Source organism: Trichosurus vulpecula, chromosome 1 (assembly GCF_011100635.1).
Source record: "Trichosurus vulpecula isolate mTriVul1 chromosome 1, mTriVul1.pri, whole genome shotgun sequence".
Taxonomy (NCBI): domain Eukaryota; kingdom Metazoa; phylum Chordata; class Mammalia; order Diprotodontia; family Phalangeridae; genus Trichosurus; species Trichosurus vulpecula.
The window spans coordinates 241,327,100-241,382,744 of NC_050573.1; the positions used below are offsets into that span (position 1 = coordinate 241,327,100).

Genomic DNA, 55,645 nt, shown 5'->3' on the forward strand with positions numbered 1-55,645 from the left:
TTCCACGCCACTGGGGCTGGGGCCAACCCCTCACTCCTTTCATTCTGTTCTAGCAGTTTTACCTACTAACCTTTTCTGTTGTCTTTAGCATTTGTGGGTTGAGAAGTCTGTTAATGCCACAGCTCAATGATTCAGGGCCCTGTGGCCTGTTCTGTCCGGCTCCCGGTCTGGTTGGTCCTGGCACGGTTCACGCTGGGCTCTGCTCTCCTCCCAGCTCCATGCGATAGACCCTTCCCTGTGACCATCCAGGGTTTCCTGGGCTGGAGTCCTGTTTCTCTCTGCTATTTTGTGGGTTCTGCAGCTCCAGAATTTGTTCAGAGCCATTTTTATAGGGGTTTGGAGGGACCTGGGGGAGAGCTCAAGCAAGTCCCTGCTTTCCAGCTGCCATCTTGGCTCCAACCTGTCTAGCACAATCTTAAATGGCAGAGGGACTCCATGTGAAATACTCAAGATGCTTATATTCCCATTTTGGCTGCTGTATGGCACTGTAGGCAAAGCTCTGGATTTGGAGTGAGAAAGATGAGTTCAAATTCGGTTTCCAAGGCTAACTAGCTATGTGACCATGTCAGTAAGGCAATAAACACAACATCGATGATAATCGTGCATATGCCTATGTCGTTCTGTATTGCAAAGTATGAGAGACTCTTCATATAGAAGGTAAAAGTACAACATTTATTCAGACACCAGAGAACCAGATCCCATACCCAGTGAGCTCAGTTTATCATAACAGCAGGGAACCTAAAACACAATATCACAGCATGGAGCCTCGTCATCCCAAAAACCTCTCTGACTCTCTGCTGGGGCCTTCCCAAAACTCACTCCCTGACAGCCACCACAGTCTGCTCAGCTATCATTGTCCTGTCAACATAGGAGAAAAAACAAAACAAAACAAGGGAAGTATGCCTCTTGCCTGGTCTTTAATGGATAGCCAGTCCCTTTTTGTTGTTCAGTTGTTTTAGTCACATCTGACTCTTCATGACCCCATATAGGGTTTTCTTGGCAAAGATATCAAAATAGTTTACCATTTTCTTCTCCAGCTCATTTTACAGATGAGAAAACTGAGTCAAAGAGGATTAAATGACTTGCCCAGGGTCTTACAGCTAGTTAAGTATCTGAGGCTTGAGCCATCTAGCTGCCCTAGCCAATCCATAGATCCCTTTTATTAGTGAGTATATTACATACATACATATGTGTATACATACAGAGATATTTTTAATCTTTGATGGACAGTCAGCTGGTCTTAGAATTGAACAGAAAGAGGAAAGTGGGTTGTTTTGCCTTTAGTAAACTCTACAGTGCTTTTAATGACCTCAAACTTTCTAGGGCCATCTTTTTAATATTGGTATTTTTATGTTGATACTATGTGAAAGTCATGGAACACCACAGTTTCTTTAGAATTAAAGTTACAGGTCACACAAAAGACAGTGGAAAGGCATGTGGTAGACATGACCAAGCTATAACATGCTACCAACAAAGAATTTTTCAGGGAAAGCAACATTAAAAATGTCATCAGAGAGCTAAATGACCAGAAGAGAAGATAGGCCAGTCGTGTTGTAGAGTGATTAATAACTGATGGATAATTTATGTTTGCTATCCAGGCAACATCAAGAGATCTAGAGGAAGGCTCCAAGTGCACTGAGTAGACTTCCTATGGAAAATTTATTGGGAAAGATAGAGTAGTAGCACAAGCATAGTAAGCATGAATGAGTTGTTTGCTATACCACTGGAAGGAGTACCCACATTGATGAGGTCACAGATTCAAATTATCAAAGCATGTTCCATAAAATCTTTCCTTTAGCTTCCAAATCTATGTGTGCTCCTGTTGTGGATAGAGAAATCTCTTTTAATTTCTCCTGGTTAGAGGCCCTAGATCAAGCCCAGATATAAGGGGAACGGAAGATGTAGGCTTAAAGTTTAAAGTAAATGGTTAAAATTTGACAAGTATCGTTAGCTAGTAAGGATTTTTGGTGCAAATTATTCTTTTTATTTTAATAATTTTGGAGGGCGTTAAGGGCAGCTAAGTGGCACAGTGGATAAGTTCCTGGAGTCAGGAGGGCATAAAGGGCAGCTAAGTTGCCCAGTGGATAGGTTCCCGGAGACAGGAAGACCTGAGTTCAAATTCGTTCTCAGATACTTACTAGCTGTGTGACCCTGGACAAGTCACTTAACCATGTTTGCCTCAGTTTCCTCATCTGTAAAATGATCAGGAGATGGAAATGACAAACCATTCCAGTAACTTTGCCAAGAAAACCCCAAAAGGGATTATGAAAAGTTGGACACAACTGAAACAACTAAACAACAGAAAGGTAAACTAATAAACAAATGTATCTTGCCTCAGAAGGAGTTAACTGATTCCCCTAATTTCTTGCTAGGGACTTCATTTAGGTCTACGAATCCATTCTGTGTACTGCTTTGAGGAATAATGCAGTATCCATACTTCTCTGTAGAATGTCTACTGAGAAAAAAAAATTCACTTTTGAGTGTTTTTCTAAGAGTGCTTTTCTTCATCATTTTGTTACGTGTTTGTGGGGAAAACATTCAATAATCTTGGTAAATTTGGAGTGATTTACTTGACTAGATCTAGGGGAATATTTATCAAATTCAGCTTTCTAAGTTTTTTTTAGTGGGGTGGGGAGAAGGGACAGGAAATCAATTTATTTTCAAAGTAAGTTTATTTTATGCCTTTTATTTTTACATCACAGTTATTTCCAGATCTGGCTTCCTCAACTCACCTTGAAACCTTTTCTTGTAACAAAGAAAAAGATGGTTTAAACAAAAACTATAAACAACATTCTTTCCTCATTGTTTCCTACTTATCAAATGCAGATAATAAGATTCTTTCAGTTCTGAAGGACTTATAATGAAAAATGCTCTCCACCTGCAGAGAAAGAACTAATGGAGTCCGAATGCAGATTGAAACAGACTTTTAAAAACTTTATTATTCTTTTTTTATTTTAGACTCAAACACCAGAATTCAAATACAGAATAGAGAAGGGAAAAAGAAACATATCATAAACTTAAATATTGAAACTTAAATACAAAGCAAGAAAAGAAAAAAAGCATGTCATGTGCACAGCAGAACATGGGAGAGGATTAAAAATATAGCAATAAATTTTCATTTCAAGAAAGCCTATATGATAAATACTACCCGTTATATTGAGAGCTGTCCATTTTTTCTTTGCCTCCTTGTAAGTTTTCTTTTGTTCTCTGTTGTGCACTTTTTACTTTGTTTTTTCCCCCTTCAACTTCCCCCCAAAGACTACAATTAAGTATGGATATATTTAGATATAGATATGGATATATACATACATATATACGTATCTAAACCTACATACATATATACATACATGCATACATGCATATGTAGGTATATACTTTCCCTAACAAATTCTACACTCAATCTTTGTTTTTACGTTTGTGGGTATCTCTTATTTCCTATCCTTCCTGACTCCTCTAGTTTACTTCTACCCACTATCTTGCCCTCCTATTACTTGGCTCACCCCTCCCCTCCAAGGATTCCTCCACTATCCTCCTGTTCCCATAAATATAAACATCCCTCTATAACCCACTTTAACTTATTCCATTACCCTCCCCTCCAGAGATCCCTCCCTTATTATCTTCCACCTTCCTATCCCCTTGCTGTTTTATTTCTTCTCAAGTTAGAAGACTTTTAGAAGTTAGAAGACTCTTCTAGATATATATGTAATTCCCTCTTGAACTCATTCCCAATGAAAAATGGTTACCAGAACTACAAGCCCTCCTATCCCATCGAATTCCTCTGGGTCACTTCTTCTCGCACCTCATTTGTGTAAGATAATTACTCTTTTTAACTATTCCTAGATAGTTTTACTTTTTAAAGTCATATCATACTCAGGTCTACCCTAGTCTTTCTTACTGTCCAATTGCTAATGACAATCTCAGACACACATTTTACTTTTTATATACATAAAAGGTAGATGGTCTGTGCTTATTGAATCCCTTGTAATCAATCTTTGCTATGTGCCTTATGTTTCTCTTGGCCAAATGTCAAATCTTCTGTTAAATTCTGTTGTTTTTTTTTTAACAAAGTCCTGAAAGTCTGGCAGTTGATCAAATGTCCTTTTTTTCATTCAGAATTATGCTTAACTCTGCTGGGTATGATATTTTCAGCCAGAGCCCCAGTTCTTTTGCTCTTTGATATATAGTGTTCCAAGACTTGCGGTTCTTCAGTGTCTCCACTGCTTGGCCTTGTGTGTTTCTAATTGTGGCACCATCATATTTAAATTTTTTTCTTGTCTGGGTTCTGATTTGAAAATGCTCTCGTTGTTATCATTTAACCAGGTTACTTAACTGGTGTCCCCTAGACTCTGATTAACCTTTCTATTGACACTCTTACTTCATTTAGAGGGAATAGGAAGAAAGCAACCAATAGGTTAAGTAGCAAGGTGGAATGAAGCAGGCATGTAGATGGAATCAAGTTACCCTCTCATAAATATGAATATGCCCAGATTCTCTCTTTTATCCTTTCCATAGCCAAGTGGTATAGTGAATTGAGTATAGTACTCCTTCACATATTCTGTGTTCTTTAGAGAGCATTATCAAAAAATATTTCATCATATTTTTAACTAATTATTTTAAAATACCTCAGATCTTTCTCAATAGGTATGTTCTTTTCTAAATAACTTATTCAAAATAGAAGCACATTTAATTTGTGGCTTGAATTTGTAGTTGCAGGAAGAGGTTGAGTACGAGGACGAGGATGAAGACGTGGATGTGGCAGAGGAAGAGCAGGTCCACCTAGATAACTTTTCCTTAGAACATAGCTGATGAGTATTGGGATGTTGAGATTTTTAAAAATAAATTTTATTTATGAAATTTTAAATAAATATACAGATAGTAAAATGTTGTCTATATCACAGTTAAGCTTTTAACGACCATGCTATTTTCATATGTGTAATAGTATATTAATAATAGGTAAAACATGAATATTATTGCTTTGTGGGCTGTTTATTCACCACACTCAGTTCCTGTGGTCCTTTGGTTTTTCTGTAGGAGTTTATCTCATTGTTTTTCTACAGAGATTTATCTCATTTTTTGCATTCTAGAGTTCTATTTAACCCTGTACCTGTTTTCTACTAAATATTCTTCTCAGCTTCCTGCTTCTCTTAATATTTAGATTTTTTTCTGAAGAACATTAATGTTCCAATGGTGTGAACAGTTGAGTCCAGTCCTAAAATGTATCATTACTGCATGATAGATAGAACCTTACTCTTGCTTTGACTTCCCTTTCTTTGTCAGAGGGTATAAGTTCTTAGTTTTAAAGAAGAGGTTGGTAGCAATTTAAAATGTTCTTTTCTCCTATTAAAATTAATGATTGGTGACACTTTTATATTAAATCAAAATAGTGTTGGGAATTATTATTTCCGGTCATTCATGTTAGATTAAATTCTCAGAATGTCTATCTGAAGCATTTATTGAATGCCTACTGTTTTAATCCATTAAGTTTGAATGTTATTCTAGGAATTAAATTATCTTAGCAGTAATTTTCAATTATTCTCCTTCAGAAATGTGTTTCTCATTAAAGGTCCATTGAGCAAAGCCTTATGGGATTTAGCTTTCTGAATTAATTAGAAGAATTACCTCTCTAGTTATTTTGAATTCAATAAATATCAACTCATATATCTCTGTTTTCTTTATGAGAGTCTATAAGCCTCTTTAAAAGTGTCACCTAACCTTCAGACTTTTAAAAAAATTGTTTGATCACATGCTTTTTGAAGTGGCTTCTTTAACAGCTTTTGATTTTATTCATTTCAAAAACCCAAAAGTGTGAAACTAAAGGAAAGAATTTTTTCCTACCCTAAATATTATGTATTTTGTAAAGAAATGGAATAAACTATATCAACAATGTTTCCAGAATTTCGATTAGGAACATGATATTGACCCAGGTGACTGCCCATTAGCAAATTATTAAGCAATACAAATGCAGTGGAGAATTTTTTTGCTGAGAATATCAGTATTAATGTCTAAATTATAGAAAGGTGATGAAATTCAAGAATATTCTCCTCTGAAGATATAAACTGCCAAGTCACAATTATATTTCCAATAGTAGTCTCACAATTTTTTGAAAGAAATTTGATGGTTTAGAAAAATGACCTAATCCCTTTCTTACAGGCTAGGTTGTAATCCCTCAACCAGGACAGGCATGGACAGAAAAAAAACCGCTCAGGGTCCCATGCATTCAGAAGTCTGTAACTTAGTCTAAGAACCAGGCAGAAGGAAATCCGAACTGTGGTTTATCTATGTAGCTAATGGCAAATGTATTTGCGTGCCCTGTGAAGCACAGAATGGGCTAATAGTTTGGCCCAAAATTTTCTAGATTAGAGCAGGTAACAGTATTCTAGGTATATTCAAACTTTTTTTAAACCAAAACTTTTCATATACTTATAAAACAAATATTAAATAATGTTAGTCAAGTTCTATGTGTGTTATCTATCATCACACAAACATATGTATAGATTACAAACATCTGATATCTATGTATATATATGTATATATATACACACACACACACAGATGTATGTGTATATATCGTTCAGATATTTCAGTATATGTATATAATTCAATAACATATCTATATCCGTATCTATATATGTATGTATATAGATATCAATAACTTTAGTAACTAAAGACTCCACTAAGACTTTTGGGACATTCTGTATAATGGCTACCAAGGACTACTGTGATGCTACAGTACAGTGTAAGTGTAGATTCTCAAAGGCTTTGCTAGCAGACTGCAAGCTCGAACAAGGTCTCCTATACCAGAAAGTCCAGAAAGTATGGTCCTACTAGTAGCCTAAAAGCCCAGCTAAATACTGAAAAACTCATCACTAGTAGGCTGGCCACTGGTGGTGCCAGAGTATTAGAAAAGTTGGCAGAGGGTACTGAGAATTACATTGTTTTAAATATTCTATAAATTTTAACTTACCTGTTCCTCTAAATGTGAGATCCTTGTCTGTTGACCAACAAGAGAACTAAATACTAGAGGAACTGAATCACATCAATCTTGATATTCTCACTATAAACTAAACTAGAAGACAAAAGAAAGTTGTAACTAAGTCTAAGGATGGTTTTACAATTTCTCAGAGGGGTAAAGTAATCAAAACTTGTATAACAAATTCATGTTGAGCCAAAAAATAAGGCAATTATAATCTTAAACTACCAGAAATATTCAGTCAATACTTGTTTTTTTTTAATTGTAAGAGCAGTAATTACTATAAAGGTTATTACATTTGATTTTTTAAATATTTCACATATAGTTTCCAAATCATAATCTTCAAAACAATTTCCACATTCAAGAAGTTGAAAACAGCTGAAAGTAGGTCTTCTGAGGCACAAGGTTGGGGATGGAGATGAATTACACAGTTGAATAATTCACAACTTTATACTGTATGTTGAAAAAGAGGAAACACATCTTTCACACAAGCTCCAATTAACACCTAACAAGCAAAATATTTGCTTAAAGTAAAAGCTTTAATAAAAAGATAAATGCAGTAACATTCTGCATAGGGTGGAAAAATATCAACATTTGTAGAAGGAAAGATTCTAACTAGATTTATCTCTAAAATATGAAAAGTTTTAAAAGATTTGGTATCTTTAGCCAAGACTTCACACTGCTTTGAAGGTTTTGCGTTTTTTTCACTTCCCTTAAGATCTGAGAATTGGATGGTAATGTCAGAGAAAAGAAGCCCCTCTTCAGCCTAGCAGAGAAGTGATCATCCAGCCTGTGTTTGAAGAAGCAGCCTCTTGTACCTGTGGACATGTGACTTCTAGGATATCCTTCCTCAGATGGAACCCAAATCTGCCTTTCTGCAACTTCTACTGATGCTGCCCTACGGACCCAAATATCATTTAATCCCTTTCCAACATGACATCCTTTTAAGTACTTGGAGACAGGTATAATGTCCTATATTAAGCCTTCTCTTTTCTAGGCCAAACATCCATAATTCCTTCAACGAAATCCTCATATTACATAACCTCTAGGCTTTTTAACCTCTACGTCTTACCTGCTCCAGACATTTTCCTTATTAATGTCTTTCTTACAATATACACCCCATAGTTAACATAATACTGCAAATGTGGTCCAGCCAAGGTACACTACAGCAAGCCCGTTACCTCCCACTGTCTTTTTAAATGCCTAGCATCATATTAGCTTTGGCGCTTGTTAACTGTTGATATTGTGGAGGTTATGGCCCACAAAAAGCCTAATTTTTGAGATGAATTGTTGTCTAGTTATGAACTGTTCATCTTACAGAGTCCTATTGCCAGTCATCTCTTGTGAAACCTCAGTCTTGGATTACTCCCACTATCTTCCTTCTCATTCCTCACTGTCTGCTAACAAAGCTGGAGGAAGTCTCATAACTATGCTAACAACTGGGTCCTCACTGCAAGAAGGTAGTCCTTTTGTTTCCCCCAATTGATTCCCTATTTTACTACCTCCTTAAATTTCCCACACCTTTTTCTTACCTATATTAGCTAAGGAACTTGCCTCTTTACTGAAAAAATTGAGGGTATTTGATGTGAACTCCCTTTTTCTTAGTCAGTCATCATTTATTACCATTTATTAAACATTTTCTACCATTCTCTTCACCTCAAAACCCCTTGATAGCTCCCATCCTCTCATTCTTTCCTCCAGTTTCTGACAAAAAGGGGGCCTTTTCCAAGCCAAGGTCAGCCCTTCTGTTGTGTGTCTTCACACCTTCATTCTACACATCTCCTCAATTTATCATCCTCTGTCTCTCCTTTTCTTAGCAAACTCCTAGGAAAAGCTATCAACATAATGTTCCCACTTCCTCTTGTCAGCTCTTTGCATCTGGCTTCTAAATCTGTCACTCAACTGAATCTACTCTCTCCAAGATTACCAAGTCTCTTCACTGTCAAATCTGATGGTCTTTCCTTCATCCTTCTCAACCCACTCAACTGCATTTGATGCCTTTGACCACCTTCTTTTCCCAGATACTCTCCCCTCAGTTTTCATGACACTCCTCTCCTAGTTCTCTTCCTATTCATTCCTATTCCTATTCCTATGCCCCTTTTACTTTATTACTTTTGCTGGCTCATCATCCCTATCATACTCTCTAACTGGAGTATTATGTAAGGCTCTCTTCTAGGCCCCCTTTTCTTAAAACTCCCTCTATGCTCTCAGTAACCTCATCAGCTTCCATGGATTTAACTATCATGTACATTCCTAGATTTCCATATCTAGCCTGAGTGTCTGTCCTGAGCTTGTTTCAGTCCCACTGTTCAATGCCTATAGAACATTTCAAATTGGATGTCCTGAGGACATCACAAATTCAGCATGTCCAAAATGGAACCCATTATTTTTATCCCTAAACCCTCCCATTTTCAAAATCTTCCTATTTCTGTCAGAGGCACCCCTATTTTTCTAGTCCTCCAAGTTTGTAACCTCCACAGTATCCTTGACTCATTGCTAAATCTTACCATTTCTCTTTATTCTCTCTTGCTTCACGATCTGTTCATTTACATAGCTACCACCTTAGTTCTGGACTTCATTATTTCTTACCTAGATTTTGGAGACAACCTCCTAATTAGTTTTCCTGCCTCAAGTGTTTCCTCAATTCAGTACGTCCTACACACTGCTTCCAAAGAGATTTTCCTGAAGTGCAAGGCTGACCATGCCACTCCTCTACTCAGTAAATTCCAGTGGCTCCTTATTACCCTCTATTTAAATCTTAAAAGTCTTTTGCAACCCGGCTTAAACATATCTTTCCAAATATACCCTCTAAGAAACTACTTAGAAATATAACACACATAGACTGGTCGGTCCTTTCACTTTTTAGTGATGTGGTGTTAATGCTTATCCTATAACCATCCAGGTAGGTATTGCTAAAAGGGGATGAACAGGAGAGACCTCTTGTTGTATCAGAGATCTATTGTTGTTTGTCCTTCATTCTGGAAGATGATCAATGACATCAGGAGGATGATGTCTTGACTTGCAAGTGAATTGGATTTAAGTGAGGCAGTGTGCAAAGTCATCAGCCTCACTTTCTCCTCTAGAGCCAACTTGGAGTCTAGTGGCAAGACATAGGTCAAGAAAACTGGCTATGGCCCCAGATGCAGTGGCTTTTCTAAGCTGAGGTCTTTTCCAGATCTGTTTGTCTGAGGCAATGCCCATTCAGTAACTAAGGGCTAGGTGAGAATTGAGGTAAAAGATGGCCTAGTTGGCCTTCATAAAAGAATCAATTTGGAAGGAAGATTCTCAGTTTTTAGTGAGAACAGAAACAATTGCTATTTACACTCACTCTGAGCCATCAAAACGCAAACAATGAGCCAGGGAGGCTTGGGCTGGGACTTGTTATTGGCCAATCAGTGAAAGCCAGAGTGATTTGAGTTTAAAGGCATAGTAGCTTCCTTTGTATCATAATGGGCTTTAACAAAGCCTGGTTTTCGGGATTTTATTTCAAGAAATCTTAAATGAAAACATGAGAAAAAAGAGTTAATTTTCCCAGTTTCTTGGGGAAAAAAAATGATAGAAAAAAAATCTAATCCCCAAACTCCAAGGTACCTTGTGAAGTATAAGCAATCAAAATTTATATTCCTTTGGACAGAGCACCCACATATAAGGATATGACTCCCTAAGTGGACAGAGAGAAAAGAGGATGAGGAAGAGAAAGAGAAGGTAGGAAAGGAAGGGGAGGAAGACGGGGAAAAAGAAGAAAAGGAAGAAGAAACATCTTATCAGAGAAATGACAGACTACAAAGTTCAGAATGAAGCATGCATTTTCAGATGTGACCAATGTGTTAGTTTATTATATTAAAATAATTTTTTTAAAGATCTTATCAGGCCAAATCCATCTTCCTGCCTTCCCATGACAACCTGGCTAGGTTATAAAGGGCTTTGAATGCCAAAAAGAGCATTTTGAACTTGATCCTGGAAGCAACAGGCAGTCACTGGAGTTAATGGCAACGGTCTGAGGCATGAGGTGATGAGGATCTGAACCAGTGGTGATAGGGTCAGAAGGGAGAAGAGGGCTGGATTCAAGGGAGGTTGCAAAGGTGAAATGGACAGGCCTTGATGACAACTTAGATATTGGGGTTGGGGTGAGAGATAGTGAGGAGGCCAGGATCACTCCTAGGTTGCAAGCTTGAGGGACTGGAGGATGGTGTTGCCCTCTATAATAAAATGGAAGGTAGGGAATGGAGGAAAGTTAGTGATAAAGATAAATGTATAGAATACAATTGCAAACAGGTGAAAAAGGAGGCAAGAGGAAGAAATATCTGAATAAGGGGCAAAGTATTCTGGCAGTAGGAAAACTAAAAAGAAAAATCTTTTGTACTTAAATACTGATTTGCCACCAAATTGTTTTTATACGTCATAGTTCTTACTAAAACACTTTATTTTTCCCTTATTGTTGTCCGATAATTAGGAAACTCACATAAGTAATGGTTTAAAATGGAAGAATTTATTTTAATAGACATATGTACATACATTATTTAAAAAGAATCATGTAAATAAAAATAGTAATTATTAGAAAACTGAAACCAGCCCTAATTTAACAACTCTCACAGAGTAAAAGAACAAGTATAGAAGTCAAATACTATTGCAATACTTTTAAAGCTAAGACACGAAAGATTCAATGTACTGCATTTTATTTCTCCTTAATTCATTTTTACATTATTAGACTTATTAGACATAAGTACCCTTAGGAATGTGCCAACATGTAACATACTTCAAATAGCATTGAAAATATCTTAGTAGTTATTGAAATATTAAGAAACAAGTCATTTAAATTGGGTAACCTAAAAAGAAAGTGCTAATCTAAATTAAAACCCTGAGGAATTAAAATCTTTACACAATGGTTTCGGTTAAGTGCAATTTAATGAATGTACAATGCTACTTTATTTAAGGTCATTCTTGGTAAGGCATATTAAAAATAAGATCTACATAAGTGAATCTAATATACTGTACTTCAAGTAGTTTTTCTTTAAAAAGTAGCTTTTGCACATAATTCTGGACCTCTTCATCCTCTTGCTGGCATATTTGCTTTATATACAGTAGTTAAAATTTGTGCGCTAAGCTGAGATGCTTTTGTCAGAACTTGCCACTGTGCTAAAATGGTGGTCCAAACAAGATACACCTACATGCTAGAGTTCATGTCCGTGCTCAACTATGGCTTGCATAAACTGCTTGAAGACTCGATCCATGTAAGTAGACTGTCTTGGCCATATTCCCTCCAGAAAGCCAATGTGGCCTCCATAAGATGTAAGGACCAAAGCAACGTTTGGATTTTGTTTAGCTGTTTCTATTGGGATAGCTAAAGAGGAAGTGGAAGAGAAAAAATATACATCATTACCAACTTTTCCCAACTGGTCATATAGACCTAGAAAAATTTATACCTTTATCATTTTTACTCAATACAATTATTATGCATTACCATTAAAGTATACCATCAAAACACAGTAATAACATACATTTATACGATGTTTTAAAGTTCACAAAGTGCTTTCCTTACCACAATGCTATGAGGTAGGCAGTATAAATATTTTTATTTTCATATAACATGTCCTCTATAATAACAGGGAAGGTAGGAGGTGGACAGGAGGAAAGTTTAGTGATAAAGATAAATGTAAAGTATAGAATACATTTCCAAACAGGTGAAAAAGGAGACAAGAGGAAGAAATATCTGAATAAGGGGCAAAATATTCTGGGAGTAGGGAATTGGAAACTGAGGAACAGAGTTCAGTCACTTGCCCATGATCATCACAAGGCCAGCCAATAAAGGTCTGAAATGCACTTCAAATTTAGGTCTCCTGATTCCCCAAGTCACATTGCTTCTAATTAGAGCTCAAACTAAAAAAGTTGGGTATAGTTGTCTACATGTTAAAGAGGTGAGGAGAGGGGCAACCTCCAAACAATATGACATAGCAATTTTCTAAGGAAACTACCATCCAGAAATAAAAAGGGCTCAGAGCCTCACCTGCAGGAGTTATAGAAAATAAGAGAATTTTTCAGGGACCTACATATAACATATGAGGTAGGTATTTCTGCCTTGATCAAGAGACTTATCTATCCTCAAGGTGAGAAATAGTTACCCGCCTAGAAAGGAGGGGAAAGGAGCTCAAGAAATGGCTCTTAATTCTCCAGCTTATCAAGGAAAATGAAGTGTTCTTTAAAAAAATTTTAAGGGTTTCAATGTGAAAACAAAGGAGGATACAAAGTGGTAAAGGGAAATCCTGACCTGTAGAAGAATGACAGACGGGAAGAATAAGGTAACTATTCCAATTTTGTTTAAAAAAAGGGATGAGTCTTCAATCAACTTGATTATGTTTCCTGGCAAAATTCTACAACTTCATTTCCTTTTTTGACACTGACCAGACCTGGAGATCAGGGTAGAGACTTTACCTAGATTTCAACAAAACACTTATCAGTCTCATACTATTTTTTTCCATAAAAGATTAGAGAGATGTGGATTAGGCATCAATATCGTTAAATGGATTTAGATCTGGTTTAATAGACAGACCCAAAGAGTGTTCATCAGTGGTTTGATGTCAGCTTAAGAAGATGTCTTAGGAATGTCTAAGGAGTTCACTTGGTCCTTTGCTGTTTACCATTTTTATGCATCACTTGGACTAAGGCATATATGAGTTGACTGTTGAATCTACAGATGATATAAAGCTAGGAGAAAGAATTAATAAGCTGGATTAAAAAATATCTTGTAGGATAGCATGCTGAACCCAATCTAACAGCATGAAACGTAATAGAGAAGCAAAGGCAAGATGGTGGAGTAGCAGGAAGAAGTATAGCCAGCTTTCCCTCTAAACAAAAAAACCAAAAAACTCCCCCAAACAGATCTAGACAGTGTACCAGACTATATCTTGATTGGGACCTCAAGAAAAAAAATCACAGTGAGTCACTTTTCCAGCCCAGCTCAGAAGAGAGAGACAGACAGATCTGTTTACAAGGTAGCGGTTATGGGGAGCAGGGCCTGGCCAGGAACATGCTGCTTCAGAACACCAGGTCCCTAGACCCATAACAGGGAACCTCATACGAGATGCAGGAACAGGTGCAAACTGGCACCTTTGTCACCTACTACCCAGTTCCAGGTAACAAATCTACGGTGAATGGAGGAAGGGCCCTTTGCCCTGCAGGGGTGGAATTCCAGAGTGAGGAGTAGTTATGGGCCTTAACCTATGTAATGAAGGAGGACTGAGTCTATCTTCAAGTAATAGCGGTATGGCTTGGACTTCAGGAGCACAACAGGCTCTCATTTCTAGTTTCTAGCCCAGTTTAAAGCCTGCAAATAAGGAGAACAGGAATCCCAGACTAATGGGAAACTTGTAGGTCTATCACTTTGAACTAGCAGTGTTTCCTAGCTCACTGACTGGGGCTGATCCAGCATTTCTGATGAAAAGACCAGAGCTATGTAGAAACTCTGAAGTGTAAATGTAGAAATCAAAACAAATATAAAGTAAATAAGCAAACAATTATAATAGACTAAACAAGGATAAATTGCTTTACATTCTGATACAGGGGAGATGATACCTGTGTCCCCTCTAAACATTATCACAGGAGTCACATAAGGCCAGAGAGTAGTTATGTCTGTAAATGTCATGATGATTTTAAAAACAGAATGGAAAGGGAGGGTAAGAGGAATATACTAGAGTTTGGAAGGGAAAGGAAAGTTAGGGAAAATTATCTCACATAACTGGGGTATACAAGTAGAAGTCTATGCAAACAAGGAGGAAAGGGGAGGGATTGCTGACACTTGAACTTCACTCTCATTTTAACAGGTCAAAGGAGGAAAGGATACAGAGTTGAGTATGGTAATATATTTCAAGAGGAGGAAAAGGAATGAAGGGAGAGGAGGGGGTGTTAGAGGGAGGGTAGATTAAGGGGGAGGATTAGTTCCAGGCAAAATAAACTCTAAGGATATACAAAAATATTTATAGCTTTTTTGGGGTTAGCGAAGAATTAGAATCTGAGGGGTTAATAATCCACCAATTGGGAAATGAATGGCTGAATAAGTTTTGGTATGTTGACATGATAGAAAACTGTTATGCTGTAAGAAATCATGAAGGGGATGATTTCAGAGAAACCTGGAAAGAGCTGTATGACCTAACACAGAGTGAAGCCAACAATTTATACATTACAATATTGTAAAGATAAACAGCTTTGAAAGACTTACAATTATGAGCATAATGAGCAACCAGAATTCCAAAGGACTAATAATGAAACATGCTACTTAGAGGAATCTGAGTAAAGTGATTGTCAACTCTTCCTTTGGGAGAGCATTAGTGTGGTGTGTGGTACCATGCACAAGAGCACCAAACATGGAGTCAGAGGCCTAGGTTTGAATGTCATCTCTGGCACTAGCTCATTATATAACCATGGGCAAATCACTTACCCATCAGGGCCTAACAGGATTTCAAGTTAGAAGGAAACTTAGAAATCATCTCATATTTTATAACTGGGGAAACTTAAGTACAAAACTCTGCTCCATCTGTGACCCCTGCCTCTTTCCACCCCCACCCCTAGTTAGTAAATTAGCATAGCTCATATTTGAATTCAAGAACTCAAACTCTAAACAAATTGTTCTTTTATTTTTTAAACATACTGTTCTTGACACTATAACATTATGGTTGCCTCAGGTATACAAAGGAGGTAATTATACTTAATTTGTTCTAGGACTCTCTCACATTGTGATTGTGAGTAAAAGGCTTTACAAACCTTCAAGTCTTATATAAATATAACTTATTAACTCCACTGTTGGCTTGTACTAGTTCCAAGTCAATTATTCTTAACATAAATCATATAGTTAAGGAGATATATATGTGTGTGTATATATATTAACTGGCTACTATAAGTTTGATTAGCCCAGCATAAGATTATATTCTTGAGGCTAAATAGTTGCTGTAATCAATATAATTTAACTATATATTAGCTTGCTATTCTTTAAAAATCTGAATTCATTGAGAATTAAAGCTCAAACTAATTAAATGGTTCTACATACGTAATTAGTAGTAAGGCACGCATGGGGCAAATTTTTCTGTTGAAAAAACTAAAGTTTCTTGAAATCAACAGAGTAATTCCAGATAGTTATGTGGAGAAACATACCTGGAAGAGGTGGAAGGGCACTTAAAGAAAGCTGAGCAATGTATTAATTTTTTACCTTTTTTAAAAAACTTTTCAATAAGCAAAATTTTCCTTCTCCTCCCCACCCCCAATTGGGAAAGAAAGAAAAATTAACCTGTATAGCAAAAAAAAATTCACATTAGCCATGTAATATGTAAATGTGTATAAATACATACATATTATATATGTGTCATTTATGTACACACATAATTGTCTCATTCTGCACTCTGAGTCCTTTACCTCTCAGGATATAAGTAGCTTGTTTCATCAATAGTCCTCTAGAATTGTGGTTGGTCATTAACACTGATTAGAGTTTCTAATTCTTTCAAAGTTGTGTGTCTTTACAATACTGAAAAAATTGTATATTCTCCTAGTTCTGTTCACATCATTATGCATCAGTATCACCTCCTTCATCATTTCTTAGAGCACAACAGTATTCCCTATCATATTTACATACCATAATTTGCTCAACCATTTATTCCCCAACTGATGGGCATTTCCTTAAATTCTAATTCTTTGCCACCTCAAAATAAGCTAAAAATATTTTTGTATATCCTTAGAGCTTATTGTGCCTAGAACTAATCCTTCCCTTAATGTACTCTCCTTCTTTTGTTCTATCATTTTTCAGTCATGTCTGACTCTTTATGACCCCATTTATGACCCCATTTGAGATTTTCTTGGCAAAGACACTGGAGTGGTTTGTCACTTCCTTCTCCAATTTAATTTATAGATGAGGAACTAAGGCAAACAGGGCTGAGTGACTTGCCTAGGATCACACAACTAGTGTCTCTGGTCACATTTGAACTCAGGAGGATGAGTATTCCTGACTCCAGGCTCAGTACTCTATCCACTAGGCAACCCACCCTCCTTCTAATTCCTCCTTTCTCCCCTAGTTCCCCATTGAAAGAAATCTATTTCTATACTCAACTCTGTGGGTATATTTTTTTGCCCTTTGACCAGTTCAGATGAAATTGAGCTAGAAGGTGGAACTAAGACCATCTGCTCCTGGGGGTCCAGGTTAAGCAGCTGATGAACTTGCTCCTTGCTCAGTGTACAGGTTAGGGCCCATATTCTCTCCTCATACTGGAGTCCACCTCTAGATGCAGATTTCCTCCTCCATCTGTCCTAGATTATGACTCAGAACTGGATAGTGAGTAACAAAGATGCTGGTTGGTATCTGTTCCTCCATCCTTTACAGCAGAGGTTCCCAAACATATTTGGCCTACTACTCCTTCCTCCCTCCTTCCCTTTTCTCCTCCCTCCCTCCCTCCTTCCCTTCCTTCCACAAACCCTTAAACCCAGTTCACTCTGAAGCTCACAGGTTGGCCCACAATAGCTCCCTGCCCAAGCTTCATTTAATGGCTGTATTTTGGGCCCTCCTCACTTAGAATAAATGTCGTGGTAACTGTTTCTTTTTGGAACAGCAACCCTCCCAGCTTGATTCTTTTTCCTTCTTTTTTTCTAATTAAAGGGGCCATCCCTTGGTTAACTTCTTAAAGAGGGCTATTCACTGAATAGGCATTACCTCACTCTAAGTGAGTACATGAAAAGGCCTAAGACTGAAAGGGCCAGGGTCTCCCACTGCATCCTGGGTCATCTGCAGTCATCCTGATGAATATCTAGTCACTGGATCCAGATGGCTCTGGAGGAGAAAGTGAGGCTGGTGATCTTGCACAGCCCTCCTTCACTCAAATCAAAGTCAAATGCAAGTCATTTCATCATTTCCCTGATGTTATCGTCCTCCAAAAACGAAGGAAAAACACAACAAACACAATAACAACAATGGTCTACCACGCCCTTTAAAAAATTACCCAATCTGCCCCTGGAAATCTACCTTCTCTAACTCTTTAACTTTTCAAAAAAATTTGCATCATTTAAAAAAATGTAATTTTTTTAAATGACATCTTAAATTTAATAATTTATTGTAAATTTGTGGATTTTTTCCTGAATCGAAATTTTGATGATGCAATATTGCATCATGTAACCGTATAGTACTGTCTTGTAAACAAGTCATTACACACACATATTCCTGCTGATGCATGCTGGACTTTCCAACAATGTACCATATACTTGCCTGCCAACACTTGCTTATTAAGACCTGTCAGCAGACTTGACCACTGATAGGTTATAACTTAAATTTTGTGTGTTTGAAAAATAATGTCTTCACTACGACTTTTAACTCTGTTACACAACAGATGAAACCTGTATGAACGGTTTTTCAAAATTTTCTTCTCTTCTTTATGCTTCCACCACCACCTTATTTTTATTCAACACCCTCCACTGCACCTGAAGTTACTACCAGCGCCCCCCAGGGGCAGTATTGCCCACTTTGGGAGCATATACTTTAGAGATTCAAGCCCCTCTATGCTGGATCTGGGACCCCTTCTTATATCTAGGTACACAGCCTCTCCTTGCTCTGCAAAATTCTGTGGTGTACTACACTCCTGGCCAAACCCTGGGTTTGTAGAACTTTTTGTCTGTCTCCCTACTGTGATATTTTTCTTGGCTATCCTATCAGAATTCAGTCTCTTGCATTTTCTAGATCTGTTTGGAGGAGTTTGAAGGTGGAGCTCACTGTACTTCTTCCTTCATGCTATTCCACTGTCTTGGGTTTGCCCCAAGCTATGTGGGAATGTCTTAATTTTTCAAACAAGTTTCAATTGACTAACGCTACTTTTTTTCTCTTTACATTTGAAGCTAAGGGGAGGGCCACTTTTTGTGAACTATGCCTAATGTTTGAGAAAACAAGTTAGAAATTCAGATAAGATGACAGATAATTTCAAAAATCCTGGGATATAAGGATCACAAAGATAGGCCGTGTACAGAAAGGTCTCAAACCTCTAATTGCAACAATATCAGGAAAATCACCGAATCACAACCTTTCAAAAGTAGAAGGGACATCACAAAAAAATCCCCATTCTAATACACCCATAAAGCGGTCATCCTGCTTTGGAACATTTCCAGATAAGAAAAACCTACTACCCCTCAAAGTAGCCCATTCTGCTTCTGGATATCTCTAATTGTTCAGAAGTTTTTCTATCTATCAATGACCTCACTGAAACTTCTTCAGTTCTCCTAGTTCGGCCTAAGAATAACAGGTTGTGTCATATGTATCTGACAAAGACTACTTAAAAGGCCTATTAGAATAAGAGGGTTAATGGTTTCTAATTTCAATTACATTTAGGTTAAAATTTAGAACAAATTTATGTGGATAAAAGCATCAGGAAAACATTGAAACTGTGGAGGAAATACTAAGAATGTTGCTTAATCTCTTTATTTCAATGAAAAGCAAATTAGTTTGGACAAACACTTGAAGGACATGGTTTTATTTGACTGAATCACATGGAGTAAACAAATAGTCAATAACTCAAAGTTTCCAGTCCCGCTTTTCCAATTTGTGACAAAGGGCCAGATTTTCCCAACAAAAAATCCATTTTATAACTATAATATTAAATACAGATATCTGAATTTTCAGAGAGGTTTAAATTTTTGGTGTCAATTGCTAAGTTAGGGAAAAGTGTTTTGTGGAACTTAAAACACTCAAGAAATTATTTTAGATAGTTCTTAGTCATTATTAAGGTACTATAATTACTCCAAATCAATTTATGGTATACATAGTCTATAGTACTTCAGTCTATAAATACAATCATATACAAGGCTTTAAGTTTTAATTGCTTAAAACTGCACTAAAATTCTGGGGACATTCTATACATCTAAACTTTGAAACTGATTTCTAAGCTCCTTGATTTAAAAGACAAATGTAAGGGCAAAGAGAGATGAGAAAGAGAGAAGATGGATTTTTGTTTATTGAAATAAATATTTAAACAACTTTTTAAAAAAGGAAGTAAGAATGAGTAAACTTTCCTCCCAGTTGCAAAACTTTTTAGCTTTTTTCATCTACAGAAGAATTAGTTTTTTCACAGAATTACTTCTTATGCTGTTCTCATAAAAAAACTAGGAATGTTTCCTTCTAAACTTATTTGTATAGTTCAAATGCATAACCTTCTAATATTTAAAAGGTATTTAGTGTTATCCTGCTTGGGATGCCCTAAGATTCCTTCCTTAAACAGAAAGGTTATAAAACCTTACAGAAAGGAATCTTACAGAGAAAAGATCCATCATGACAAGAGACAATTTGTGCCAAGGTACTGTACAAGTACAATAAAATCAAAGAACAATGTATTTTTCAAGGAAGAAATGCAATAAAAATGCAAATAGGCAAAAACATCAAAGGCTATATCTTTCCCTTGACCATTCATGCTAAACACAACAGAGGTTTAACAAAATGATAACATCTAAAAGAAAAATTTAGCAGTCAACATTGATACGCTTTATTGGATCTATCTGGTTCCTATTTATCATAACGGTCTTATGTATCATTCAAAACAACAAAATGTTTTAGAATATTGCGATGTCATCATTTACTTATTTCTTAAAACTAAGAATATTTTGAAGATAGTTCATTTCTATCTAGGCATATCTTAAACGAAATTAAACTCACCATGATGGGGAGAGAATACATCATCCACAGAATTTAGGCAAAGCACAGGAATTCCTACTGACTTCAACCTACGATTTGGACTGGCATCAGTGTAATAATCATCAATGGAACGGTATCCAAACATAACCGACGTGAATCGTTTATCAAACTCTCTGATGGATTTTGCCTGAAGAAACAGAAGTCAAGTAAATGTCACCTAATTTTAAAAATCAAAACATTAAATAAAATTGACGTAAGGTTTCTCATACCTTCATGACATGATCCACATCAACTTCTTTCACAAACATATGTCGATGCCTAGAAACAAATAATTGCAAAAGAAAAAATAAAGACCATTTCCACCTTGCACCTCAACTAAAACACTATATAAACTGGCTGAGCAAAAAGAGTTAATGTTTTAAACCTACAGAATATAGCAAAGAATTACCAAAGATGAAAACAGAATTCAACTCTTCACATACACTTCACTTAATTATATAATTATGAGCTAAGAACATTTATGTTATGAATCTGAAAAACTGAAATAATTTAAAGAGCTAAGTATATACAGTGAGCACAAGCAGACTGCAGAATGTTACCAACAATGATCTACATGCAAGAACTGATATAAAAGATATCCAAGAAATAAAGGCCAGAAAAGAAGGTGGGTGTGTCAGGTAACAAAATCCAGGAATAACACTATCCAGACTGATGAAAGACCTAGAGGGAAAGCCTCTACCATGTGGTAGAGATCCCCTCCGAAGGACACTCATTTGGACAAAAGTCTCATAGTAAGGCATAGATAGATTGTAATTTGGGTAACTGGAGTGTGTACTTAGTTCAATGTGATGATAGCCTCACTGGAGAATAACTACTAAAATAAAGTAGTACAATCAACTTTCAAATTACTTCTGGCTAGCTGTGTTCTATCTTGGTTATTTAACTAATCATTAGTACTAACAACAAAAAAACTTTCTGCCAGCGTTTCAGTGAGATAAACTTATTCTAATGGTTAAGATCAAGTTTTTGTAGTTAGAGTTTTCAATGAGTACTTCTCTTAATAAAGAGAACTGTCTTTATTTTGTGATTGAAGCTAATAACTCTTTGAGCCTTGTTTTCTCTATCTGTAAAATTAAAAAATCTGGACATAATAGTTTCTAAGGTCCCCAGTTCTAACATTCAGTGATTTAAAGAACAAAACTTCTTTGACTTTTTAGGAAAACAAATTGTGCTCATTTGGCCTAAAATATAAATTAAAGTTAAACTTAGTAGAAAATATATATAAATGTATTTTGAAAAAACAAAGCACAGGATAATAAAAACAGTATTTGAGTACTACAAGAAATATAAGGACTAAAAATTCTTAAGAGTAAGTGACTCAAAGTTTACTACAATGTTTTGAGTGATATTTCAGGTAGTCCAGTTTACTATTTAAGTGCACAAGGAGGATCATTATCAAGACTGTATAAATACCTAACCCCTAACTTATTAGCAGGAAGTGACTTAAGATACTTTAAATTGAAAATTAGAAGACTCCTACAACATCACATCAGAATATTATTTTTTGCTTTCTGAAAGAGTTTGAAGAGATGACTCACTTGTTAACAGTAGACTGTAGACAGGATGTCAAATAGTAGTTAAAAAGCAGCCAGTTAAGTGGTTTCTCCAATGAGTCTGCACAAGCAAAAGTATTCCAGCCAACAGAAAACGTCGCAGCTGCCATCAAAGGAGTTTTGGTGCCAATTTTGCCCAGATAATTTAAAAGTAGCATACTAAAATCAAAGGACAAATGGCACACAAATAAAAATGAGTAACTCAAAAAAAATGAGTAACTCACTTAAATGAAATTAAATTTTAGCATAATGAACTACTTCTCAATCCTACACAACTGAAGACACTACAGCAGTTTTAGGAAAATCTTTGGGGGTTAAGAAATCTAAAAGCATTTACATCAATTCCTCATTACTCTCAGACAGTCAATTCCCCAAGTCCAACATATAGTTTAATCATAATGATATGATGTGAAAAAATGGTCTATGACCTTCAGCAAAAGGGCAGAAAATATTAAATTCTAAATCTTGTTTCACATTATATTTTGCTTTCCATTGTTTCGTTTCCTAAATAGCTTAGCTCCTGAATCAGAAAGAATGGGTACACATTTTATCTTCCCACCATTCTTGCAACAGAAATGAGTTAGTTTATAGGACAAATATATGAAATTTTCAATGACTTTCAAAAAAGTAATGTTTTCATAATGATTCTTAATAACAAGTATTATTCCATCCTGGGAATTTTCCATACTAATAAAATCACAGGTCCACCCCCTACCGCTGTAAAAAAAAATGCTAGTATTATTGATTACTAGGGCTATTGCAAGGCTCTTCACTGGCACTGGTCCAAGGGAGCCTTGGTCTGGTGATCCTAAGTCAGGCGAAGTTGAAGCTTTGGTGAAGACACTGGAAAAAAATGGAGCCTCGATAACTTTAGTCTGGGATGATTTATGACTCAATACCACAGCCCTGGGTTATATATAATCAAGAAGCAGCGGTTTTACATAATTTGTTGCTTCCTTGACAGAGGGAGGCAATAGGGTGGTGCTTCATCAGTCCTTGAGGGGGTGGATTTTGATAACACTGCTTTCTGGGAAAGAACTCAAAAATGAAGATCTTCAGCTAGCCATAGCTGAAGTGGTTCAATCTAGCAACAAGCTGATCTCACATATAGGATTATAGATTTAGAGAAGGGAATACAGAGGTCATCTAGTCTAACCCCTTTCTCTAACAGATCAACAGACCAAATCCCCATGCATGTCACAAGGTTCTAGGTCATACCACACACTGGAGGGTAGTACTATGCACAGAACAAGTACTCAATAAATGCTTGTTGACTAACCCAATGTTATTTATTAGTAGAAGCTGATCAGGTTTCCCAGATCCTGCATTGATTCCACAGGTTCTATAGTTCACACAAGATATTGGCAATTGCAGACTTGGGTAATATCCCAAGCTGGTAGCAACAACTAGTATTTGTATTCGGCCTAGAGATGCTCAATAGAGTAGTGCTTTTGACTGAAGCATTCAAGTGAAAAAGTGTAACCCTATTTGGTGAACCCACATGGGAATGTGTCACAATGCTAGGCAACAAGAAAGGGCATTTTCTTCAAACCCATTACAAGACATTAATATTCAACCAGCTGAAAAGGCTAATGGTCAAGTCCTGCCTTCAGGCACTGCAGATTCATTGTGACATGAATAGGCATTTTTCTTGATCACATGAATAGAGAATCTAGTCCTGTTTATGTAAGGATCTGTCCTACAATAATAAGTTAGAGACTTATATGATTAAGGGAACAACTTTCCGCTGGCATCCTTTCCTGTAAAGTTAAGGGGTAAGGGGAAAAAAAAAACAACCAAGCTGAACACTTGGGTTAAGCACAATTCAGAGACTTTGTCCAACTTTTTGTCTTTGATTCAGACTTCTTCTTTTTGTAGGTCAAGGCAGACTTTCCATGTTAATGCAAGATTTTCCCCCCTTTTTTTTCTTTTCTGAGGAGGGAAATATTTTATTCTTTAAGATAAATAGATGCTGAATTGAATTCTGAGTATTATAGCTATCAGGGTATTGGTTAAAAAATCTATCATATGCTTGGATGAATCTGTAATTTATAAAGATTATGCATTAGTAGATAAATACAGCACTTAGGTGTTTTAAAACTCAAAACAATGATATAAACAGGAAATTACAAAATTAAGAAAAACGTGTGTTTAATTTCAGAAGTTCACCAATAAAACTAGGTTAGGATCTTTGATTCTGAACCATAATCAATACTGAGGAGTATTTTTAGTTTTCCTGAGCTCTCCTCTAAAAAAAATGAAAAATAGATTGAGTAGCAATAGCAATACTATGAAGCTATGAACACATGAAAACAAGAGCAATTTTTAGCTTTCCTTAGCTCTCCCCTGGAATAACGAAAAACAGAACTATTAGTAATATTATAAAAATATGAACATAAATGCTCAAACTAAATCCAAAAGCAAGTTCAAACACCATGCATGACAGCATTTAAAAATAAAACAGTGCAAAATAGCCAAAATTTGGAGTTTAGAGATCAAAGAGCATAAAGCCAACAACACAAGAGCACTAACCAATAGAATAGAAAAGTACATTTTAGGAGGAGGCCACCAGGAGAAGGCAGTGAGTGAATTTAAGCCCAAAACTAGAGCTCTATTCTTGTCTCACTTCCACTATGGATCTGTGGCATCTAGCTCCATAGCAAACCTTAAACCCAAGAGTGTGGCCTTTTGATTTCAGCCACTGACAAATATTTATCAAGTGAGGAGCACTGGGCTAGATGCTAAGTCCAAAAAGGGGTAGTAGCTGAGTGACAGAAGTCAATCCCCATGGGAAATGAAAAAGGGCTTCAAGTTAGGCCTATGTAATCCATATGCCCATTTTACTACAGGGACCAATGTAAGTGGATTGGTTTCACAGGTCTCAGCACACACACAGAAGGCATAATGAGTGTTACTGAATGAAGGAAGGAGTGAATTAATCAAAATCACTTAAGGAAAATCAAACTTTAAAAAATGTGTATGTATCGATGTTACTCTGAACATGAGGCATAATTCATATTATAATTCAATTAAAGAGCTTATAAAAAAAACCAACTTACCCTCCCATAGATACCCCTGCTGCCAGAAATGGGGCTGATGGGTATAGGCTATGTACATGGTGAATAACAGTTTCCAAATCTTCAGTATTAGCACAACAATAAGTCCTTGATGTCTATAAGCAGTCATAGATAAAACAAACAAAAGATTTGCACTGTAAACTAGAATATAAATAAAAATTAGTTTCACAGTATATAATAAATAAAATTTTAAAACAGAAATGTATTACAAAATAGAAATAACCATTTCTTTGTGTTTGACATGCTGGCTGTTGATTATGGTAATTTTTCATTTGCATATGTATGGAGTAGTCTGCAAAGGTAAAAATAATTGTGGCTGTTTTTTAACAAGACTACTTTCAACAGTGGCCTATTGTTTTTTTTTTGGTCTATGAGGAAAATATAGTTTAAAAACCTCAGTAAATTGAAACTGTGTTTAGCACACCATCACTTTATAAATGCTTGTTCACTTGACCATAGACTCACACTTAAATTTTATTTCAGTCATCTATGACAATAGTTTCACTCTAGGAATGAAAAAACAAACTACACTTTCATAGAAGCTACAGAAAAATAAGAATAAAATACTTCCTTATGAAAAGCATTCCATGAGTACAAAATAGGTACCACTACAAAATTTCATTATTAGGTAGTTTTAAAAGAAGAATTTCTTATAAATCTTTTAATTTCCTTCAGGCATTAAATCCTGAAAGAAAAGTGGTACTCTAGGATAATTCTTTTGTTAAAATAATCTTCATACACCAACTGAGAATTTCTTTTGCCCTTCAGAAATAGCAGAACCCTCTCTGCTTTACATCACAGTAGATTCTTATGATGCTAAAACATGTAAAGCTGATTATGTTCACATATAATACACTAAAACAAGTAATCTTTTCATATGTTGAATTTGAACTTAATAAGGGCTCTGTTCATAGCAGAAGGGCTTCATTGTGAAAGCTCTCTCAAGATATGCAAAAAATTAATGCGTGAATGGGATATAACTTTGGTTAACAGATTCACCAAACAATCCCAAAAGAAAACAGTGGTTATAAGACTTTCACTTAAGTCTCTGAAACTAACTTTGTAGAGTCCACCCACCAGTGCCAGTGGTATACTTTTTTTTTAAACAAAAAACAAGCTATCACTCTGCTACTGACCAAAAAGGTGGGCAAGGCTTCACAAGCCACTTCCCTGTAGTTTGGTGAGGTTAAACTCCCTGGGATGGCTTCAATTAAAGTTCAACCACACAATGGTTCCACTGTCACCTTTATAAGAACCTAAGTGGCAGGGAGGAGGAGGAAGGGTTCCCTGAAGGGCAGATGCCAGCTTGACAGTCTGTATATAATACAATCCAAATGATTTAAACCATCGAGAGCATTTTTGGCTTGAAGTCAGGGGGAAAATGCAAACAGAACAATATCTGCTTTTATGCTCATTCATATTGGGCACTGAATTTGTCAGCAGGATTTATGTTAAAAAAAAAGACAACTTATTCAGCATTTTTTGCACATGTGGGTCTATCTGTTAAAAAAGCTTAGCTTTAAAATTTTGAGTTGTTTATGGGTAACCCCTAATATCTTACTGCTACGCAGATCTTGTACACATAAAACCCTAAACTAATAGACAAAAAGACCCATGGAAAATTAGTACATACCTCTTTAAAGTAATAGGATATTTGATATTTGGCATTGGTAGAAAAGCTAATTTAAGTAAATTAGGTGGTACATGAGTCAGTTCGTTCTAGATATTTGAATATTTTACTCCCTCAGAATATTTTATTTTCCATGAACTAGCACAAGATTAAGCTACTACCATATTAAGCTACTGAGAGAGATTAAAGAGAAAGAAAGAAGGAACTAGATGTGTACAAGTAGATAAGATCTGGCACTGATTGGATGTGTGGGATGAGGATGAGGGAAGAGTCAAAGATGGCTCTAATTGTTACAAGCCTGGAAGCCTGGAGAAATGATGGTGCCATTAACAGAGCACTGTTGTGAGAGAGGCAAGTTTCATTAGGTGAACTCCATTTTAAAAATACTGAGTTGGATCCAGAGTTAGAGAAGGTAACTAAAAATAGGCAAGTGGAAGTCTGGGGAGAAGCTGGGGAGTAAAGATATAGATCTGGGAATCAACTGCATAAAAAAGTGAAAAATGAAGCCAGGAATGTGATGAAATCACAGCAAGAGGATATCAAGAGAAAGAAAAGAAGGGCAAAACCCTGGGCAACCTAGTCCACATTAGGATTAGGAATAAGATATATTCAATTCAACAAACAAATTTAAGATCACAGACTGAAACCGGAAAGGGCCTTAGAAGCCATTTAGTTCAACCCCATTAACTTTGCAAATAAGGAAACTGAGACCAAGGGAGGGGGCTAAGCGATGTGCCCAGAGTCATAATAAATGGCAGATAGGGGTTTTGAATCCAGCTCTTCTGGCTCTAAATTTAGTGCTTTTTCACCTCCCTCTTATTAAGTATCTGTTATATGCTAGGCACTGGGGATACAAACACAAAAATTAAACAGTCCCTAACATCAAAGGGATTATATTCTACAATATGTATAATACAAGCAAATACAAAATAATTTGAGAATGAAAAAGCACTAAAAACTGTAAAGCTAGCAAGAGAGACTGGGAAATATGACGAGAGCTTCAAAAGCGCAGAATCACAGGAAGCACAGCAGGAGAGATATCAACAAGGTCAGTGGTCCCCATTGACAAACACCACAAAAGTCAAGAAAGATGTGGATGTAATGAAGAGCATTGGATTTAGTGACGGGAAGGTCACTAGTCACTTTGGAGAGAGCTGTTTCGCCACCATGGCGGGAATGGAATCCACACTGAAGAATCTGGCATTAGAAGAGAAGAACCAGAGATTCAGTTAGATAGATGGTTTAAAGGCATAGCAGGGTCCCAAAAATGTATTTTTAATACCTTGTAAGATAGATTAGATTTTAGGCCATTAATATCCTACTAAACCAAACTTTTTAGCTCTGACCTTACCTCAGATGAATTAAGGGAGGGTGGATTTACCAATGGCTTGGTCAGAGAATAAAGGGGAATGGTCAAGGTTCTATATTAAGCTGATGATAGAAAGTGAAAGAAGGAAAACCTTTGGACCAGTAGATCCATAGAGTGATCATTAATGGAGTAGTCTCAAACTGGAAAAAAGTCTCTACTGGAGTTCCCCAGGGATGTGTGCTAAGCTCTGTGCTATTTAATATTTTTATCAGTGCCTTAGATAAAGGTGCAAATGACACAAACCTAGAAAGGATAAGCTAACATCACCAATGACAGAGTCAGGATCCAAAAGGATTGAGATAGGCTGGAACATAGGACCAATCTAGAAAGATGAAATTTAACAAGGAGAAACGTAAACTCTTGCCTGGGTTCAAGAAACTTAACAAGTAGAGGATGGAAGCCATACGGCTAGATAGCAATTCATTTGAAATAGATTTAGGCATTTAAATGGGGCTGCTAGTCATGAGTCAACAAGAAGATATGACAGCCAAAAAGTAATGTGTTCCTTCTTAGGCTCTATTAAGAGTCATGGCAGTCAAGACTGTGTAGGAATCCTGTTGTACTCTGCCCCATTCAGAATCTATCTAAAGTAATGTGTTCAGTTTTGGGAGCCACATCTTAGGAAGGGCATTGAGAAGTTAGAGAGCATCCAGTGGTGGACAATCAAGATGATGAAAAGCCCTGAGATTATGCCATGTAGAATTCAATTCAATCATCTGTTAAGTGCCAAAATAAAACATACCTTGCGCTCAAGGAGCTTCTATGCTACTTGGGTAAAACAACATATCTATTTGTACTCTAGTCACCAATGCCTGTCATGAGGCCCACATCCTCCTCTTTTTCTGGGTTGGCTTGCTCAGCCTGCATTCACAATTGACAGGTCTAGGGTTTCCAAAGGAGCATATACCAATTCTATCAAATAACTTCAACCTTTCAAGGTTTTATGGGTAACTCTGGTGGGGCGAAAGGGAAGTGGGGAGAGGATGCCACACTCCTACCACTCTACTCAGGACACTGTATGTCCTGAGTCCCCATTGGTGTGCTTCCAATTTATACAAAATCAGTCACATCAACAGCACTGACTCTTAATCACGAAACACTTACTAAATTAGAAGGCAAAATAAGCAATAATCAAAATAAAAGTCGACTTGTAAACCTAGTCCACACTCTGCAGCGATGTACACAGAGTCCATGGAGGAGGCTGGATGTACACTTAGAGAAACCTAGCAGGGAGGCATATGATAAGGGAAATTCATATGCCAAGGGCAAGCTGTAATCCTGTATGGCAGGCCTTGATAGCCTTGGTCTCTTCTGGGCAAAACTGCTTCTCTGCTTATCTGCTCACCCTCCTCCTCCTCCTCACAAGCTCTACTACAGGGCAAAGCTACCGAAGCAGTATCAAGTTCTGTTAGCCCACAACCTCCCTTTGCAAGGTGTGGAGAAAAAGTTATTCTTTCAGCAAAATATATCAAAATTGTTCAAAATAGATGTAAAGTCTGTCTTTCTCCTTCTCCCTATATTCAATTATAGAGGGCAGGAAAAGGCAATACAAGTACTGCGGAGAATTTTCTCCTTTCTAGGCTAGAGTTCAGTAAGCCACATAGTCATAGGATTCAACTCTTCTCCAATCATTTCCCAGCAACTATAGCACCTATCTGGATTCAGTTAGTTCTCTTAGTTTACACGGCCTTTTTCCAGTCAACTAGCAAAGCAATACCTTCAACCAGTGTGCTTTTCAATAAAACAGCTACAGAGCCTGCCTGTCAGCTCAACTCAGCTTCTGTATTCTATTTCTTCGGTCTCCACCTTCTGTGCTCTCTTGCTTCCACCTTCATCTGGTCATCTCTTATCTCCTCTCTCGGCTTCTGATGCCTCAGATCACGGTGTGACCTTGCTCTAACTTATGATATGAAACTCAAAAGTCCACTTTTCTGTCAGGTATGACCCCATCAGTCTTTATGTAATCATCCCACATTTCCCCAAAAGTAATTTATTTATACTTTCTCAGTTATAACCTCCCAACCACTGAAAATAGTCATGTATCATTGAGCGGATGGACCACAATGCAATGTAGCCATCTTTAAATTAGCCGGTGCTCTGCCTTCAAATAGGTAGTGTCTGGGGGGCAGTGTTCTCTAGGTCCTTGGAACAGACAGTCTCTCCCCAAGCTGATTTTGCCCATGTTCCTTATACAATACTTTTTTTCTGCCCCTTTCAGCAACCACAATATCCACATAAGAAAGGGATATATGTTACCTTTCACACAGATAAGTAAAACTCTCTATGTATGAAACAAAAAAAAGATCCATTTTAGTTTGAGCCTAAAATCACTGACTGAAAATGGTCTAGAGCCTTGCATCAAATGAAAAAGTAAAACCTTATCTACTTTGTTCTTTAGCGTAAGCAGAAGATATATCAACAGGTTTTGGTTTTGTTCCACAAAGCTATTTTGCTCAACTTGTTCTTTAGGAGATACGAACTTAAATCTATATAATATAATATCTAACCACAGGAAGGGAAGCAGGTTATAGATCTAGCTAGCTGTATATCAGAAACTTGAACAAATAACAGATTTTTGGAACAAGCAGTCTAATGCCTGATGGCAGGTACATGATACAGTATCTAGGATGCTAGATTTGGAGTCAAAAAGACCTGAGTGTTAATCCAGCCTCACATACTTACTAGGTGTGTGATCCTAGGCAAGTCACTTAACCTCCGTCTGCCTTAGTTTCCTCATCTGTAAAATGAGAATAATCATAGCTCCTACCCCCCAGGATTGTTGTGAGATAATTAATGTATAGAGCTATATATTTTTATCATCATTATGGATGGAGGCAGTCTACAGGATGTGATGCAGTCTCAGAAGAATTAAAGACGAAAGTCACCCAACGGCTAAGGAAGAGAAACATGGCAGATGAGTTATTTATATGAACTTATTATTTATTGTATTATTAGTTATTATTAGTTTATTTATATGAGTTATACATATATATATATATATATGCAGCATATTATCAACAAAGAACTGAAGAGATGCATGTCTGGTCCGAGGGCTGTTTGACTGGAAGAGGAGGCGACTACACAGGAAGGAAGAGCGAGGGAAAACTGATGTTCCCTCTTATTGTTTCACTAGAATCCATGCAATGTCAAGGGATCCAGGGCTGGCGTTCTCAACCGTTTTTGTGTCTGTCGTGGACCCTTTGGCGTCATGGAGCTCTCTAACAGTCTAGAGCCCTTCCCAAAATGATAGTTTTTAAATGCATAAGATAAAATAACATGAGATTATGATGGAAACCAATTATAATGGAAAATATTAAGAAAATGAGGTTCCAAGACCCCAGGTTAAGAAGTTCCAAGACCCTAGGTTAGGGACCCTTGATCCAGAATATGGACCCCAGAATTATGGTTGGAAGATTTATAGGACAATAAGCTCATTAAAAGTAAAGGCTATGGGGCAGCTAGGTGGCGCAGTGAGTAGAGCACCAGCCCTGGAGTCAGGAGGACCTGAGTTCAAATGCGACCTCAGACATTTGACACATGCACTAGCTGTGTGACCTTGGGCAAGTCACTTAACCCCAACTGCCCTGCCAAAAACAAAACAAAAAGTAAAGGCTATTTCCTTCTTTGTATGTTTATTCCAATTAGGAATACCATGGGGCTTGGAATACCATGAGTATGAGATAAATTCTTACTGAATGACTGAAGAGTCAAACAGAATGAGGAGTATGGATGGGTTGGGACCTCTCTTCTACTGAAGTAAATACCTATATTGCTTAAATCACATGTATATCTGAGTATCAGAGTATAAGGAAGGACTTCCTGACAGTCAGAGTGGTCCAGTGGTCTCTCTCCTTTACTTACGGTGTTTAAATTGAATGGACAATCATTCATTAAGAACTTTGGAGAGGGCGTTCATATTCTGGATAAATATCCAACTACTAGTGGTGTCTAATAGAAATGAATCTCTGTAAGCCACATGTTGACTTAGAAAACCACAAATTAATATTATCTATGTTGTATTACATGTTTATTTTGTTAAACATTTCCTAATTACATTTTGATCTGATTCTAGCTGTACTTGGGGAGTTGTGCAGGCTATTGCTGTGCAAGGTAGGAGTTTGACACCTTTGATCTAGACCTCCGATGAGGCTTTCCCATTCCAGAAAACATTCTTATCTTTAGAGTAGCAGCATGATGTATAGGAAAAACATTAGGGGTTAAAAACAAAAATGAAAAAAATTACTCAGGACATGTCCTTTAACCTCTCAATACCCCACTATAAATGACAGAGAAAGTGCCATCTCTGCATTAGCTTCCTCACTGGGTATGGTAAAATCAGACAGTCCAGTCCAAACAAAGAAGCCAACATTCAGGAGATCTGGGTCCCAGTCCAGATAGGCCACAAACGGCTCCATGATTTTGAGTACCAAACTACTCATTTTGGGTTATAGGTAAAAGATGAAGCAGGAAAGAGTTCACAAAACATTTTAGACATCCTCTAGTCCAACTCCTTATTTTACCGATGAGGAAAGTGAGGTCCAGAGAAGTTACCTGTTTTTCTCAAAGTCACAGTGAGTTGTGACAAACCTGGGACTAAAATACAGGTTTCCTAACTCCTCAAATATTCTTTTCACTTAGCAAAAGAAAGGTTATTTCACATTTAGATCTGGGTATTCAAATATATTCTAAATAGTTAAGTTCTTCTATAGAAACATGGGCTTACATAGGTGCATTTAATACTAAATCAACCTTGATACAAAGTCATTTTCTATTCAAAGGTTAGGAGAACTATTGAACCATACTTCTGAAAAATAGCTATGCATCTCAAAATAGAACATGCTTTTAAGAAAGTTCTTAGCTTCAAAAACTGAAATGCTACTTATAAAAAAGTTGACCTTTTTATTTAAAGTCATTCTTACCAGAAGATTCTCACCCGACACTCCTCTGTTGTTAAAAACCACACATCTAAAAATCAAGAAAGTAATTTTCATTATTTCAAACTTTTTTGGTCACAAAGTGTATGAAAATCTTAATTAACCTGTATTTTTAAAGCAATTAAAGGTGTAGTGAAACAAACTGAAAGTGATTTCTTCTTTACCTTATGTAAATGTCTACAAATCTCATCTGATTGAACTTATGTGCACATAAGGTATACCACTGAATTCATAGAATAGGCACTTAAAATGTGTTTAGTATTACTAATAAAATATTTTTACTAATTTCTTCCTATATTTGTAATGTATACTTGTTAAAAACCATTATAAATGAGAGATTTCAGTTTCAAATAACAGAAAAATACTTATTGTGAGAACAACAAATATGCTTGTCTGTTGTAAAAAATATTTCCTGCTTACATGTATGCACAAAGCGTTTTTTTCCCCAAGGTGTCCCATAAAGGGGGAACAACCAGGACAAGTGGAGCAATTCTGTAAGTTAAAACAAAACAAAACAAGGAAAACACTCCCTTCTTCATTATGTAATTCCCAGCAGAGATCTTGAACTGATTTAGCTGACCTCAAAGTCTGACCCAGACAATCTAAACTGGTAGTTGCTATAAGCTATCATTTCTCCCTGGTTCTCACCCACATTTAAAGTAGCAATAAGTAGAAAATTAAGTAGACCTTCAACTGTGTGTCAACTGAAATGGTGTGGCTCTAGAAGGCTCATGTATGGCAATCAGCTATTTCCTTCAAGTGTCACCCTAATCTCTATCATGCAGGCACCCCAACTAACCACAGTCCAAAAACATCCTCTTCCTGTGATTTATCATCAGGTTTCCTAATAAGATGCACACTATCTCAAAACAAAAAGTATTGGGAATTGTACATGATAACCTAACTGCTCTTCTACTCTTTGGTTCATCTGGACTTCTGCTTTCAGCCAGAGTATGGTGTGACTTGGAGGACTACTGGGGATAACCAAGTCTTTTCTAGGATAAGCCCACTCTGCTCTGAATTCCTACCACAGTTATAACCTGTCCCACATATTTGGGCACTTTAAAATAAACTGTCCAAAACATTTCTAGTAAAGACCTAAATATCCACGAGTGTGGAAAGGTTTATGTTTTCTGTATTCTTTTTGGATCTTAGTAGGGAGGAGAATAAGCATTTTCATAGTACTTACTATGTGCCAAGCACTATGCTAAATACTTTAAAAAATATTGCCTCATTTGATCCTTACAATAAGCCTTAGAGGTAGGCGCCATTATTATCCCCATTTTACAGTTGTGGAAACTGAGGTTAAGTGACTTGCCCAGGGTCAGCTAGTTAGACTTCTAATAAGTGTCTGATGTCAGATTCTAACTCAAGTCTTTCTGATTCTAGGCCCACTGCTCTCTTCACTGCACTACCTAGCATCATGCCATTTTATTTTAAGTGCTATATGGAATTCATGTGTTTCCCCCCATACACTTGCAAAACCCAATCTGATATGCATAGTTTACTTCTCTTCAAATTAACTACTTCACTCTTGTCCTTATTAAAATTAATCTTGCATTTGTCTGTTCATATCTCTTACTCATCTAAGTCATTTTAGGTTTTAATTTTTTTCTTAAGGATAGTTTATTATTGTGGGCACTCAAAAAAGCCTTAGTGAGCTAGATGGTATACAAAACATATACATAAACATATGTGTGTGTGTATAAATAAATAAAATGAAATCCTCTACTTTTAAGGAGCTAAGGTCCGACCTCCTCAGCCAACATGGAATCATCAGCATATGCTTTTGAAAGGGATTTATCTCCACAACTAAATATGAAGAGGAAAACTGCGGTAGGACTCAGATAGAAGCAATACAATATTTTAAAATCTAAGAAACAAGTTTCAGGACAAACGGTCAGAGGAACCAGATTTATTTATACTGCAAATACATAAAGAAACATTGGAGTAGTGTTAGCAAGTAGCTGGTTTGTCTTTCCCTTGACAGCAAATGGGAAAACAAGCTTCACCTGGATATAAATTAACTACTATATAACTCTATAGAAAGCTTTCCAAGTTACACGACAATTAGTGATCAAGTTAGTTGTAACCTTGATCTTCCTTAGCCTTTTGTGAGGTTTTGGGTGCAGTACAGTTAAGCCTAGCTGCACCAAATTTGGAATCAAGAAGACTGGCTTAGAGATGTGGTTAGTAAGTCCTTAACCTCTCTAGAATTCAGTTTTCCCATATGTCAAATTAAGGCAACAACACTTCAAATATCTACTTCAAAGTACTGTTGTGAAGAAAGAATATTATAAATGGTAAAGCCTATACAACTATGAAATACTACTTGTCACAAGCATAGTCTTTAAAAAGCCTCTTAGAGTGAAAAAAAGCTTTACATAAGGAAATACCCACTGAACCTGCCATGGTGTCAACACCACTATCTAAAAAGGGGACAAGACAAAAGATGACTGGAAAAAAGGACTGAAGTACAGTAATAGTTACAAATAAGATTTTCTTTCACGTTTCAGACATGGGCTAAAATCTCTCGTATGGGAAGAAGAACCAGGCAATTGCTACCAAATACTATCTCAATGTGCTTTACACCATTTCTTCCAGGGTTGGAAACACACTGACCTCCTCCCTTCACCAAAAGACTTCCACAATGTGATAGGGGTACAAAAATGTAGTACACAGTCCCAATCTCCAAGTAGATTACAGTATAATTGGGGGGACAAGGTATGTGCACAAGAAAAATTTTAAATTAAAGAATACAAAGCAAATACAACAAAAACTAATTCTTATGTAACTTTAAGGCTTACAAAGTAACAATGCAAAAACTGACACAAATCCATTATCTACACAGGCTCTGACTTGGAAAGGATCTGGGACCATTCTAAAACCCCTAATTAAAGGAAACCCATGACCTTTTGAGGTACACATTCTACTTCTGGATAGGTCTTATTGATAAGAAGTAATGTGAGTTTAAAGAAGGAAGAGATTTTTGTGAGCTATAGTGGTCAAAGAAGGAGACCTGAAGCAGGACATGAAGAAGATAAAGACAAGAAGAGTATGGATGACATTCCAGGTTGCAGAGAAGAGCATGGGGAAAAAAAACAACAGAAAGGTAGGAATGTATAAGGCATGACAGAGTAACAGTGAGCAGACCAGTCTCACTAAAGTAAGCCTACAAAAAGGGTAGCAAAGGCAGATAAATTTAGGAAGGTAGGTTGGAACCAGATTATGGAAGGCCTGATCACCAGTCATAGCAGGTGAATATTTCCTATTTTATTCTGTCAGAAAGCAGGAGAATTAAAGTAAATACAACCATGTGTAACTTTTCCCAAAACATGAAGTCCAAGGTATTTAACACCACGTTTGAAATAAGCATGTCACAAACTTTAATACAGTCAACTCTTGACTATCTGTCCTCCAGATTCATAGACTCAAAATCCCTTAAAGTTCAAAGGGACCACAGAAATTCTCTAATACTACTTTTCATCATTCCATTTGAGGAAACGAAGATAGATTAGTCAAATAACTTGTCTGTGGTAACACAGCAAGTCTGTGGTATTGGGGGACAGCGACAGAATTTATCACCCATCTTCACAATACCTCAAACTTTAATTCTTCCACTAGCTTCAACCTATTCTCTGCCAATTCCGTTTCCAGTGTAGGAATCTTAAATGGTTGGAATTCATCTGTAATTCTTCTGTCCACCACAAAATGGTCATAAAGAAAAGGCAGAAAGAAGTAAAAGACTCAGATACACTGTACATTTTTTCCTGGGATTGATTATAATACCTCGGCCAGACTGTCCTGCCAGGGGGCAGAAAACAGGTTGACTTTCTGTGACATGGAATCCCTACATAGGACTGTAATGATAATTAAGGTGGAACTTTTTGCTGTTGACCTTTAATGATTCTGGCCTTTGTTTGAATGGGGCAGATAGAGTGGGATGTTTTTGTATTTCTCAGCACTGAGACATTGGGAGCCATTGATTTGTGTCTGATGTGATATTGGGGGTGGGGAACTTTTCCACACCCAGCCTGGGTGAGATCAGGGCCCTTGGGGCCCTGAACAGGATATATAAGTGCAGAGGTTGGCGTTTTCTCTCGGAGCTCTTAGCCACAGCAAGAGTGGCACGTGACTCTGGGCCAGCCGTTGTAATGAGCTCCCCGGCTGAAGACTCAGATGTTGGTAACTACAAATTGTATTTGGTCTGTAATTCAGGGTGCTGGCTTTTTCCCCTGAACTAGGTGGATGTTATTTGTATGCTGGATTAAAGTAAGATTGTTAACCCCTTAACGTTGCTTTCCTTAAGTAAAGCAGATCAAAAGGACCTGGGCTTGCAGTGTTCTGTGAGCTGGTTGTTGTTGGTTTTACACCCTCACAGCAGCTGCTAGCCGGATTGTTGATACAAGGACTCACTTTACCTCATATTGCTTCAGACACTTCCTAGAAAAATTCACATTTCTTCTTAATCATCTAGAGTCTGGCTGAAATGACAGGAGGTTTAATCCCTTCTATGCAATTCACTTCAACAAACATGTATTAAATGCTCACTAGGCACTGGGATTACTAAATCCCAAGATGGAACAGCTTCTGCCTCAAGCACCTTCTAAGTACTTTAGTAATTATTTAGATTGATTCAACTCAAGACCTAAAGGAGGTGGTATATAACAGATCCATTGTTTCACCAAGAATGGGCACCTACTCTGCTTGCACAGATCTTAACCTATCCATTCCTTTTCATTTTGTGGATTCTTGCCCATATGGGGTGGAGGGAATTGACTGTGCGATGCAGAAAAGATGAAGGAGGTAATGGCAAATAGCCCCTATTCTCTCAATAAGCATGAAGTGAGGTGTTCTGCTCATGGGAAGAGAGAAGGCAGGTGGTGGTATGGGAGGCTTGAGGAGTGAATAAGGGATAAGTATTGGCTTTCCGTACTAAAGGCCCAGTTGAAAGTAGCTAACATCAGTTTATAGAGGATGCAGTCAGCATGGTTGCGTGTCTTTCTCTAGCTACGTTCAGCAGCATGTGAGTAGGAGCTGAGAAGGCGGAATGTAACACCAATCCAGAGCTGGGGTTTGGCAAAGCATGAACAGTGATAGCACAAAGAACGGGCTCTCCAGCTTAAGAGACATCCTTCCATTTACTCCAAATTCCTTATGTTTTCTGGTTAACAGTGATGCCAATACGGATGTAGTTTAGTTTCTCCAGAAGTCTATTAGCATGTTGGTTGTTAGCAAACTTTTCAGTCAGAGAGTACCAATCTTTGTAGATGATCCACACAGTATAAATTTCAGCATCCTCCATCCTGCCTCTATCACTGTGGAGTTACATAAGACTGTGGGCCATTATACATTTCTATCTGTCTGATGGGTTGCTATGGCCAAGGAATTCAGTTGTACTTAGGTTGGTCCTCAGACAGCAGATCCAGTTTGAAATTGGCACTAGATTCAAAGCCTTTCCAGCTTGGTTGAAGCTGCCTGGGTTTTAACTGTGTTTGCGTAGCTTTTGAGAACTTACACACTGTATACATCTTGTATATACCTAGTTGTTTGCATGTCTATTATCTATCGTCTCTCTTGTTAGAATGTGAGCTCCCTGATGGCAAGTACCATGTTTTTACTTTTCGTTGTATCCCCAATATCTCCAGCAATACTATTCACTGTGCCCAACCCCTACAATCTAGCTTCCATTCTCAATGATTCACTGAAACTATTTTTAAAGGTTACCAATGAGGGTCAATTAAACAAGAATCTCGGGCAACCTAATCGAGAATCCTTTCTACAACATCCAAAACAAGTGGCCATTCCAGCCTTACCTAAAAAACTTCAGTGACCGTTAACAAGAGCTTAGATTTAGAGCCGGAAGGGACCTAAAAGGTCATAGTGTCCAATCTTCTCATTTTACAAATGAGGAATCTGAGGCTCAAGGAGATTAAGTGGTTTGTCCCAGGTCAAATAACTAGTAACTGTGAGGTGGAATCTAAGCCCAGGTCTTCCTTACCAAGTCCAGTGCTCTATTTACTACCTCCCTACCCCATGCTGCCTTAGAATGCACTACTCCCTGAGGCAGCCCACTCCACTCCACTCTGCAACAGCTCTAATAATTAGAAAGCTTTTCTTTACATGGAGCTTAAATCTGCCTTTCTAAAACTTATACCCGTTGTTTTTGTTCTTCTCTCTGAGGAAGAACAGAACAAATTTAATCTCTCTTTCCTATGAGAGTCCTTCAAATTCTTGAAATAACTTGAGGGTTAGAATCTCAAAGATTAATGAATGTACTTAAGAGTGATGGAAAGAAGCAGGGTAAATATTGAGTAGCAACATATTTACATTCACATTGTGATGTAAGACGTCATCAAAAAAAGGCCTCATTTCTAAAATATATAGAGAACTGAGTCAAATTTATAAGAATACAAGTTATTCCTGAAATGAAAAATGGTCAAAGGATATGAACAGGCAGTTTTCAGATGAAGGAATTAAAGCTATCTATAGTCATATTAAAAAATGCTCTAAATCACTATTAGAGAAATGCAAATGAAAATAACTCTTGAGGTACCACATCACAACTATCAGATTGACTAGCATGACCAAACAGGAAAATGATAAATGCTGGAAAAGATGTGGGAAAATTGGAACACTAATGCATTGTTAGTGGAGTTGTGAACTGATCCAACCATTCCAGAGAGCAATTTGGAACTATGCCCAAAGGGCTATCAAACTGTGCCTACCCTTTGATCCAGCAATACCACTACTAGGTCTGTATTCCAAAGAGATCATAAAAAGGGAAAAGAACCCACATGCACAAAAATATTTATAGCAGCTCTTTTTGTGGTGGCAAAGAATTGGAAATTGAAGGGATACCCATTAACTGGGGAATGATTGAACAAGTTGTGCTATATGAATGTAATGGAATACTATTGTTCCATAAGAAATTATGAGCAGTTGGATTTCAGAGAAACCTGCAAAGATTTATATGAACTGATGCTGAGTGAAGTGAACAGAACTAGAACACTGTATGCAGTAACAGCAACACTGTGTGCGGACCAACTTGATAGACTTTTAGCTCTACTCAGCAATGCAATGATCTAAGACAATTCCAAAAGACTTATGATAGAAAACGCTATCTATCCATATCTGGAGAAAAACTATGGAGTCAGAATGCAGATCAAAGCATACTATTTTCTCTTTTTTTGTTTTTTCTTTCTCATGGTTTTTCCCTTTTGTTATGATTCTTCTTTCACAACATGACTAATGTGGAAATCTGTTTAATATGATTGTACATGTATAGCCTATGTCAGACTGCATGCCATCTTGGGGAGAGGGCAGAGGAGGGAGGAAATTGAGAACTCAAAATCTTATAAAAGTGAATGCTGAAAACTAAAAATAAATAATTTTTAAAGAACATCAAAGACAAAGGAAATGGGTTGGTCATGTAACAAGAATGAAAAACAAGAGAGAGAATTTGGTACCATGGTACCATGAAGATATTAAAATGGTACCATACAGATATTAAAATAACCAGAGAAAGGATTATAGCACATGCAGTAGATATTCTAAGGATGATTTAGAGAAAGATGTAGATAAGAATCACACAGAATGATAAAGTGTGAAGAGACTGTGACTTATACCTGCACTCATGAAATCACGAGTCTAAGGAGTTAAATGAATAGCTAAATTAAGAACAGCAGCAGCCTAGCATCCAGATGCTACAAGAATTCCTTTCTTCCCTATTTTGGAGTGAAAATGTCGGCAAAATATTCAAAGTAACTATATTAATTAAAAGTATATATGATAATATGAGTTAGATTAAGAGAACTCAATATAGTTTCTTGGGAAATCTGTTGTCATGATTTTCTAAGAATGACCCTATTTGGAGAAGAAAATGGCAAACTATTCCAGTATTTTTGCCAAGAAAACCCCATGGACAGTGGGGTCCACGGGGTCACAAAGAGTCAGACACAACCGAACAACAACAAGAATAACCTGTATGCAGAGAGTAGCATAAGAGCCATCATTAAGGAAATATGACTGAAAAAAGCATTAGGCCAGTCATAGAGCAAGAAGTAACAAATGAAAAGGCCAAGAACTTCACTAGCATCCTGGCAATGTTAAAAGATCTCAGAGAAGGTTACTTGCAGAAGGTTAAAAGCCCTAGAATAAGCTTCTAGTATTCTGGTTATATCCTCTCTGGAGTATTTATGGAAGGCTGTGAAAAGCAATCACATACAATCTGTAGAGAGAGATGGACTGCAATCTGCATTGGCAAAAGAGCATTTACATGGATGAGAGCATGAGTAGTGAAGTTTGATTTATAACTAATATCTATTAATTATTTGTAACCTAATTTGCTACTTCTAAAGAGATTTGAAACAGTTATTCTCTTATGTAGGCCAGACATTCTACCGATAATCTTAAAATCAATGTTTAATAAACCCTTGTTTTATTATCAGTGGAGCCAAGTTCATTTAATTGTTTTAAGTTTCAAATTCGTAGAGTTCATAGGATCATAGAAATTTAGCATTAGAAGCTGAAGTTAGAGGCTTCAAGTGTGATATGTCTGAAAACAACAGGGATTAGCTTTTGTATGTGTTAACTAAAGTATAGAGAATTTGTTAACTAAAAGAAGAATAATTTTATTTTTTTTAAATCTAGTGTTTTATTCCACAAGCTAAGAGCCCAACTATTTCTAGTACCTAGATTACATCTAAACAGTAATGAATTAAATGGTTCCATAATGACAACCACGTTCATAAACTTCCTTAAATGCTGAACTTCATGTCAGGTAGTGGCTTAACTGTATTCTACTATGTAGAACAAAGCCCAGTAACACCTTGTTGAGATGAGCTGTCAGGAACATAGAAAATAGAGAGCTAGTCTCAGAATCAGGACAATTTGGGTTCAAGTCCTACCTCTGACCCCTACAGACTGTGTGACCCTGGGCAAATGACATGACCTCTTAGTACCCCAAGCAGCTTGCGAAGATCACAAAATGAGAACAGCTGCCTATCTACCCCAGTACAGGGAGTTCACCACATGTCCAACAACAGTCCCTAGTCTCTCAATTTCAACAAGTCAGAGGCCTAGAACTGGTTTGTCCCCTAGGTTAGTGCAGTATAATGTCAAGTGCTGGACTGGGGATCAGGAAAACCTGAGTTCAAATCCTGCTTCAGACTCTTATTAGCTATATGACCCTAGGTAAATCACTTAACCTCTCTCAGCCTCAGTTTTCTCATCAGTAAAATAAGGCTGATAATAGCACCTAACATGGTTGTTGTGAAGATCAAATGAGAAACAGTTTAAAAATGTAAAGCACTACATTATTATTCATTATTATTATTATTACTACTTAAGAGCCTGAGATCACCATCTCCGGAACCTCCAGGCTATTTTTAACTCCGTGACCTTTGAAACCCAGGTAGCATTTCTTTCCATTATTTACCTGGTTCTGACCTGGATTCTAGGACTCCTCAGCGCAAACAGGTGAGGTTACCACTAAAGGCCAGTGAGTAACCATGATGATCAAGGTCTATTCACTCATTCTGCTGCCGGCAAGCTTGGTCAGATGAAGATCCAAAGTTTCTTAATCTAAAAATAGTTTCTAGATAGGCTGGATCTACAAACTTTAGAGTCTGGTCTAGTCCAATCCCCCCTATTCCATATACCAAATTAAGAAATGCTTCTTAAGACCCGGGGCGATTTCTTAAATATCTGTGTATTTCCACTTCTCCCAGTACCCGACGCAGAGCACTGCACATAGTAAGTGCTGAATAAATATTTGGTGACTGGATCACAGTTAACTAACACTGGAGATACAAGCAAGCTAGACTCTTTCCTACTTCCTGGAAACCCAGGGCAAGATTTTTAGCCTAAGGATCCTGACAGTGGTCTGCGACAGAAGGAAGTTTTGCCTAGTGGTAACTTGGGGCTTATGTCCAGTCCCAAGAGGTTTTTTTTAATAGCTTCGAAAATGATTCAGGCCAAGCCTAGAGGTAGCAATCCCAACAATAATGCTTTCTGTCCACATCTAATGTTTAACAAATACTTAAGATCTAGATCTGCCATTACAGCTCAGCCTGATTGACTAAAGACTCTAAACATAAACTAAAAACTTTAAAAAGACCTTAACCTGAGATCATGCCTAAAAATTTCCCTTCCACTACAATTCTGGTATTTAAGAATAATACAAATGCTAAGTGTTATCTGGCGCACAGGATATGTTTTATATGTCAAAACGGTACAAGGTAGCATAAGCATAGTGAACAGAAAGCTGATCTTGGAGCCAGAAAGCACTGCTTCTAAGCCCCTTTATCGTTGTTCAGTTGCGTCTGATTGTTCATGACCCCTTTTTGAGGTTTTCTTGGCAGAGATACTGGAGTGATTTGCCATTTCCTTCTCCAGCTCATTTTACAGATAAGGAAACTGAGGCAAAGAGGGTTAAGTGACTTGCCCGGGGTCACACTGCTAGTGTCTGAGGCCAGATTTGAATGCAAGAAGATGAGTCTTCCTGACTCCAAGGCCTAGCATTCTATCCACTTCACCACCTAGATGCCCTTAAGCCCCTTACATACTGCCTATATAATCCTTAGCAACTCATTTAACCTCTTAGCATTCCAGGCCAGACTCTAATACTATGAGTACCAGAGAAAGGACTAACCTGCATTGGCAGAGCGGGTTTCCTCACTGAGGAGTACTCTAAATCAATGAGATCACAGGTCTAGTCCTTATCTCTATACAAAAAGGTCAGTCAACCAGTTGATACAACTTTAGTGAAGAATTTCTTTTCCCTAGTGTATGAATAACGATGTGTGGGGATTTTTATTGACAAGTTCATCCTCCATTTTCCCTAAAATAATTGTTCTGAGTTGGATAAAAGCATTACTCAATTTTAGATGCTCCTCGCATAAGATGTCTATGTCCTTCCTCTTTAAAGCTAGCCTTGATGGGGATTACTATTTGTGAATTTGAGTTTGTTAAAGACTTAACCACACATGCAAAAGTCCCTTTCAACTACGAATATTTTTGCCTTAGGATGCAGAGATAAATAGAAATAGGACTTAAAATTTGCTGTTACCAAGGTGCCTGGGCAAAATAAAATCATGCCTGGAAACTGGGCTAAGCCTAGATACGAAAAAACCCCGCTGCAGCAGCACTTGCCATAAGCCCTCAACCTTTGGTCAGACAGAAGAGAGGTGGATCATCTCTGAAATGATAAGAGTGACCTTGGAACAAACTCTAATGTTTTAAGTGTTTTTACATATTTGGGATATGGCCCCACACTTGAGAAAGAAGTTGTTCATTCTTCAACCAAGCACTTAATGAAACATTAAGGAATATAGTTGTGCTCTTAAAGGGTTGTAGTGTGGTTCCCCATAGTGCCAACTAGGTCATCATCTACTCCTGATGCTCTGTCAATCAACTCTAAAGAAAATAGCAGTAGAGGTAGGGAGGAAAGCATGTATAAAGGAATGTTTAAATTATGCCAGTATATGAAATATGTATTTATCATCATCATCATCATGTATTTCATCTATTTAATTTAGCTAGAATAAAACACTCAATGGTACCTGTATCCTAATTCTTCACTGAACTGGACCATATGAAGGATGTAAGATTCTTTGCTTGTTCCTGTGAGGCCAGGCAGCAATAAGATAGTCGGTCGTGTGCTAGCATCCAAATAACACGTACTCTTATTATTATCAAACCAGTCCAGGGATATCTGTCCTCCATCTGTTGTTTTAAGAAGCTCACTTTAAAAAAAATTCAAAAGACAAAAATGATTCTCTTTTGTAACCTTTATACTTGGTAACAGTGAATCTTAATTTTATTTTTAATCTTAATTTTATGAATCACAGGTCTACATTACCAGATCATTTAAAAATGGTTATGCTTTTCTACATTTCTGCACACTTCTGAGAAGCCACATAAAAGCCACTTTCTTTCAATGTAAGGTTATTATGATAATTAATAACGTTTGGTTTTGAGTTATCTTCAGCAGCCTGAATAAAAAAGATGCTATGTAATAATTATTATAATAATGACTAATTTTCACAGTGCCTGAAAGCAGTCCAAATTCTCCCATTTTCCTATCATTATGAAATGGATGAACAGCCAGTATTATTTCCAACTTGATTAATTTCATCTAGGAGGTCAGTGAATTAGAAATATATATAATTCAGAGCTTATGTTTTCAGCTAAACCTTGTTATCTACTATCAATATCAAGTAAACAGATGCCACTTTTAAAATATTTTAAAGTACCCATCAGAAATCATCAATGCACTCACACTATGCTCCCCAACAGTCAAAGTTCCAGGCAACAAAAGGAACTCCAGAAGGACTAGATGACTCAGGGAAATTAATAATAGGCACCATCTCTGTCTCCTGGTTACTGCTACATTCTGGACTGTCTTTAGTGCCTGAAGGTCATTACTATCAGAATCAATTCATTCACCAATATAAAGTGACCTCAGTACATAAGTGAAGTTCACATCTCACAGCTCACAATGCATACCACCTTTTGCATTTTTTTCTTTTGCATCACTAACTGCTTATCTTTCAGTTTCCATGGTGCATATCACCAAAGGATTTAGGTACTCTGGGACCGCTGCATGACTTCTTGGAAAACAGGCACAAAAACACTTCTTTAATTCTAGAGATTGTTTGATCAGTCTAAGGTCAAAATTTAAGTAGAGTGGCAGTAACTAGAAACATCAGTATTCCATCTGAATTACTGTATTTATTTCTGGGCCCGGATGCCTTTCATTCACACCTTTGCCCCACATACTATATTTAGTAAACAGAAGTACTAAGGCCCAGGCATTGGATGGTGATGGGGTCCCTTCCTGCAACGCAATAAGGATGACTATGGAGGAAAAAACCCGGTAAATTTACTTACTTTCTGTACTGCACCTGGGGCTTAGAAGTGATGAAGGGTCTCAGTAAAGTCTGCCCCCTGCTCTCCCAGCACCAAATGGTGGGGTAGTAGGTTTCTGTCACTACAGGGCAGTGGTCCTGAAGGAAGCGGCTCAGACTCTCACCCCCGGTCACCAGTTGGGGTTTCTGGGAAAGGCCAGTCCAGTGAAAGGTTAAAAAAACTGTGGTTAGTATTACACTATGTGCTCGCACACGGTCATCCTCTACATTTACCACGAGGCCTACGGCAAGGATTTCACAATGAATCGGAACTACGGACTGCAAGTTTTATTTCTGAAACGGCTCCGGCGTAGGGTAGGTTGGGCAACGAAGCCACACCGAAGTTAAGAGGACACACACAGCACCGTGCTATGGTTCATCAATTATAAAGCGCCTCGCTGACGGCACGGCACGCATTCTAGCGGGGTGCGCTCTGCGGTCAGCCGGGGTCGAGGGCATTTCTGGGGAAGGGACCCGGCTTGCAGCTCCTCAGCGCCCTAAGGAGATGAATACGGGCAGCTTCGGCGCTGGGGCGCGGGGGGAAGGGTCCGTTTCCCGCGTCTTCCCGTTAAAAGCATTTACTTTGGCTACGGCGTGAACGCCGGTAGTTTGGTGAAAGCAGTCATCCTTCCGCTCTTTTTCAAACCAGGTACCTCACGCTAGAGTCACCTGCATCCCGGCGTAGGAATATTCAAGTCTTCTCGGCCTCACTAAGTACGACGCACTTTGTCTCCCCTCCCAGCCCCCATCCCTCTCCCTCCGCTTCCCACCCCCGCCCCCCGGCGCGCTCGGGCTCTTCAGTCCCCCACCCCCACCCCCCCACCTCACCTTGGCAATGCTGCTCAGGTAGTAGCAGGCGTAGGCAACGCTGAAGCCCAGGACCAGAGACAAGCCCACGCCCGAGCCCAGGAACCCGACCCGGACTTGGTGCTCCAGATACAGGGAAAACTCCCGGGACAGCATGTCCAGGTCCATGGCCAGCCGCGCGGCTGCACCGTGCGCTGCCTGCCGATCGTACGCCGGGTCCCGGGAGGATGGAGAGGACCGGAGCCCCCCCCAGGCTGAAGCAAGAAGACGCGCAGCAGCAACGGGGCCGGCGGCCGGCACTCCTCTACAGCGGCTCCTACCGAGGAAATGGGCCGTTTCCGCCTGCTGGAGCGGGGCGGGCAGAGCCGAGCAGGAGACGTAACTGGGGCCACCCGTCACCGCCTGCCCTGCCCTGCCCGCTGCTCTCGCTGCTGTCGCCGCTGCCGCTGCCGCTGCTGCGGGCGCCGCCGGCTCCTCCCCAGTTTTATGGGGAGGCGCCCCCGCCTTCGACTAAGGAACCTTCCAGAGGAGCAGGCAGGAGCCTAGGGCTGCCCGGAGGGCTGGAGGAAGGAGTGGCCTGGGGAAGTGGGGGGCGGGGAACAGCAGAAACCGACCCCATTAAAAACTCTCCAGTGAACGGAGTCAACTTAGGGTCACTGCTAAATAATGAAAAGGTCAGGCTACAGTCCCTTTTCCTGGCCTCCGGGCAACGATATGCGGCTATGACCTTGAGCAACCCCTGCTAGGAGTGGGTTAACCCTCGCGGGGGAAGGCTTACGGAGTGTAGGGAGCAAGTCCGGGACCGAAGATGGGCTCCCGGGATAGGGGAAAAAAGTGTTAGGAAAGTCACTGCGTAAAGTGAAGAGAAAGACACTTACGCCGCGGCCTGCAAAGAGTAACAAAAGCCGAGGGGGGCAGCGGCAGAGCGGAGGGAGTGACTAGAAAGGTTACTCTCGATAGAAATATGAACACACAATCATATTTGAACGCTCACAGATTCTACATCACAAGCATGGCTCAGAAGTTAGTCCTGACAGATTCCCCTAAATAGATGAAATGGATCGGACCAAAGATGACCTCCAAAATCTCAGGCCCTTGAACACTCTGGGTTTAGTATCCACGCTGAATATGTCCGCGTTTTGTATTAAGTCTGGTCAAATAATACCAGTATACAGGAAAAGGTTTGGGAAGTAGATTTTCCTAAGTTTATTTATAGCAACAAGAAAAAAGCCAGGAAATTTAATTAGGCATCTGAAAAGGCTCTGAGGGAGGGATTAGAATTCTACACTTTGAGTTGTCTGCTTGTTTAGGTGATTAACCCGGTATGCCGGATTATAGGTAGGTCTACCTGTAAATCTGTAGGGGTTCTGAGCAGAATTATGTACAGGCTGTATAATAAAAACTATTAAAACCTGAAACTGCACTTACATTTTTGGGACACCCTGTAATATAATCCTTTGATAAATTTTAAATTAAAAAACATGAAATTTTTAAAAATCCAGATTAGATGAAACAACAGATAACTCTTGATAATGGCAGAAATTCCACTCACAGAAAAGAAGACGATGTATATTTGCTTTAGGTGTGAGTACCCTTGGTTTATCTAAACAGTTTTTTGAATTCAGGTATTTTTTTTAATGTGTCACTTTTAGGCCGAAACTCAAATGTCAATATAAGCTTAACTAATTAATATATTCTTTAAGGGAAAGAACATTTATATTTATGGTGTATTGAGTATCAGATAAGTATTGAAATATCTCTGATAAAGATCCTAGCTCTGTTTTAAAAGTGAACAGACTACAGCAAAAACTTCACGTTCAGGTCTGAGGGATGATAGAGATGTGCCTTGATGTATTCTTCCAGTCCTAAAGGAAAAAAGATCTTAAGAATATTCACCCTTAATCATTCATATCAGTGTAAAGTTAGAGGGTCTACATTAAAAATCTAGACAGACAATGCATCTGTATGAATATCTGAAAGTTGGTCAAAGGAGGCAAACAAGCTAGGTGATAGAAAAATCCATATTGTTTATTATTTTCCCTTAAAGCATAGCAGAGCTAGCTTACTTGTATGTACAAGGAGTCAGAGCATAAGTTCTGACTGTCTGAACAAAGAAATGAGAAAAACATACGTTATTCTTAGCAGATTCAGCAAGTCTGTGTTATCTCACTTTTATGATTCCCATGTATGTTTAACCATGATACAAGAAGAGGATTTTCCTTAATGGAATGGACAATAGTCAGGATAGTTGACAAAGTGTCAATTGGAATTACAACCCAGGATCTCTGTGTTTAATTTGCCATTAACATTCCATAACATAACATAGTATATGTTCATAAAATATTAAGATAAGAAAAAGTCACATAATTCAAAATAGTTCCTCGGGGCTAAAGGTCTCATTCTTAATGGCCATGGGCAGAAAAAGGAATGAATGCTCTTAAGTCAGCCCTATCTGGGCTTGTTGACATAAGATAGAGGCATTCTGAGTTTACTCAGAGAACAAAGAGACTGTTAGGATCAGGCTTTTCTTCTGGTTAATCAGTTCAGACTCTGAGTCTTATTGAAATTACAAAAATGATATAAAATGGTATAAAATATTCCACAATATGTATATGTATACATCATGTATTTTGAATTTAAGCATTAACTTCTTGTCTCCATATCTCTTACATATACCTCCCCCATTGTTAACTTTTGCTGTATTTCAGTTATAAAAACTCTATTCCTCAGTCTAATGAGAACAAGCAGGACTTGGGACTAGGGGTAGACTAGGGGGTAACAATGAGGGCTTTTAAAAAACACTACTTTATTTAAACACATATTTATAATTTCAGAAAATCAAATTTTCCATAGTACATAGGTATGTATTTGATGATATGTCATATGTCCTAGCCTAATGAAGGCTCAAGGCCTCCAGAGCACAGTGACACATGATGAATTTTGAAAGCTTAACTAAGGCATACAAATGCTTCGTCCTAACTCTGGTAACAAGCGATGAAGTGACTTAATGAGGAACAGGAGAAAGAAGAAAATAACTAGGTGCCTGGATGGCTAAATCTTGACCAGTGAGAAGAACATTAGCTGACATCATTCTATTCAACTCTGAGCTGTGACGTCTCTCTGCTTTGTTCAATACTATTTCCCTAACTGGCTATTCTAGAAAATCTTCTGGACACTTGATCCCTCCCCATTTCTTCCTTTGTCAATTTCACAAGTATATTGACACACCTGCACTGGTGCTTAAACCTGAGTCTCTTTTATAATTTCCTACTTAAAAGTTTTTCCCCCCAAGAAAACACCTAGTAAAGTTTCAGAGCTGAGATGATCCAATAATGTCCCCTTTTGCCCTCCAACCACCTGTGTTCCCAGTTTGGGGGTGAAAATAATGCAGTGGATAGAAAAAAGTAGATACATATATATGTATGTTAACTTTGAGGCCAAAGCGGAGATAAGGTCTTGGATAAATCAAAAACAATGTCATTCATAAGACTGGCAGCTGAGAGGTCCAGTGAGTCAAGGGAAGAATATGAGGTTATGAGAATGAGGTCTGACAGGAAAATTGACAAGAATTTGTTAAGCATTGTGAGGAAAAAGGAAGACAGTGACTGCCCTTAAGTAGTTTCAATTTTAATGGGGGAATACAGCATGGTAAAGGAAGCTAAAAAGCTGTAAGTGTAAGGCAAAAGTCAGAGTCAGAAGCAAAGCCTATTGGGAAATAAAAGTTGGCTGGCCTAGCCCCGCCAAAATGGAGGTTTGTTCTTTTTGTTCAGTCATGTCTGACTCTGACCCCATTTGGGGTTTTCTTGGCAAAGATACTGTAGTGGTTTACCATTTCCTTCTCCAGCTCATTTTTTACAGAAGAGAAACTGAGGCAAACAGGATTAAGTGACATGCCCAGGGTCACAAAACTAGTAAGTGTCTGAGGCGGGATTTGCAAAACTCAGGAAGATGAGTCTTCCTGACATCAGGCCTAGCCTTATATCCACTTTGCCACCTAGCTACGAACACCATTGGAAGTAGGGGGCTAATACCTACTCCCAATGGTGTTCGTAGCTTAGAGGGATAATGCAAGGTGAGAAGATAGCAAGGACCAAAGAATGTTCCAGGGTAAGGAGGCCCCAGGTCTGAGAGAAGCTGCAGGATAAGATTTTAGTGCATGGTTTTGAAGTCCAGAAAGTCAGATGCAGAGACAAAAGAAACCAAAATGCGTTCAGAGTCCAGGGAATGTGAGAGTTGAGTTGGAAGCCAAAAGTCAAAGGTTACAGCCTAGTCATAAGCAAAACTACATGGTCAGAACACAAAGTGGAATATAACACAAATACAGGAGGAGCAAGAGGTTCAGAGCTAGAGCAAATAGATATTGTTTGGATTTCTTTACCTTTCATATGGTGGAATCTATGAACAGTAATAGTATAAGAGAAAAAAAAAGAAATGGAAGCTTTGCCTCTCCTGTTTCCTTTTCTCCTCCTCCTCCTCTCAAACACCTCTTTTGAACTATTGGATATAGAAAACACCTAGGAGTTTACTTACCAAGGTGTATACCAGAACTATATGAATGGTTGTTGCTGTTCGGTTGTGTCCAACTCTTTGCAATCCCTTTTGGGGCTTTTTTGGCAAAGATACTGGTTTGCAATTTCCTTCTCCAGCTCATTTTACAGATGAGGAAACTGAGGCAAGCAGGGTTAAGAGACTTACCCAGAGTCACACAGCTAGTAAGTGTCTGAGGCTGGATTTGAATTCGGGTCTTCCTTACTCCAGGTCCCTTCATAATGTCTCTCACATGTGTCCTCTTTTCTCCTCTTACACTGTCGCCACCCTGGTGCAGGCTCTCATCATCTCATACCTGGACTATTGTAATAGCCTCCACTATGCCACCCAGCTGCCATAAAATAGGCTTTAGCAGGGGAAAAAAAGTTAACCTAAATAACTGCAGAAATATTCATTGCTTATAGGTAGGTTGAGCCAATGTAACAAAAGTGACAAAGCTACCTAAGTTAATTTACTTACTCAGTGCAATACCAATCAAACTTCCAAAGGATTAGTTTATAAAACTAGGAAAAAAAATTCATCTGTAGGAACAAAAGTTCAAGAAATCTCAATCAGTCCACAAATATTTTTGAAGCACCTAATATGCACCAGGCATTGTGCTAAGTGCTGGGAATACAAAGAAAGGTAGAAGACAGTCATTGCTTTTGTTAAACCTGAAAGTTAGGTTGAAGAAGGCAAACAAGCTAGCTGATAGAAAAATCCATGTTGTTTATTATTTTCCCTTAAAGCATAGCTAAGCTAGCTTACTTGTACGTACAAGGAGTCAGAGCATAAGCTCTGGCTGTCTGAACAAGGGAATGAGAAAACTTATATACATTATTTTAGCAGACCCAGCAAGCCTGTGTTATCTCACTTTTATGACCCCCATGTATGTTTAACCATGATACAAGAAGAGTATTTTTCTTAATGGAATAGGTTTGTAAAGACAAGAGTGTTGACAAAGGTCAGTTAAAGTATATACCCATAGAATATTAAGTGAGGTGGTCTTCTTGGGATTAGGGTCTCATTCCTTAATGGCTACCAGGGGTAAGAATGTCCTTAGGTCAGTCTGATCTGGCCTTGTTGACAGAGGTAAAGGTATTTCCTGAGCAAACTTTAGAGAACAAAGAAGCCCAGGTCCTGGATCTTCTTCCAGTTACTCATTAATTCAGGCTCTGGGTCTGGTTGAAATTAAAAATGATATAAAATGGTATAAAGTGTTCCACACTCTCCAGGAGCTCACAGTCTAATGGGGGAGACAACGTGCAAGTAACTTTCTACAAATAAGCTATAGATAAGGTAAATCAGAAATACTAAACAGAAGGAAGGCACTAGAATTAAGATGGATTAGGACAGACTTCCTGTAGAGTGGGATTTTAGCTGGAACTTGGAGGAAACCAGAGAAGCCAAGAGGTAGAAATGAGCAGGGAGAGGCTTCCAGGCATGGGGGTCAGCCGGTGAAAATACCTGGAGTCAGCAGATGGAGTGTCTTGTTTGAGGAACAGAAAGCAGGCAAGTCTCACTGAATCAAAGAGTATGTGGGGGAGGGCAAGTATAGAAAGACTGGCAAGGTTAGAGGGCAGGTTATGAAGGGTTTTGAGTATCAAACATTAGATTGTGAGCTCCTTGAGGGCAGAGATTATCTTTTGTCTTTATGATCTCCAAATTTAGTACATTAAGTGTCTGGTGCTTAATATGTTTGTTTAATGAGTGACTAACAGAGGATTTTATATTTGATCCTGGAAATGATTGGGAGCCACTATAGTTAATTGAGTGGGGGAAGGGGAGGGTAACATGGCCAGACCTTTTCTTTAGGAAGACTGTTGTGACAGATGAGTAGAGGATAAACTGGAGAGGGAGAAACTTGATGCATGGAGACCAACCAGCAGGCTAATACAATAGTCCAGGTATGAGATGATGAGAGCCTGCACCAAGGTGGTGACAGTGTTAGAGGAGAAAAGGGGGCACACATAAGAGACATTATGACGGTAAAATCAACAGGCCATGGCAATAGATTGGATAAGGGCAGTGACAGTGGGGAATTGAGGATGATAACAAGGTATCCTCAAAAGTAATAGGTAAGTTTTGAAGAGGGGTGGGTTGGGAAGAAGGAAAAGGGGATGATGAGTTCAGTTTGGGACACATTGATTCTAAGACATCTATAGGCTATGCAGGGAAGATTTGTATGAACTGACACAGAGAGAATTGAGCAGAACCAGAACAATTTAGGAGGGAATAGGAGAGGGGGAAAGAAACAAGCATTTTATACAGCATTGGCTATGTTCCAGGCACTGTGTCAACTAGGCAAATATTACCTCATTTGATCTTCACAACAATGTTGAAAGGTAGGTGCTATTATGATGTCCATTTTGCAACTCAGGGAACTTAGGTAAATAAAGGTTAGATGATTTGCCTGGGTTCACATAACTAAGTTAAGTGTCTAAAGCCATATTTGAACGCTGGTCTTCCAGATTCTAGTCCCAGTGCTTTAACCGCTGTGCCACCTAGCAGCTGTTATTTATACTTTAACATCAATATTGTAAAAATAAAAAATTCTGAAAGACTTAAGAACTGAGCAATGCAATGATAAAACCAGGATTCCAGAGGAGTGACTTTGAAAAATACTGCCCGCCTCATGACAGAGATAATAGACATGATAGACATAGATGATAGACAGAAGATAGAGGTACAAAATGAAAAACACATTTTTGGACATGATCAGTTTGGGAATTTGTTTTGCTTGACTAATCTTAGTTTTTCCTTCCTTCCTTCTTTCCTTCCTTCCTTCCTCCCTCTCCCCTTCCCTTCTTTCCTTCCTTTTTTCTTTTTTCCTTCCCTCTCACCTTCCCTTCCTTCTCTTCCTCCCTCCCTTCTTTCCTTCCTTCCTTCCATGGATGATGGAAAGCAGAGGGAGAAAAAACCAGATGCTTGAAAATTGAAAAAAAACAAAGTTTTATTTAAAAAATGCTTATTTAGGAGAGCAGAGACTATGTCTTGTCATGGACTTTTTGCTGTTCCTGACATATAGCATGCTGTCACCTGTCTCCATGCCTTTGCCTTGGCCATCTTCAATGCCTAGGAAGGGCTCAGTCCTCACCTCCATCTCATAGAAGTCCTTACTTCCTTCCTTAAAGATTCAGCTCAAAGCACCACTACCTGCCTAAAGCCTTCCCTGCCCAACTGCCAGTACCCTCTCTCCCTAAACTAACTTTTATTTATTCTGTATAAACTTGTGTGTATGTGTATGTGTATGTGAATTTTTTTTTAATGATCCAGGGAGGACCTCCATGGGCTCTTTGGTTCTAATTTGCTTTTACCCTGTGCAGGTGTTTTCCCCGCTGAGCTTTCCTGGTTGTCTAAGAAGCATGCCTTTCCTACCTTTAACTCATAATAAACCAAAAACCTTTCTGTGTCTTCTGTCTCCTCTTATAATACTTGGTTGTCCTTTGATTTCCAGGGGCCCCTATTATTACTTTCAGGATCAAATATAAAGTCCTCTATTTGGCATTTAAAGCCCTTCCCAAACTGATTCCTTCCTACCTTTCCAGTCTTCTTATAATTTACTCCCCATGATCTAACTACGTACAGTGGCCTATTTCCTGTTCCTTGAACACAGCACTCCATCTCCAGTTTACTGTCCCCCATGCATGGAATGCTTTCCTAATGTCCTCACACTTCTCTCCCTCTTGCTTATCCTCCCTGGCTTCCTTCAAGACTTGGTTCAAAGGCCTCTCTACAGGAGGCCTTTCCTAGTGCCCCCTAATGCTAGTTCCTTTTCTCTGAGATTACCTTTCATATACTCTGCACATATCTTGTATGTAACTAAATATTATCTCCCCACATTAGAATATAAGCTCTCTGGGGGCAGGGATCATGTTTTTGCCTTTCTTTGTATTCCAAGTGCATAACACAGTGCCCAGCACCATAGTAAGTGTTTAATACATGCTTTTTGACTGATTGACTAATTTAGAGCCAAATCTCTTTTGGAATATTCTGAGAGATATTTCTCCTTTATATCCCTAATAACAATTAACTTGTATAATCAATTATAGTATCTATGCCAGGCCTGCACAGCCTGTGGCCCATAGGCCATAAGTGGCCCAAGGGTAGGCACCCCAAAGGATTTCCAGTGGCCTGCAAAAAATGTAGAGAATGTTTTCCTCTACAT

The 55,645-nt window shown here is 38.1% G+C and overlaps 1 protein-coding gene across 1 annotated transcript; it reads right to left on the minus strand.

Moving 5' to 3' along the window:
• Positions 1-11,438: 11,438 nt before the first annotated feature.
• On the minus strand, positions 11,439-47,475 carry ABHD3 (abhydrolase domain containing 3, phospholipase). Its single transcript, XM_036738317.1, has 9 exons — positions 46,972-47,475; positions 46,127-46,290; positions 44,797-44,979; positions 33,218-33,263; positions 25,282-25,394; positions 22,208-22,381; positions 20,879-20,927; positions 20,631-20,796; positions 11,439-12,311 (listed from the first exon to the last, which is right to left on the minus strand). The coding sequence occupies exons 1-9, from the start codon at positions 47,116-47,118 to the stop codon at positions 12,142-12,144; spliced, it is 1,212 nt and encodes a 403-aa protein (XP_036594212.1). The 5' UTR covers positions 47,119-47,475; the 3' UTR covers positions 11,439-12,141.
• Between the last annotated feature and the right edge of the window lie 8,170 nt (positions 47,476-55,645).

Coding starts and splice junctions, on each gene's coding strand:
- ABHD3 (XM_036738317.1), bottom strand. CDS start 47,118: ATGGACCTGGACATGCTGTCCCGGGAGTTTTCCCTGTATCTGGAGCAC. Junction 25,395..33,217: donor TGTCGGGTGAGAATCTTCTG/GTAAGAATGACT, acceptor GACTGCTTATAG/ACATCAAGGACTTATTGTTG. Junction 20,928..22,207: donor CTACAGTCTACTGTTAACAA/GTGAGTCATCTC, acceptor ATTTGTTTCTAG/GCATCGACATATGTTTGTGA.